The sequence below is a fragment of the Galleria mellonella genome, unplaced genomic scaffold (assembly GCF_026898425.1).
Source record: "Galleria mellonella isolate WM207_F2 unplaced genomic scaffold, CSIRO_AGI_GalMel_v1 utg57, whole genome shotgun sequence".
NCBI lineage: Eukaryota > Metazoa > Arthropoda > Insecta > Lepidoptera > Pyralidae > Galleria > Galleria mellonella.
Window position 1 is genome coordinate 3829843 of NW_026442119.1, and position 72089 is coordinate 3901931.

At 32.0% G+C, this 72089-nt stretch overlaps 4 protein-coding genes across 4 annotated transcripts; all 4 read left to right on the top strand.

Annotated features, from left to right (window-relative positions):
- The first annotated feature begins 37252 nt into the window (after positions 1 to 37252).
- Positions 37253 to 43864, top strand: LOC113509707 (circadian clock-controlled protein daywake-like). The gene is made up of 5 exons (XM_026893107.3): positions 37253 to 37398; positions 37970 to 38189; positions 39595 to 39728; positions 42674 to 42829; positions 43714 to 43864. Exons 1-5 carry the CDS (start codon positions 37335 to 37337, stop codon positions 43860 to 43862), a joined length of 723 nt encoding a protein of 240 aa, XP_026748908.1. The 5' UTR covers positions 37253 to 37334; the 3' UTR covers positions 43863 to 43864.
- A 3605-nt stretch (positions 43865 to 47469) lies between these two features.
- On the top strand, positions 47470 to 48699 carry LOC128201700 (uncharacterized). The gene has a single exon (XM_052899404.1). It carries the CDS (start codon positions 47470 to 47472, stop codon positions 48697 to 48699), a length of 1230 nt encoding a protein of 409 aa, XP_052755364.1.
- Positions 48700 to 48701: 2 nt separating this feature from the next.
- On the top strand, positions 48702 to 49520 carry LOC128201701 (uncharacterized). The gene has a single exon (XM_052899405.1). The coding sequence runs from the start codon at positions 48702 to 48704 to the stop codon at positions 49518 to 49520; it is 819 nt and encodes a 272-aa protein (XP_052755365.1).
- A 2328-nt stretch (positions 49521 to 51848) lies between these two features.
- LOC128201678 (uncharacterized) lies at positions 51849 to 53064 on the top strand. The gene has a single exon (XM_052899356.1). It carries the CDS (start codon positions 52060 to 52062, stop codon positions 53008 to 53010), a length of 951 nt encoding a protein of 316 aa, XP_052755316.1. The 5' UTR covers positions 51849 to 52059; the 3' UTR covers positions 53011 to 53064.
- The last annotated feature ends 19025 nt before the right edge of the window (positions 53065 to 72089 follow it).

The following is a 72089-nucleotide window of genomic DNA, read 5'->3' on the forward strand; positions in this document are numbered from 1 at the left end:
ATTTTTTTTTTAATTAATTTATGCTTCATAATGAGGAAGATGCATGAATTAGTTGCACCGACAAGAGGAAACTCTTAAATGAAAAAAAATAAATTAATCAACAATTAAATATAATTTAATTGTTTATACGTTATATTCAATACCAAACGCCATTGATTAATCCCCATTGACGATCAGGGAGCATATCTTTTCCACATAAAACAGCCAATTTAAATCGCGGCAAAATTAAAAATAATATAGAAAGAGACTGTCAATAGCAAAACGTTTATACAAATAGATTTATTTTTTTCATTAGTACAAGGCCGACTTAATGCTAAAAGCATTCTTTCCCACTTAATCTTAAGGAAGCGTTAGAATACTCAAATGCTATGCTAGTAGTAATTGATATACATACATACTAAAATTTTCATATATAAATAACAAATATATTTACACATATATAAGATATACTATATTATATTATTATACACGGATATAAGAATAATAGATAATACTATTCGGATAAAATGTAAAAGGGAATATAAACTTTTTTTTAATAACCGTTTAAACAGAAGTCTTTAAATCGTTATAGAATAGGTGAACATATCGCGTAAAAGATTCAAAATTTTGCTTCTTTAAAGTCTATTGAAAATAATCGATCAGCATATTATTTTTTTAGTTCTATTTACTTTACTGAAACATCTAACATTGGCTAGCGAAATTGTAAAAATTCGATAAAGTAAGCAATTACCTGAGCGGCACTGAAGGTAGGCAAGAAGGATAGCAATTGTTCAGCAAAAAAATAATTGAGTTGCTAATATTGTATACAGATCATATAACAGCACGTTAAAATAATTTCAAATCGTCTGAAAAAGCTTTCCAGAACATATGTATTAAAGTCCCATGCACTTACCACGCGCATATACTAAGGTGGTGTATCTCATATTATATATCTCTCAATCTCAAATTTAAAAAAAAAATAACAATCTATGGATTATACTGACTTTTAACCAAAATACACTACACAGGTATTTAATTTTTAAATATTAGTAGGATGATAGGTAAAAATAACGTCATTACAGTTAGCTAATCATGGTTAATTGACCAAGAAATTAACTACGGTGATGTCCTAAATAGACACCAAAAATCCGTGTTACTAACAGTCCACAGGCGATTGTGGTCCCCATATGAATCGCATAAAATTTTAACGTGCTATCTTATTATCTGCTCTTATATAATATCATTCCTCATGGAGAAAGTATAGCGCCCAGCAATGGAATCACCATAACCACAATTGGGAAATTTTGTACAAAAGTCATTTGCTTACCTCTGTCCCATTCGTGTTTCTACCGTGAAGCAGTTGTGTTTGCATGGCTGTGTTTCGATTTGAAGGGTGGAATATGGCAGTAAATTTACAGGGTACAGAGGAATAATACCCGAGTCTTCAGGAATAGTAACGCATGGGAGGTATCATGGGCAAAACAGTATACTCTGTTATGTCCATGGTACTGCTCATGTCTATAAGCGACGGTTACCACTTTCCATCAGGTGCACTGTCAGCTTGTTTGCCATTCTAAGTTGCATAAAAAAAATAACCACAATTACTTATATTGGTGGTCGTTGTCTTAGATTCAGCTTATACCTATAGCCTTTCATATAAGTCATTTTAAGAATTCGCTCCATAATTCGAGAAAAATCAATTGAATCTCCCCGTCCCCAGAATCTCGGGTTACTGACGTTACCTTATTTGTAATATCCTATTGTTTATTAATATAGAGTTACAGTGGGGCGGGATTATTAGTTTACAAGTGTATCAAACGCCCCCTCTGTTTGCTATTGACTTACTCGAACGATATTACTTTCCAACTCTTTCCAAAGTTTACTTTCTTTGTTGACATCTGCCGTTCGATTATTGGAAATTCTGGTATGTTGGTATGTCGCTGTTTCAACTTTGGCCGTTATTAATTCGCTAGTTGGCTTTCAATTTCCTTTTTCATTTCAAACGCCTTATAAGTATAGGAGTTTGAAAGTCCGATCAAGTCCTGGGTTCAGAGTGATAATAGAATTTTATGTGACTTATCTTTATTAGTAGATACGTCTTAATTATTTATACTGTAAAGAAGAATAATTATTTACAAGTATATAATATCTCGATTTATAATAAATTCTACGAGATCTACAGAAGAATATGTGTGTTAAGATGGTGTTCAATAAAAAACCGATTTCAATTGGCTAATAAAATTTTTTGGATGTGATTTTGATTTCAAAACTAAACTACTGAACCGATTTAGATAAAATTTCTATGGGACCTATTTGTAAGTATATCCTTTGAGATAAAAAAAAATCCATGTCGATTTACAAGTGACGGAGTTAAGGAGTAACAAACATAAAAAGAATATAACCGAATTGAGAAATTCATCCTTATTGAAGTTGGTTGAATATGATTAGCAAGCCAAAGTATTAATAAAGAAGCCACATAGCTAGCATACCGATAACCAATAAAAAAGGCTCTTGAATGGTGATCACGTGAACGAATGTAGTCCAAGATAACACCCGGCTATTGAATTAGCTCCTCCTAGTGTTACAGAGAGTCAGGGAGGGAGGAATGGGGCACTAGTGAGAGATAAGTGAGAATAAAAGGCCAAGTTAGTTAGCCCATCGTGATGAATTCACTTAGAATTGAGCACGATGGTTTCCAGGGAGAACCGCGTGGAGGTCGACCTATATTGTTAGTAATGGAACTAGTAATCCATATTATTTAAAATTCCTCCCCCCCCCCCCCCCTATGGTATGGTAGGTCTATATGCAGCAGTGGATAGTGAATCGTCAAAATAATGTAGACGATGACTTTTTATCTCAGATAATTCACAACAGAGATGACAAAGTTAAGAACAAAAGGTTTTTCTTTAAATTTCTACATGATTATTCATACAAAATTGAGCCATTAATTTTCGCAAGGCTTTATTAACATACACACCCACATGAATATAAGGAAGTGAATATTAAACCACCTTAAGACAAGAAAGAAACAAATGCGACCAAGTTTATTGCGGGTGGCAGAATCATAACAGTAATTCACATTTCCATGATATACGGCCGGCGTCACATTGCGTCCTGCGTCGGTCTTTACGACCGCTCCTGGCCACTAATCTTCGCTGTATTGGCTTGTTAGCACCACACACGGACATTTGTTGGGTTATAGCGGCATTACTCGGGGACTAAATCTGCTAGATCGATTTACTTAATATATATTTATTTTAATATTTCACTTCCACATACAAAAGTAAGTTACGATAGATGGGATATGGCAGCGAATTTACAAGGTACAGAGGAATAACACCTGAATACTCAGGAATGAACGCAGTGGGGGGTAGCATGAGCGAAACAGAATACTCTGTTAAGTCCATGATACTGCTTGTCTGTAGGTGATTATATATATATATATATATATATATATATATATATATATATATATATATATATATATATATATACTTATGATTATATCAAATTATATGTTTAAAATGTTTAACATGAAATATTAGTTTAGGTTTCCTTAATTCATGAATGTACCACCTACCTATTCCTTTGTTTGCCCAATAGTTGCCTAGTACCACCTGTATATTAAATTTCAAATAAATAAATATATAAATAAAGTTCCTTTTCCTAAATTCGTCTAATCAATAAACTAAGCTGAAACTATTAATTTCAGACGAGCTTAAATTATGAAGGATTTTAACGACACTTTGTTAGTCCATTTTACGAGGTCCGTTCTAAAATAGTCTTAAAACTAGCCCAACAAAATGGAGGTGGCTCGAAAGTCCCATCCTTATAAATAATTAAATCCATTTTACTACCTAATAAAATCTTAAGGTTAGGCCACCAATTCCTTTATCACCCATTCATGCAGTTACATAATTAATTTGAAGAACCGTTAATTTAGCCCGTGTCAATATAAATATATACTCGTACAAGGCTGATACAAGAACGTAAAATAGACACAGAGTTTATTTTGATCTTTTGATACTTCGAAGGTTTATAAATAATAGTGACATGGTTAGTTTTAGTGTTGTTTTAAACTAGTTCATGAATTAGTGTTTTAAGTGGGCTAACTAATTGAGGACTGAAAGTTCAAACTTTTTAATTTTTTATAGAGTTTGAGTAGATTTATGTCATCATACCGCTTGCCATCGGCAGGAAATCCATCTCCATACCTTAAAATTAGAATGGTCAAACACAGAGTGGTTTCAGAAGAGCTTCCTCCCGCGAACACTCCGGTTGTGGAATGATCTTCCTGCCGAGGCTTTCCCTGGAAACTACAGCATGGGGTTCTTCAAAAAAACTTAATACGCCATTAAGGTTTCTTAAAGGTTCGGCAACGTGCGCGTGACAGCCTTGGTGCTACAGACGTTTATAGACTACGATAACATCGTTTACCATCAGACGGGCCGTATGCGTGTTTGCCATCATAATCGTATATAAAAAACAATACAAAAATTATTATTCAATTATTATAAAAAAAATAATTAATTATATAAATAACATTTTAATTATGTGACGAGTGGGTATACCGATTGTCATATCTAATTTGGTATCGATCCTTTGACGTAATCGCATACCTTGAAACAAGTCATGCTCACAATAATGTCCAGATTGATGGCGGCGTTGGTAGGTTGGGCCGTTGCGCTCCCCATAATATGGTTGAACATAACGATGGCTGGCTCACCGTCATATTCGTGAAAAGATGCTTCTAGTAGAGACTGGCCTGTTGATGCCTGGCCTTTTTATTTTCTTTCTTTTTATCAATATAAAGTTTGTTATAGTCATTTTATCCATTTACATTTTTGTTGTAAACTTAACTTTTATTTAAAACAAAAACAACAGCTGTGTTTCTTGGTCGTTCTTCCCAGCTGAAATTACATTTCGAACTGGGTAGTATTTCCATACAAAGAAAGTATTCAAAAATTCTAATAATTAAGTTCACTTGAATAAACTATTTATTTATTGTACGAACTCGTAAACTTTAAGATCTATAAATCATGGCAGCATACCCTGCATGCCCCACAGTACTCTCAACAACAATCGTATTGTAATATAAATATAAAAAGGTACAGGAACATATATTTCTATTGAAAACACTGCGTATTTCTTATATATATCAAATTCCTTACTATATAAGGCAAAACAAAAAATTTTAAAGAACCAAAATAGGGAGTTTGTTTGACGGCTCGACCAATCGTCATGAAATTCAGTATTTGAGATAGACAAGAATATAGGCTACTTTTTATCCCTCTTAATAAACATATCCCGGTCATACGAACGAAGTCGATATAACTAGCAGAAATATAATTAAAGTATAAAGAATTATTACATTTGATATCTTGCAATACTGTGTGTACGTATATATGCCGTAATAGCAAACACATCAAACAAAACTATACAAACAATGTCGCCTTAATCTCATATAAAGGCAAACATATAAGTTTAATTTAACTGTTTATTCGAGCAGTTAATTTTCGTCACACAATCCGTTTCGGTATTCATGTTAAACCATATGTTCCTAATATGTTGAAACCACTTTGATATAATCAAATCACATCTATGAAGATGTAATTATAATCAAAATGGTAGTTACCATAAAATTGGAAATTCGAAAATTAGAAATCATAAACCTGTATCTACACGTATTATAAAAAGTAGACAATTAAACGTTCAGTATCGGAATCTTGAGTTTTTTAATAAAATTTTTGATCCAAATGTATGTATTTTGAAAAAATTTTGTTGTTGGAAATGATCTTTCAATTCATTGATTAAAAAATAATATTTATCATTGTTATTGTAATCTTTATAATGTAATTATTTCAAATTTTAAATTATTTAATAATTAATATCACATAGTATGTACGAATTTGTTTATTGTACATTTATTTATTTATTGTAAAATTAATTTGTAACTTTAAAAAAAAACTATATTAATATAATTTGCATGCTTAATATTAGCTGAAGCTGAACTGGTTACTTGTTAAATGAAAACACTGTATCACCTTTTCAAAGCAATTAAAGTATTCTATTGTATTCTTTACTGTATCTGATGTAATAAAGTATAAAGAAACTAGTTAACTTGACATTTGTTTTGCTGCAGATTTTGCCCCCGACAACCAATAACAAAAACCTCTTTATTTTATATATAAGTTATTTTAACCACAAGAAGATTAAATGATAAACTAAAACGTTTCATTCCATTATAATAAACTGAAGCTGCTAAACTACAGTTTAATTGTAGATTAAAGCTCACAACTTACGAGATTTTTTGTTACTCTGAGATATTCAGAGGATTTAAATACGTTTTTACCGTTGCCCTAGAATGAAAGAGATTAATTAACGTAACTATCCTTTAAGTATTCGTTCTGAATAAGTATTTTTACATCTCCATTCAGTGGTCTAACTTGGGACTGCTTAGCTGGTTGGTTTGATAAGTTAAAAAAATAAAATACAAAAGCAGCAAATTATTGAAAATTATACTTTAATCGTATGTCATAGATCTACAATCTAAGATCGTATCTTTCTACGATATATGTATTTATTTACAAATGTATAAATCATCATCATCATTTACTTTTTGGTTTTTTTTTTTTTTTACAACACAGGGGGCAAACGAGCATGCGGCTCACCTGATGGTAAGTGACTACCGCCGCCCATGATCACCCACAACACCAGAGGCATTGCAGGTGTGCTGCCGGCCTTTTAAAAAGGAATATACTCTTTTCTTGAAGGTTATGTTGTCGTATCGGTTCGGCTTTAGTTTTTACTTTAGTTTGTGGCTGTGTTATTTTTTAATATTTTGTAGGAATCAAACGCATAACAATCGAAAAAAGAATCAACGTCTTAAACCATCATTGAGGTTATCAAAATGTGCCTCTAGGTAAAGTGCCGTGTATTACACGGTTGCATGATAATGTACTGGATCAAAACCTAATCAAAGTGGATCGCTGGCTCGTCGTAACATCAGCAACGAAAGCAATTGCTTACAACGGAGCTTCAGACGTAATTGCAGCGAACAGCACGCGACAGCGTTGTATAAAGCCATTCTTTGACACTTGGAAGTGTTCCTGAATTTTGCCTGGTACTGGTGGTTACAAAGGGACGTATTCTATGTCGATATCTTAAACAACTGTTACCTTATACGAGATTAGAAGATATTGGAAGAAACTATCAACCAATGACTTACTATACAATTATAATATAATTCTGATTAAGATATGTTCCAACTATTAAAATCGTATCATCATCAACATATCAGCCTTTAATTGTTCACTGCTGAACATAAAGCCTCACCCTCGGGGGGTTTTACCAATAGTTGCCACGCTTGGCAGGCGGATTGACAACTGCAGTTAGACTGAAGATATTTTAAGAGGAACGCTGCTGCCCATCCTTCGCCCTCCCTTAGTCGACTCTTACGATACCGACAGGAAGGAAGGGATGGCCTATTCTATACCTGAACCACATGGCAAATTAAAATCCTATGCACTCTCGTATTCTTTGGATTAACAGTACCTAAGCAAAGGAGCTTTACACGATTTTTTGAAAGACTAGTTTAACAAGTTGAATCGAATTCTCTTCGTGATCAATTATTTAAAATACTAAAACGTTTACGTAATGTCACATGACTGTTCTTCTCGGAATAGCATGTAATTAAATTATCGACGAACTAGAATATTCTCGTCTTAATCGACAAATTGTCCCAACACTGTAGTAGATTGACGCGTTGTTTGAACCTTTGCCAGGTAAGGCGTAATTACTTCGCGAGCAGTTTGTCAGCCAATTTAACACCTTTGCTTTATTAAGAAGCCGCAGTAGGAAGCTAGCGAATCAAAGGTTCCACTCGGATATTTCCCTCGCTGTCTGCGGTTTTTGTAAATACGGTCTTAATTTCGTTGCGGGTGTAATATAAAATAGCATTCGAAATATCAAAGTTTTCATTTACTTCTTCAATGTTTATTGTATGCGACTTGGTGTTTTATATTTGTTGTTTTAATTTTTTTATAAAGTCACTGCCAGCAATATTACATATATACAAATATCGTGACGTAGCTCCTCCGCGTCTTATTTATCTTAAGATTTTCTCTTTTGTAGATAAAAGTATATTGTACGGTCTGCGTTATTTTTAGATTTACTTTAACCTTACTAACCTATTAAAATATCTGTGAAGGTTAATAGGTAATTAACTTATTATATAGGCTATTTTAATCTATAAAACGCTCAATGTGTTCACACATAGATTCATCTACAATTGAATAAATTAAATTATAAATCAAAACATTTTATTTCGATATAATAAAGTAAAGCCGCTAAACTAAGTTTAATTGGAAATTAAAGCTCACATTCCGCAAGTCAATTCAATTGGACTATGATGACAAATCACAATGATTTCTAGGAAGGACCGTAATAGAGGTCAACTTAACAAACTATACTGTTAGTAATGAGGTCGTTGGTCCTGTTAACAATCCCCTCCCTCCAACATTAAATTACTAAATAGAAAGTTAACTTCTTTCAAAATAAATACTAAAATATTGGAGAACCATAGAGTAAATACAAATCCATAAGATAAAATCTTAATATACAATCATTATTTATAATAACAAAACTCACACAATCATTTCATGTGCTCTCAAAATAGTTTCCTCAATAAAGAATCGTCAAACGGATCATAAAGATCAACATAAATACTTCTTTGTCTATAATAACGACCATAAAGGCTAGACTTGCACCGAGCTAATGAGAGCAAACGGCCAGCTATATCTCACATCGTTTTATCCTTTAATAGTGATACACACTAACAAAAGCCATGAAGTTGTAAAGAACGACCCACACAGATTTTTTCTTCTAAATAAAGATATGAAGACATTGTCTAACCCATTCATAGTAGTTTGAAATAAAGGACGGGACCAAATGAAAAGGATTATTGTTTTAGTTTTATCTTAATCTAACGATATAAGCGTCGGTGTTGCGATGACGGGAACAGAGAATGTATAGAGTGTCCCTATGTTTTCTATTCCTTTTTTATTTTGTTCTTAGCATTTACTAGTCCAAGTTTTATCTGTACGAATCTGCGGTTGTAATAAAAATTTAAAAATAAGTCTTCCTTAATTGATTTCTGTGTAATTAATCAATGAATGAATGGTAATTTCTTTTTTATATATGTACTAGTTCTATCTCATGGCATCAATACCATACCATATCAGCCATTAACTGACCACTGCTGAACACCGGATTTTGCTAGTAGTTGCCATGTTTCGCATGCAAATTGGAAAGCGCAATTAAGTTTTAGTGGTATTTTAAGAAGGACGTTGCTACCCATCCCTTAACCATTAAATTTAATTCCTTTGCCCGCTTCTTACGACACTTACAAAAATGGAGCCAATACCATACGGTGATCTCGTGAAATCGCTCATGTGAATTAGGATAAAAATAGTAATAATATAAAATAGAAATCCATTTCCAGCATAGTTTTCATTATTTTTATACAAGCTTTTACCCGCCAATGTGACCGGGATAAGTTCAAAATTAGCAAAATTAGCCTAGATATATCCTTCTCTGTCCCATGTACTACGTGTATAATGCCAAATTTCATAATTATTACTTAAGCCATTAAGGCGTTTAAAGATAATAAACAGACTCACTTTCATATTTGTAATATTAATAAGGATTTTGATACTTAATTTTTCAGTTTATTTGCATATAATATACCACATTGTTTTGTTTATATTGCATTCTTACAAAGCATCCCCTCTTAAAAATTTCATTCAACAAGCAAAATTGTTATTTCATATTTATTTATTAACCAATGTAATGGCTCAATATTTACATTACAATTCTTAAAACTATAAAAATTAAAAATAATAATACCAAATAATTATACCTCAAATACGAAATACTTTACTAACTCCTCTTTAAAAAGAAATAAATATTTTTTTAAAATAACGTTAACAATTACTATATAATACATAATTATAATCATTTCAATCGTTAAATACCCACTACTAAACATAAGCCTTCACTATAAGTGGAGTTTTACCAGTAGTTGCCATGCTTGGCAGGCAGGTTGGCAACCGCAGTTAGCCTTTGGTGATGTGTTAAGAAAGACACTGCTGCCCATCTCTTTACCATTAAGTTCCTTTAGTCGTCTCTTACGACACCCACAGCAAGGAAGGGGTTGTCTATGGTATTCTATGCCAAGACCACACAGACGATTAGGTATAATACAATTGCATGTCAGTAATGATGATTGCATGTTTTAAAATTAGAAATACCGAACATATTACATTAAAAAAATATATCATAATTTAATATTGACATTTTGGTATTCGGTCACGTTATAAAAAGGATGTTACGTCAATTTGATTATAAAGAACGATTAGGGTAATGTACATACTGTTAAACATAGAATTCTAAAACCATTTTCTATAACTTTGAATTAAAAATAAATAAGTAGTAATTTAATAAAAATATATAATTCACTTCAATTTATTTTCGCCAAGTAAAATAAAATTATACGAGACCGTCTCAACTGCACGCTATGTGATGGCATCACTTCACCAGCGCAAGATGGCGACATCTCATAGTCTACGTCATTAATTATACGTAGCTCTTTGTCCCTCAAGCTCTCGAGTCCATTGTGACAATATTTGGGTCGCCTTTCAAAATGTCTGGCCCAACAATGGGCCGGCACATAGATGGATCATCGGAACGGTGGGAAAGACTGCAGGTAAATAAACTTAATAGTGATGTTACTTCAAAAATCAAGGACAAAATTTTGCCCTTTGTAACTTGTCATTGTGAGAATAATTAGGGACAATTTCTCATAATTGTATATAATATATATTATTAAATAATAAATACTACTAATAAAACATATTGTACAGCGCTAGTTTTATGGAGACTTTACCTAATCCTTACTTCCTACTCAATATTAACTGTTTGTAATGATAGATGGATTTTTGTTACTCTTTCACACAAAAACTACTGAACAGATTAGAATGAAATTTGGTACACAGGTAGGTTATATCCTGACTTAACATACATAATATGTATTAATTCACGGAATACAGCTAGTACAAAAATGTATTACGATTTTGAAATACTACATGTCGTGTGTTTACATACTACATTATAGTTTACTACATTTTATTTTTCTATTTTGTTAAAATGTTCTTTTATACAACACAGGGAGCAAACGTGCTCGTTCGACTCACCTGATGATAGGTGACTACCGCCGCCCATGATCACCCGCAACACCACAAGCGTTACAGATGTGCTGCCGGCCTTTTAAAATGGAATATGCTCTTTTTTTGAAGCAATGTATATACTAATCCTCATCTTACCTCTTAGTGATATAATAGTTCAATCAGTAGTTATGAAATTAGGTATATACGCAACTATTTGGTATAGAAAAAGATAAAGTCTAATATTTATTCCAATTAATCAAGATACTCCGCACGCGAATGAAGTCGCTTGTAAAAACTAGTCTAATATATTTTTCAACCAACTTCAAAAAAGGAGGTTCTCAATTCTGTTGTATTTTTTTTATTTGTTACCTCATAACTGCGTCAGTTCTAAACCGACTTAGAAAATTCTTTTTTATCTGAAAGGACATACTTACAAATTGATCCCATAAAGGTTTTATTAAAACAGGCTCAATACTTTAATTTTTAGAATTTTTTAATGGATATATATCTTTAATATTAATAAAACTAAGAACCTGACGAAATCGCAACCATGGGGTTTGAAAAAGAGTAGCATGATTTTGTAGAGCATATCTAGAGACAAAATTCTGTATCTATTACATCTCTAAGTCATCATAATCATCCTACCCTTATCCCAATTATTATTTAAGGTCGTCGTAATATGTTTTTCTCATTCTTTCTTTCCATATTCGCAGTCATTTCCGCATTCACTCCCAATCTGGCCATATCATTTTTCACACAATCCATCCGTGTCTTTTTAGGTCTTCCTCTGCCCTTATAGCCATCCACATTCATTTTTAATACCTTTCCCTCGTCACTTAGTCTTAGATATATAAATCAAAACATACTGTATATTAAAAAAAAATAATTTTATATACATGTTATACACATCTTTATGAAGTCACTGTTGCATTGAAACTTAAATGCAATAAACAAAATAAATAAAATAAAACTCATATAAATAAATAAACATGGTCCTAATAAAAATAAGTAGAAAGAGTAATTTTCCTTATGGATCTCATAACAGAAAAAGGTAATCACAACAAAGTCTGTAACAGTAGCAATAATAGTATAAATCTGGGAAGAAAACTTTCCGAACTACTTATTGGCTGTCTATTTATTGTAATTAATATAAGAAATATCTTTCTTTATGGGCGAATACTTTACTATTGGTAGTTTCTATTTTTCGTGTCCCGTCATAAATGATGCGAGAAAAGTTATGTCTAATAAATAGATGTCTAAGGCACTTACTAACAGTGTGCCTACAATGTGAGAGACTGAATGCACAGATATCTATTATTGCAAAATTATATATTATCCTAGTTTTTTATAGAATTAGATAAATTTTACTTTTTTTTTATTTATTATCACAAAAAATTATAATTACAGACTTATAACACACCTTTTGTATGTTGACAGTTAAAAAATTAATCAAAGCAAAAACACGATCCAATTCTCTAAGGGATAACTATTGTATAAGCAATCTTTGTAAGCGAAATAAAAACAGCAAGATCTCATTGTTTTAGCAACAATAGCTATTGAATATTAATTGGGTATTAAAAAATACCTGTACCTCTGTATAAATCGGTTCAATTGTTGCCATTAAATCGTTTGTTAAATACTCTGTTAGCTGCCTTGGGCGCGTGTTTGGAATAAATGAACACAAGTTGTATAGAGTTGAACTTTTCATGCAACCGCCAAAAGAAATTCTCAATTTACTTATATTTTTTTCAGCCATTTTAAAAATAAAAAGATACTCAATTCGGTTGTTTTTTTATGTTTGTTACCTCTTATCTCCGTGAGTTTTTAAACGATTTGGAAAATTCTTTTTTTTTTATTTCAAAGAACATACTCAGTTTGATCTCTTAAAAAAATTATCAAAATCGGTTCTATAGTTTACTTTTAAATAAAAATAACTGATTTTGTCACAACTGAAGTCGAGATTTTTTTTGGTGGGACATTTATTTTTTTATAAAATATATACGAGTCAAAATTGAATAGCGCCTATCGATTTTTTTTTGCAATTGATATGTTTTTTTTTTAATTTTTGTAACACTTAGCTTGGCTAATAAGCTACGGCCCACATGACGGAAAATACTAACTGTCACCTATAAATACGAACATACATGGAATAATAATAATATTTTTGTTTATGTAAACTTAATTACAGACATTTTTGTATAGTCTTTTTTTTATATTTCTATTGCCCATTCGTAATTTCAGTTAAGGAAAACAGGTAAGAAAATCAATTGTTGCTTTTTACAATAAAAGTTGATTTCACAATTAAATTAGTAAATGCAAGCTAACAAACAGCACAAGAGTGAATGCATGATGTACATTACAGAATAAATACACTATGATATTCGTCATTTATACGTGTACATGGTGTTTCTCATACATCAGCAACTATTTTGTCATGCCTTCGTACCCTGTAGTTTTACTGCAATATCCTACCATTTAAACTGAGACACAGTCATGCAAGTACAGCTGCTTCACGGCAGAAACAAGGGTGTGAGCGAATGAATGACTGAAGGGTGTGACAGGGGTACTGTAGGAAATTATAACAAGTTGTATATTATTATGTACTAGCTTATACCCGCGACTTCGTCCGCGAAACCGGAATATGTTTACTTACCGGAATTAGAAGTAGCCTATATCGTTCTACATCCCTTATAGTCCCATATGTGTATCAAATTTCACAATAATTGATAACAAACTCATTTTCACATTTATACCTAATATTTATTATTATAACGGCCATAACCTATCCACTGATAAACATAGACCTTTCCCTTCATAAGGGGAGTTTTGCTAGTAGTTGTCATGCTTGGCAAGCAGGTTGGCAACCGTAGTTAGGTTAGGTTAGGTTTCATATTATTTTAAGAGAGACGCTGTTGCCCATCCCTCGACTATTAAATTCACTTACACGCCTTTTACAACACCCAAGGAAAAGGAAGAGGTGGCCTATTCCATGCTGGGACTACATGGCATACCTAATATTAGTAAAGTGTACTGCACTCAATAATAAGCCAAAGATCAAGGAATATTATATTTCTTTATTAACCAATGTATCAGGTTACGTCACACAATGGCAAGTCAATATTGATATATAATTTTTAAATTAATAAAATAATAACAATGACAGTAACATTTGAATTATAAAATAAAAATAACATTATAAATTAATTATACTATATGTCAATATAATGATAACTACATACCAATAATGATAATTACAAGTTATAAAATTTTACATTGTTACATTTATTATTATCAAAATAAATCAAAGTAAAAAATCTGATATAAATAACCAGTAATTACTAATATATAAATTTTTAAATAACAGTTACAATAAAAATAAGAGAAACGTTTCATAAAAATAATATTTTAATTGATAAATATTAAAGGCAACAATGTAAAATAAATTTAAAATGTATTTTATCTATACAAACAGATTCATATCTCTAATATCTATGTTTACTTTATTAGTCTAACACGTTCCTGTACATAACTATTATCGTATATTAGTATTATTGTCAATTAACCAAATACGATTGACCTCTCTTACTCTTCTCGCGTCTATGACGTGTAAATACAAATGGACGCTGAGTTTCTGCGTATCGAGTGTCCGATTAGAGTGGTCGAGTTGTTACTCCGAGCACGTTTGACAATTAATTCGAGTTGGCCCAGTCCGTTTGCCCACTTCATTAGGGAGTACAATTGGTGTGTACCATTCAGCAAGCTAATTAATTGAGCTTGAGTTTCACTGCATTGCATATATGCATTACACTGAAGTAAATTAGTATTTATTTTAATGCCTACGGTGGCTGACCAGTGCTGGTTTTAATGTAACATAGTGTCAATGCATGCTTCGTTATTCTATGCTGTGATTATAGAATATATGTCAACAATAATAAGATAAGTATGAAAGTGAGTGTTTGTTTATTACTTCTTATTGTCTTAAGTAAATAGAATGATAATGAAATAGCATGAATAATTATTAATTAGTAACGAATGAGGGAGTCTTAAAAAGGGTAAATGAGAAAAAAAACAATAGTAAAACAATAGAAAATAGAAGAGGCAAAATACAAAATCTTATATGACATGACGGTAAATGATAACTACATGAAACAGATAAAGGAAACACAAGGTATAATATCGTATAGGGAGGTCAGAGATAAGACATGGGATAGAGCTGGAAGAAAATGCATGAATTAGTGCACCGACAAGAGGAAACTCTTAAATGAAAAAAGAATAGAATGGCAAGCATTGAAAAATAACAAATGCGGATAAAAGCAGGACAGTTAGCTCATTATGACGAATCCAACGATAATTTATCATGATGGTTTCCAGGTGAAACCGCATGGAGGTCGACTTGATAATACATACATTTCGTTTTCTTTCTCTGTCTATATATATATATATATATATATATATATATATATATATATATATATATATATATATATATATATATATATATATATAAATCTTCTATTTCATTATATACTCGTATTTGTTTATCATTATACAGTTAGTAATTTATTATAGCCGTGTAGGCCCGGGCATAGAATAGGCCCTTCCTTTCCCGTGGATGTCGTAACAGATGACTAAGGGAGAGCGAGAGGTGGGCAACAGCGTCCTTCTTAAAATATCTCCGAAGCCTGATTGCGATTGCCAATGCGCCCGCCAAGCATGACGACTACTGGCAAAACCCTCAAATGGGAGGCTAATATTCAGCAGTGGACTGTTAAGGGCTGTTATGATGAGTTTATTATAGAAATATAATTAAAATGTAAAAAAAAAATAATAATGACAAAACAAAATACTGTTTGTTTAAATACATAATTTTATTTATTTCGTAATATTTTTATCTATTTAAAAAAAAAACTTTAAAAAAATGAATATTTTGAAATAATACTACAAAAATGTTTCAATATAATAACAAATGTTATTCACTGACACGTAATTGATACGAGTACGTATGTTTACAATGCAATTTCATCGATGCTATTTCGAACGAGTGTTATGCAAACTTTTTATTTGATTTCGAATACAATATGACTGTTTATAAAGACAACATGAATATTAACTTTAGGGTAGTCACCGTCTGTGTCACATAAAAAAAAATAAACCAACACGCTGTATAGTACCAGAGAGAGACTTTGTACAAAAGTCGATTGCTTTTGTACCTCTGTCCCATTCGTGTTTCTACCGTGAAGCAGTTGTATTTGCATGGCTGTGTTTCGGTTTGAAGGGTGGGATATGGCGTAAATTTACAGGGTACAGAGAAATAATATCTGAGTCCTCAGGAATGGCAACGCATGGGGGGTATCATGGGCGTAACAGTATACTCTGTTATGTCCATGGTACTGCTCATGTCTATAGGCGACGGTTACCACTTTCCATCAGGTGGGCCGTCAGCTTGTTTGCCATTCTAAGTTGTATAAAAAAAAACTTAAAGAGCAAATAGAAAAAATAGAACTGGCTTCAAAAGTACAAATAGTAAAACAAAAAACAATCATAATTTCAACTATGTTAATAAGTTTTGTATTTAAATGTTTACCCATAATAGTTTATGGTTTAATTTATAAATTTAAAAATCACAGTAATTTTATTAGACCTAAAAAAATCTGTAGTCCCTAACTGCATGGAAAACTACATTAAGAGAACGATCGACCAAAATAACATTAAAATCAGCTTACACATTGGCGAAATATACCGTGACATACAACTGGAGAAAAAATAAGTCGAAACGAGAACCTACTTCTTTTTTAAGGCGGTTATAAACACAAAATCCCAAAACACAGAATTTTAATCTGCGTACGGCACAGGAACATAATAATATGAAAATATAACATCTATTTACCAAGTCACGTAGCAAATAACAAGAAAGCAGTACGCGAGTTAAAAAACTGGGTCAAATTGTATCGCTAAGTATAAAACGTAATAAAACGCTTTTTATTCCATGCTTATTAAAACTATTCGTTAAGTGCATGAATAGACTGTAAAATATATATGAATATTTTATTGTTATTTCCATTTTCATTTATAATCCGCTTTTATTTCAGCTTTTGGGACAATATTAGGTAGCGCAGAATTGTTAGCGAACGCGCTACGTTATTTTTTTCAAACATCCACATTTACTCAAATATGGGTGGCACCACTGAAGGGGAATGTTGTCATCTCGAAAGAGGGTTATAAAATTCCCATACTGTGTAAATACCAGTAGTGCCATAAGAATAAATATACAGATAAAATCGACATTTTCCTGGATTTTGAATTCAATAATGTAACTAGGTTGACGCGTTTACGGCCGGCTCTGTTTAAAAGCTAGATCAATCGGGACTTGCAGGCTACAGACATTTTAATGAGAGCGTGTATCTTATTACATCGTTAAATTATAATATTTGTTATATGTGAAAACAATTATGATTACTCTCTCAATCTGTATATGGTGAATGAAGATTTTACTAGCTACATAGATACGCTTTATTGTTCCCTACAAAAGATTATACTAGTAAACATAGTAAAAATGTATATTAATAAGTGAATTTATTTTAATTGTACCTTCCTTGTAGTAACACCACAAAATATACAATAATATCATAGACATTATAATATATTCTGTGATATCCATGGAGTCGTTCCTGTCTATAGGCTATGATTACCATTTTTCATCAGGTACGCTGTTACGTTTATTTATATTTGCTATCACAAAAAAATCCTTCACATAGCCAAGGACTTAATAAAAGATATTAAGTAGTTGAGTATGTTATTTTAACGAAACAATCATCGCTTAATTCTGAAGTAAGTAAATATTTTCGAGTTAAATGCCCCTGGGGAAAAGGATCTAAAAGTTTATCGCTAGCAACATATCAGGTCGACCTGTACACAATTTTTCCTGGAAACCATCATGGTTAACTCTTGTGGAGTTTGTCACTATGGACTAACTGGCCTGTTTTCATTCTCACCTATCATCTCTCATTCTCACTGCTCTCCTGCCAGCATATACCGATAGCGCAGACAGCTAGCCATTCCATTTTCACCCGTAAAATTTAAATTGCCCTTTAAACCTTTATAATCTACATGTTATCGAAATTCACATTTCAAACATTATAATTTCACAACTGAATAATAGGCACGAGTATATGTAAATACAGTCATTTACTAAGAAATTATTATCGACTCGTTTAATCAAGCACGCACATTTATTTACTGAAAGTTAACATATGGAACGACCTTGTTAACATTTTTCTGAAAGACTTCGATGCTTAATAATAATTACTTAGAAATATAATATTTTTTTCTGTTTGAGAAATAGCTTTAACAAACCTAATGAACACGCAGTCAAATAGAGCGTTTATTAACATCTGATAGCTATGAACGTTAGCGGTGTGCGAATCCGAATGATTTTGTTATTCGAATAATTTATAGTTACTAATTTTATAATTCGACTACTAAAATAGTAGTATAAAAATTTTTGTACTTGAATAATTTTACTAAATAGCAATTCAATCTAAACCACTAGTAATGAAAGCAAAGTCCTTTCCCTGTGTCCACAACCTTCACAATAGATGATAGTGAATAATCGACCAAAAACAAAACAGATGCAAATAATCTTCCAACGGTCGACTGTGTTCGCTTAAAATATAAATAATATTTAATTAATAAAAATTACTTTATTACTTCATTAGCTTAAGAGTATCGAAAATGGTTAATTTTTACTAACCATTTGTCAATATAGTGTGTTTTGACCATTAGCAAAAAAAGGCATTCAAGCGATCGGGTCGACTCGGTCACGTTCGTACCGATTCGTGCATGAACAACTACTATTTAATGAATGATTTTTGCGATTACGAAAAGCGTATAGTAAATGAAATTAGTAGTAGAAAGAATAAAATTAGTAGTCAAATAATTTTAAAATTATTCGAATTATTCGAATGAACTGCTAAGTCGATTAATTAGTAATCGCATTAATAAATTCGTGCAACGCTAATGAATGTTAGTGTTGCGTTGCGAACTTAGAATTTTTTTTTTTATTTAATAATAAATGTAAAATTAATGAATTAACTATTCAATATTTTTATCATAACTGTATAAATAGATAAACTGATAGAAAGCGCATTTACTCAGATGATTTTTTAATGAAGATTTTTTATAAAACTTGAAATTACAAATAAGCTAACGGTTCATCTGATAAAAATGATAAGCCTCGCCTATGGGCATTAATTACGAAGCATATTACAAAAAATACTACCATGTCCATGCTACATGAGGAATAAATATTTCCTCGTACATATAAATTCAGTACAATATTATATACTTACCAAACCGAAACTCAACACAGCAAACACAACTGCTTCACGGCAATAATAATAAAGAGGCAGAGGTACCCGAGAACATATGCAAACAACTTTTAAATATCCCTCTAAATTATTGTAAAATGCGTTAAAAAATATAATTAATTAGATATCAGCATATTCTTTAAGTATTAATTATTTCCTACACTTTAATCAAGTAAACATTATCTTAATACGTTTTACTTCCATTGTTTGGCATTATATTCTTATTGTCATTATGCTTCTTGCAAAATTTCGTGACATTCACCAACCGCGGAATGTTCATTACCATAAAAGTCAATTACCCATTCCGTGCGAGGCGTCCTTTAAATTTCGATCAATACACCATCTTATCGCGTTTCAGAGGATTAATCAAAAACATCACGGAAGAGCAAAGTCGTGAACCTAAACAGCCGACAGCCGATTGAATTGAACAAACACAACAGAACATAACAATTCGAGCGAAATTGTTTTCGCCAGATTAAAGGACTCGTCTCTAATGTTGTAACAATAAGCCCTGGGCGGACTGTTTGTATAAATATTCTGTCAAGCGCACAGTTCCAACACAATGATGACTGGCACCTTTTAACTAAAAATGGCATTTCATTCACACAATAACGTCTTAGACAACACAAAGTTGAGCATTCCCATACGAAATTATGTATTAAAATGTAAATAAGCAAAACATTTACTTTGTGTAAACTATCCCAAATATAAATATACCCTAAATATTTATTTGAAATAAATCCAAGATAAATTAGTGTCAAGATATGATGGTTGTGTGGTCCCGGCATAGAATAGGCCACCCCTTTCTTTCCCATTCCCAAGAGGCGACTAAGAGAACTAATGATAGAGGGATGGGCAGCAGCGTTCCTTTTAAAACATCTCCAAAGCCTAATCGCAGTTGCCAATCCGCCTGCCAAGCATAGCAACTACAGACAAAATCCCCCAAGGAGGAGGCTTACTATGTTCAGCAGTGGATATTTATAGTGCTGATATAATGATATTAGTGTGAAATTTGTATTTTTATAGAAAACTAAATAGGAAAATGAATACTAAATTCTTAGTCTAAGCAAATTCTTTATTGTTTCTAAGACATCACAGCATTTTTATTCTATTTTGTACTTATATACAAAACTCCCTCTTAAAAGGAAATACCTTTAATAATACAGTACACTCTAATTCCAAAAATTATAACACAAAAACTCCATATAATAGCACCAGTTGAACCGGTGATTCTTCAAAAGGGATGCGAGCACTTACTCCATTTAATTCCATCATAGTCACAACGAACAATTAGGAGCAAGCCGAAGGATCTTTAATCTTCATTGTATAAGAGGTATTTAGATAATCAAGCTTCATGGAAGCATTTAAACGTAGGACAACAAAGGCCGTTGGTATGTAACGACATCGTGACGTCTGCCCTCAAGAATTTTATAACGCTCACTAACTTTTGTGGGCATTATCGTGATTTTGATCAGCGATGCATCAAAACAGAGCCACACACGTAGCCCGTGTCCTTGTGAGCAATTAATCTAAATATCAACGCTTTAGGGCGTAAGAATAACGTTTATTATGTTCCATGTACGTTGGTGTTCCAAGGATTTGTTGTCGTCGTAAAGCCCGTGATGTTTAGGGCTGTCGTGTTTTATAACATTAAAATTGTCAATAAAGTCTTGTCAGTCTTGTAGGCCTGTACAGATAAGTAGTATATGAACCGTCGTAAACGTGTATTACTCGGAATAGTCGCTTGTACATTGTATTTTATTTACTATTACTACATTCTTATGAGTGTCCTTACTAATATTATAAATGTTTAGGTCAGTTTGTTACCTCATAGCGACTTAACAGCTCAATAAATTATCGTGAAATTTGGCATGCACACAGTATTTGAGTCGGAAGAAGACATTGATTTATTCTTTTCTCAATCATGTGGACAATGTCGTAGACGAAACAAATGCTTAATATTATATTGTGCACCAAAATTCGAGGATATTTCATATTTTACTTTTAATGACTTTTCGATATATTACTAAGGAAATAAAACGTACTTAGCTTTAGACGACGATATATAAGATTTTTAGTTTAGAAATTATTATATTGACTTCGCATATATTAATTTGCATTTTTAAATATCTTGTAACATCAAAATATTTGCGTTAATTTGACCTGTTTCCGTTTACATTTAAATAGATATTTTCATGTTAAATTTGAACTTACTTATCATACTGATATTCAAGTCAAGAAGTCAAAATATTTTGATATTTATTACACATTTATCCCCAAATAGCTGAATAGATTTGACTAAAATTTACACATCAAATAAAATATTTTTATTCTAATTCACCTAAGAAAAACCACAGGATACAGCTAGTGGAGTAAATTGCAGCAGATGTTACAACAAATACAAATATTTCATAACTATACAGCATATGGCAGTCACCTAAAAGATAACATCACCACAAAATTGTGACACACAATTGAAATTGTGCGCAAAAACGTAATCACCAGTCAAAACACGTGCTCGCAATCTAAGATTTTTGATAACTCACTCAACAAAAACATTTCTACCTTAAAAGTGAGTTTATCGGCTTTCAATCTGGAATCTGTTCGGCACACATTTGTAAGTCTTTGTGGTACTCTTATCGTTAGGATTAATCACTGTAAGAAAAGCTTAGGGACCCCGACCACATTTTTTTCCACTGTCCCTTAAGCAAACTTCCTTTAGATGTTTGTACAAGTAAAACGACCATTCTTAGTTCTGGCGCAGGCTTTTAGCTCTTTGCGAAAACTGCAAATCATGTATTTTAATCGCAGTTAACTTTGAAACATTGTCTGCTTTCTTTCGTTTATATTAGTCGCTTAGTCATTTTTGTTTTAACTTTCTTTCCTAATTTCCTTCTTTCTGTCAACTTAAGGTCCATCGATGAATGTGGAACGACATCAGTCTAATATTGCTTATTATTACATTTTCACAAATCCGCAAAGTATTAATTTCACACTAAATGATCCGTTTCAAGCATGTTAAGACGGACCGCAACACTATTTAACCTTTTAACCTTTACTGTACCTAAGAAATAATAACCACATCGCATGTTAAATTCTTAAACTCTATTATCATCATCATTATCAGTGTTCAACTGTCCACTGCTAAACATAAGCCTCCCCCTTGTAAAGGTTTTGTCAGTAGTTGCCACGCTTGGCAGGCGGATTGGCAACTCCAGTTAGGCTTTAGAGGTGTTTTAAGAGGGACGCTGCTGCCTATCTCTCACCTCTTACGACACCCACGGGAAAGAAAGGAGTGGTCTATTCTATACCGGAATCAAACGGCAAACTCTATACTACATGCAATTTATATTATTAATATTATCCGTTACTTAAAAAAAAAAAGAACATCGGAAATGAATCGGAATATGACAAAAAACTATTATAACCATATTAACAAGGCACGCCCTATTACCGATTTATAAATTATTATTATATCAGCCATTAACCATCCACTGCTCCCCCATGGGGGGGGGGAGGGAAGATTTAAATATAGTTAGTAAAAATTTACAGTTCAAACGGATCGTACAATTCCTTAAAAGAATGTTACTGATTTTGATAGCAGACTTGAGTTTAGATATCTACCAACTTAAACATTTGCCAATGTTTTATATTTCGGGATCAAAGGATCTTTATTTAAAAAGTTCAATGCCCAATATTGAATTACCGGTTTTGAATAGGATATATTTTGCAAAAGAGGCGTGTGTTATTTATATTCTGTTGTGATCCTTGTACAATTGTTATAAAAAAAAAGCTTTGTCAGTACAGATAGAATGTATTCGCAGACAATAAAGTTTATCCCCTGCGGTAAGTATTGGTTTCGTAAAATAGATAATAATAAATTGTATAAAATATTATGTTGTATTTGACAATTTGTTATTTTTAATTTAGTGGAATCTGTCTTGTACAGTTTATGAAATACCACTGTACCAACAAAGTATTAATATATAATCTATATTTATCTATACTATAAATAATATTAAATTAATAATAAAAGACACATGTAATAATGTCCTGGAAGAAATATCGCTCTTTGTAATGGGTAGTCGTTCTACACTGCGTTTGCTAGTACGTACGTACGCCACTCAAAAACGTTTCTTCTTCGTTGGTTATTAGAATGAGAAGCAAAAAATTCCATTGTTTTTCAAAGCAACGTGCTTTGAGAAAAATGTACATTTTCATTAATACTTCCTTAAAATGATGCTGAATAATTATCTATGTACATTACAAATACATTATATTATATAAATTAAACTATTATAATTAATATAGATTAATATTCAAGTCTTCTAAATTTAAACCAAATTTGTTTACTTAACTCACCCACATAACCTTCTGTGCGAAAACTAAATGAGTTCAGAACTTACCCATTGCCTAGGCAACAACAAACAGTACCGAACAGTATCCAACTTGTATGGGCAAAGTTTTACATAGGTTCTTATTTACGCGATTACGTATGCCAATAAACAGTATACAAATTACTCAGCTGTAGGGATATGTAAAATAAGATTTTTTTTTGATGGGTGAAGATGGTATGGTAACCCCGCCTGCGCTAACGGGATACGCTGGCGGAACATCAGTGAAGGGTGATAGATGAGAATGAAAACAGTTCAGTTAGCCTATCATGATGAATTAATCAGGAAATAACCATGATAGTTTCCAGGGAGAACCGCGAGGAGGCAGACCTGGTTGGGTATATTGCTAACAATGGGATTCTCAGTCTCCATTACTAACAATCCCTTTCCCCTGTAAAATAAGATTAAGAGCGTATGTATTTTAGGAATAAATACCGTGCGATCATGTGATTAAATTATCTTACTTATAATAATAAGAAAGGTAATGTTTGTACATGGGAGATAAGAAAATTTACTATGAGGTTTTCAGTTTGAAGGGTGGCATTGCCGTATGGCAGTGAATTACAGGGTCCAGAGGCATAACACCTTATTTCTCAGGAATGGCAACGCATGGGGGGTATCATGGGTGAAATATACTCTTGTTATGTCCATGGTACTGCTCATGTCTATAAGCGACAGTTACTGCTTTTCATTAGATGGACCGTCAGCTTGTGTGACATTCTAAGTTGCATAAAAAAATTAATAGCAAAAATAATATTTTTTTTAGAAATTTAGTCCTTCTATATGTTCCGGTACTGCACTAAATTAGATGTGATTCACAGTTGTGTTCCTGAATGTCTAACTTAGAATTTGGTGTATGTTTTATTTTGTTATACCATCTCGAAGCGTAAATTACTTTATTGGTTTTACTACATCTAAAACCACGCGTAAAAAGATAATTCAGTATAAAAGGTTTAAAAACTATTTTCATAATTCAACTAGATCAATACAATTTAAATATAGCATATCCTTATAAATGTTTAGATATAAACAATATTCTCAGTTGAATCTACTTCTCAATATTATAAACAAAATAAAAAAAAATCCTGTATACATGGATTACTACATGAATTAATACATTTTTGAGCTTGAGTTTATCACTGAATTCTTGAAATGTAACAACCCCCATCATTTTTACTTTACGTTTTCAATAGTATTAGTACATCAAAAATGACAAATATGTAAATATATGTTAGGTGCTATAGTTTATTTAACAAGAGGACAGTCGCAGTTACTTAGTTGCATCCATCAATAAACGCCTTAATATTAATAGATGATAATAATGGCTGCTTATTTGCCATTCTATTGTCGATGTGGGCACTGAATTGCGAACGGAGGTGGGCGCGTCATTATTCAAACAATTCCGTACATTGCATTTGGGGGTAGGTAGTTATAGTGCTGTGATTTACCTATTCAAAATTTATCGATAATTTTAGCAAATATATAATTAATTTTTTATTTGCTTTAAGATAACAAATTCCTACAGTTTCAATAAGTAATATAAAATTAGCACAATATTTTTTCTTTTTACTCGCGAAAAAGAAAAACAGAAAATTAATGTAATGAATCTTGAATAGAATTCGGGACATTACTAAATCACTGAAATTACTTTAAAATACATATTTCTAGTACAAGTATGTATTAGTGAATAACAATATACGTACATATTACAATACAATATACATTTACAATACATATATTATGTAAGCAACAAGAGCACACTAAAAAATAAATTGCACGTCAATAACAATTATATTCCAATAGTACCACAAGTGCGTTTTAGTACATATCAAGCCTGAAGAAAGAAGACAGAAGAAGATGTCACGCCGACATACACAGACCACCGTATATGTTGGCTTAGAATCGAACAATCCGGAGGTGGTAGCCTCCGGAGTCGAAGCTGAGGCAATAGGGTACGCTTCGAGGCCCCCACCTCGCCCGCCAACTGGCGGGTTAAGAGAAGGCCTGATTAATTAATTAATTAGTACGTATCAATCATTAATCAATCATTTACATGATTTTATTACTGCACGTGCGTCATGAAATAAAATAATAAAAGAACCTGTCACTTACTAAAGATCGAGATAGTTATGATTAAAGAACAATTTATACATTTAATTGCATAAAAGTGCTATAAGAATAAATGCACAGGTTATATGTAAGACTATAAGATATACTGTAAGCTATAGTTTTACAACATTCCAACTACCTAATACTTATGCGTTCCTATATGTTTTGCTTTTAAAGGATTACTATGATTTTTTAGTTCAAATTTAAAAATTTAGTATCTACCATTAATGATTCAACTCTCTGCGGTACATAGGTTCATAAATAAGCTAAATATAAAAGATATAAGAAATCTAAAAGTACTTTTAAGGTAATCGATAAATAAAGTTGGCATCACTATACCGCAGTAGTGCGGTTCCCACAATTTTTTGCCGTGTCCCTGGGGGATTATCAAACAATGACATGCGTAGACGCAGGCCACACATCATCTCGCAACTAGACGGTTTTTGCCGATATATTTAATGGGATCCGCGATTTATTGTAAAACGCTTTTAGTAAACGTTGCGATTAAAATTTTATGTGCCAACAAAGATATTGAAATTGTTACGAAAGAAATATAATGGCTATTGCGCAGACACCACGTGCATCAATAATTCTTAAAAATACAAAGTACAATTGCACAAGCAAAATCCTTTTTTGACTAGTTGTTTTCCCTTGACTCTTTCCGCATAATCTATATGTATAAAAACTTGTATATTAATTTAGGATGTAACCTACCTGTGTGCTAAATTTCACTCAAATCTATTCAGTCGTTTAATCGTGATTGTGTAACAAACATACAAAGTTTCAAACATAGATGATAACAGATTGTGGTCAAGTATATGCAAATATTTAAAACCTACAACTTTTCCAAAAAAAGATCAAGTAGATACATACCTAGTTTGGAAAATAAAAAAAGGATATAATCAGATTAAAATTAGGCCGAAAAAATTTAGAAAGAAATAATAAAAAACCATCGTAACCATTCAATTGTCATCTATTTAAAAAATCATTGTTAAATCGAAAATGTAGTCTATTATTATTGTTATACCCAAATCCAGAACTAGCTACATACGTATTGTGTTAAACCTTATCACATTAGGCAAAAACTTGTAATGACATAATTAAAAAAAAAACGGTAAATAAATAAATAGTATATTGTTATGTTTAGATCAAATTTATATTTTTTGGAACAAACACTCAAAAATTTACTGCCTATAATTTTTCTACATTTTATAATTAAATATTAATATTGCTAGCTAGATCCAAGGGCTTCGCCTATGATTATATAATGACGTTGAATAGCTTCTTCCTCGAAAATGCAAAATATTTTTTCAAATCCTACTGGTAGTTCCAGCGATTAACGTGTTTAAACCAACAAACTGTTATGCTTTACTATATTAGTCTATAGTGACATAGTAAAGTGTAACAGTATGTTAATATCTATATATTAACTGAAATCACATAGCTCTAAACACCGACAACCAATGGGAAAGAAAAGTTCTTAAGTAGCGACTCCGTAACGTACGTAAACGCAGTGTAGGACGATCCCAAATGCATATTGCAGAGAGTCAGTAGATGCAGGTGGCTCAGGATCGTTTCTTATGACAGTCTATGGGTGAGGCCTATGTTTCGCAATGGACAAATATGACTATATATATATATATATATATATATATATATATATATATATATATATATATATATATATATATATATGACTAATATGATAATAGATATTAACTAAAATATTTCGTATAAATGCCACCTTTTTTTTAAATTTAATTCGAATATACACAGCCTGGTTGATAAATGAATTGTAAAGAGAAAAAAATAATTAACTACTTTTTATATTTTACTTAAGTATGAAGTCAATAAAAATTTATATACAAAACCAATATAAATCAAATAGGCTTATGCTTAGAGAATGAAATAAAACAATAACAAACTTGCTCTGTATTGATTTCAAGCAAGTTTCAATTCTCTAAGAACTGTCACAGAGTAGGCTGCGCGCTCTTTAGTTCGACAGATGTCACGCAGATGGAGTTAATACACAATTCAATATAATACGGAAACGTAAGATACACAAATATTGAAATAACGTATTCGTGACACAAATGGAAAATATAACGCAAGAAACAATAGTGTCCACTATAATTTTTTTTCCAAGTAATGGTTACCCATTTTTATGTTGAGACACCAATTCGCTGAAACCAATGTTATATACAAGGTAAAAATAGTTTAGCATAATTTTTATAACTATACAAATATAAAAATAAAAACTAAACCTCTTATTCATAAAAACTAAACTTTTTTTACTCATTACTCAATTTGAATGAAAGTGACAACACTCATTCAAATTGAGAATTTGGCACAAAAGAATGAGACAAAGCAGTCTAATACTACAATAGGTTTATAAGAGGTTTGGCGTTTTTATAAATGAGGGGGTAAAATAATAGAAGAACGGGGGAACTGATAAATACTATAAGTAGGTACATAAGAAATAAATACAACGGTATCTACTTCTATAGGTAGCTAAATCTATATATATATATATATATATATATATATATATATATATATATATATATATATATATATATATATATATATAAGTAGAATATATAACTATATTCTACTTCTAACACCAGAGGGAAACTTTGTACAAAAGTAGATTGCTTGAGTACCTCTGTCCCATTCGTGTTTCAACCGTGAAGCAATTGTGTTTGCATGGTTGAGTTTCGGTTTGAAAGGTGGGATATGGCGTGAATTTACTGGGTACAGAGGAATAAAACCTGAGTCCTCAGGAATGGCAACGCATGGGGGGTATCATGAGCGAAACATTATACTCTGTTATGTCCATGGTACTACTCATGTCTATAGGCGACGGTTACCACTTTCCATCAGGTGGGCCGTCAGCTTGTTTGCCATTCTAAGTTGTATAAAAAAAAAACTTTGTTAGGAAAGTAAATTAAAACTTTTTTAAGAAATGCTTGTTTTACAGACCCATATATCATTAGAAAGTCTAATAATATTTTACTGAACTAGTTGTTATCTTACGAAAGTTCATATCTCTAGTTATTTGATATAAGATTAAATTATTATTATTATTATTGAATTAAGCAAAATAATTCTAAATAAATAACTAGTAATAATATTGAGACAACAATCCTAAACTCATGGTACGTACCGTAAAAAGAAAGATATAAAATTAGTGGTATCTTCATTATTTATTAAAGAAACTTAAGTACACTTTAGTGCTTCCTGTACCAAGATGCACTAAATAGTACCTACTTAAGTTCCAGTGCAAACTACAAACATTAATATTAATTATGACTAAACTTAATACACTATAAAAAAGTACAGTCACTAAAAGCACATACCGTTTAACAAGTTTTACAAGAAGCTATTACTTTGTTTCATCCTAAGCATTTATATTTGTGTATCCATTATTTAAAAATCTACTAAAATTTATTATTCAAATACAAATATGATAGGAAACGAACCTAGCACTGTCACTTCTATCACTTAAAATTATAATTAATCTGTGCAATATTTCAGAACAGATACGACATCGTAACCTTTAAGAAAAGACCTTTTTCAAAGACCGGCAGCACACCTGCAAGTCCTCTAATGTATGAGTGACTATGGGCGGCGGTAGTCACTTGCCATCATGTGAGCCACATGCTCATGTGTCCCCTGTATTATAAAAAATAAATGTAATTAGAAAATATAAAAAAAAATGTAGTATATTAATTAGAATTAATATGACTAAAACGCAAGAATTTTCAATGCAACTTTTGAAAATAGATTTAGAATCGTTGTAATTTTTTTTCATGTATCGACCAACATAGTCTTTACAAATTCTAATAAATTTTAATAGTTTTGTCCTTTTATCTACTGATAAAGTTTACTCCCGTATTAATCTCATATTAATTATGACACAATTTTTGTTTTCTTTTTGCAAAGTAAAATGAATATCGTAGTGTTAAATAGTAAGTTCTCAGGAGCGGAGGGTTTCTCGCTAAAGATGCTTAAATCTGCGACTTTTAACTTACCTAAGAGTTACGAGTTCAGACGTCCGCTATCCGGAACAATATTAAATTGTTCGTGGGGGATAATCATAAAGCTCGCTGTGCAAATGGACCGTAGTAAAAGGGAACAGCGAAAAGAATTAAGTAGATGTTTGCTTAAAGCAATTTAAGGATACTATTATTGAATGTCGTTTAGTACTTAATAACTAATAAATAGTACTTAATAAATAAGATGACACAATTATTGGAAGTATTTATAATTTTTAAAATATTTCTAAAAAGAGTTTCCTAATCCATACTAATATTATAGATGTGAAAGTGAGTTTGTTGTTGTTATAGCACATTAATGGCTCAACCAATTATTAAGAAATTGGCTGTACTTGTACTTTATGGAGTGGAGAATGATTTAGTCTACTTTTTATCTGAGTCATTAAATATATCCCGGTTACGCGGAGGAAGTCGCAGGTAAAAGCAAAATCGTCTTTATTTTTTATAAACGTATATCAAAAAAAAGACATAATCGCATAATTGTGCTGTTAATCCTAAACCAATTAATAATAATATTTGCTATCGATAGAGTTTACTTCATGAAAATTGTAAGAAAAATAACTATTTAAAACGTGACAACGGTTTAAATGATTCTCTGTATAAAATAATGTTATAATAAACTTGTAAACACAGATGCTATATTTTAAGTCATTATATCAAAAATATTTCTATGAGACATCTAACAATTCACCATTTTATTTGTTTCTTTATTTATTTAAACTTTAATGTAAAACATTTGACGGACTTACAACGGATGGTGTTCTCTACCAGTCAACCATTGGGTAAACTGAAAAATATTTTTACTCGTTTTAAACAAATATTATGAAGTTATTAATTAAACTACTAACTTTAACCCGAATGAAATTGCAGAAGTTTTTGTCGAGCAATATTCTCTTATCGTACTTTTCTACTTCACACTGTGATTAAAAACTATTATTTTTAAAAATAAATAAAATATTATATAATATTTATTTCATTCTATTTTATGAACACGAGTCAGCTCTATGGTTGTCTGTATTTCGCAGCATCTTGCAACTAGCCCACCTTAGTCTCCTGCAGCGTAAAGCCCAGATTATTTGACGCCACGTTGATTCCGATAGCAAACCAATCCTGGCGAATTATGACCGAGTTTATTATACTTCCAATAGTGGTTTTAAGGAAGTCGAGGTACTAAATATTTTAAGACCTGTCAAAGACCGTTCTATTTTTACCCTACTACAGACGGGAAACTAAACCGGTAACCCGGGTGGGGTTACCATTCTATTGTTATTCATGAAGTAAAAGATAATAGATGAGGTAAGGTCAGTTTACTCACTTCATTTTCATCTATTTATTGTCCCTTACTTCATTTTCAGGGGTAACCGCATAGAGGTCAACCAGCAAGAATAATTTCTATCAATCACCAGTTTCACCCATAACTAACAATTAAAAAATCATCATCATCATCACATCAGCTATTAACCGCCCACTGCTACACATAAGCCTTTCCCATAAGGAGAGTTTTTCCAGTAGTTGCCACTCTCGACAGGCGGGTTAACCGTAGTTAGGCTTTTGGGAAGGGCGCTGTTGTCCATCCCTTTACCATTAAGTTCCCTTCGTCGTCTATAACGACACCCACGGGAAAGAGAGGGGTGGGCCATTCTATGCCTGGACCATACGGCGAATTTAAATGCAATATAGTCACTATTATTTTTTCTCTTTTAACGTATGATTCGTAGATATAGATTAGCATCTTTGATGACACAAAATGTGTTCAATATACGTGTAACTTATTTACATAAACAAAAACCGCCTAAGCATATAAATATACCACTTCTCTATAGTGTTACCATACCATATTAGCTATACTGCTGCTAAACATAACCCTCCTCCTATAGTGATAATTAGATATCTTTAGACAACGGAAACGACAAAAACACGCTGGGTTCATTAATTTCTCGTATGTATATTGATATCGTGATAATCAGATGTTTATTAAATTAGATATTACTTAGCCTTATTATTTTCGCAATACTAAACACAACCTTCTCTAATTTAATTAAAAATCACGGGTTCACATAAAGAGAAAAGTTCAAATAAAGAGATAACACCACCGAATGTATCCCTACGAACGAATTCCGGCAGAATCTGATAAAACTCGGTCTCAATCCATTTTGTAGGAACTTTGCTTTTATCTCGCCGCCGTTGGATAGGCCCAAACACCTAAATTTGTATACGTTTATCGTCATGCCGAAACTTGGCCAAATTCTATTTATATTCAATCTTTCTGATGCTGTATAGGGCCGATAAGGCGCTTTCTTTTCACAAAGTATATTGCCTAATGCATCACACAAATTAGTTATAAAGGTTTTTGAACTCTTACCTGACTGCTCAAAAAAGAGGATAATGTTTTGACCTATCTACATCCATCTACATATATAATAAATTTGTAATTGAACTATGTCTGTACATGGAAAGTATTCAATAGAAATTTATATATGGGAGAGAGATATTTTTTAAAATTATCTTATTAAAAGCAATAAAAACTAAAACAATCACTGCATAGTATAAAACAAAGTCGCTTCCCGTCTATCTGTCCCTATATATATTTAGATCTTTAAAACTACGCAACGGATTTTAATGCGGTTTTTTTTAATAGATTCAAGAGGAAAGTTTATATGTATAATACATACATAATATAGTAGAGAGACACTAATAATTTTAGAGGTGTGTAATATGATGTAATGTAATGTACACCAGTGCGAAGCCGGGGCTGGTCACTAGGTAGTAGAAATTATTTAATAAAAATGTATATATGAGAAAGAGATATTTTTAAAAATTATCTTATTAAAACAATATGTTTTGTTTTTTATTATCTTTAATAAGATTAAATATTTGTCCATTCCATATATAAATTTCTATTAGATATCTTTAAAGAATTTTTATCTGCCTATATAATATAATAAATATAAGATAGATAAGAATTTTAAAAATTGTATGGTGCCAAAAATAACATATTAATGTTTGTTCTGTAATCACGCAAAAACTACTCCATCAAATTGAATGCTATTTCCACAGTTATGCGTCTAAAGATCTAACTTAAAATGTGGTGAGACTTTTTAAAACATACTTTACCTTAATACGCCGCCTACAAATAGGTTTTTTGATGGGTGAAAATGTTATGGTAACCCCGCCTGCGCTAACGGAATAGTTTCCAGGGAGAACCGCGAGGAGATCGACCTGGTTGGGTATATTGCTAGCAATGGGATTCTCAGTCTCCATTACTAATAACACCCCCCCCCCCCCCACAAATAGGTTCATGGTTTCCTAATTCTAAAATCCATGTGCACAACAAAAGCTAGCGTATAAATATTAATATTTATATTGTATCAGCTGTTAACAGTCCACTGCTGAACATAGGCCCTCCCTATAAGGGGGATTTGGCCAATAGTGAATTGGTAACTGCAGTTAGACTTTGGTGATATTTAAAAAAGGATGCTGCTGCTTATCCCTCGACTATTAAGTTCCCTTAGTCGCCACTTACGATACCCACGGGAAACAAAGAAGTGGCCCATTCTATGGTGGGACCATACAAAATATTTACAATACAATATTTATTTATTTATTAATATAAATATTAATATATAATATAGGTATCTTTAGCAAACCAATTTATATAATTATTTTTGTATCGCATATTAATTTTGCCGGGATTCATGTTACAGCTTTTTGCGTAGCGATACCGCTTATTTATATCAATTTACGAAAGCTGTTGTTAAAATACTTTTTCATTATAATAGTTTTATGTAATCTATATATTTAACGGTTATTGGCTATCATTATGATACTATATAGTGCCGCTTCCAATGTCAATAGTTTCCGAATAAAGTTTTAAATAATGTTAACAAGAATATATAAATATATATATATATATAATGTATCATCACCATCATTATATCAGCCATCAACCGTCCACTGCTGAACATAGGGCTCTCCCATAAAAGTAGTCCCGGCTTGGCAGTCGGGTTATCTATCCCTCTACCATTAAATTTCCTTAGTCGCCTCTTACGACACCCACGAGAAAGTAAGGGGTGGAAGATTCTATGCCGAGACTACAGGGCTACGAGTATAATGTAACTATCATAGATATACTTTCAGCCCTAGATTAATCACAAGTCATCGATTAGACTATTTAGATTGTCGTCGTCAACATAACACTTTTTATTATATATAATGTCACTTACACCTTCATATTTGTTAGTGTAACAAACCCCTTAGATTATACAATTTATAAATAATCTTTATTTTCAAATATTACCAAGGTCAGTAGGTTTTCCGCATATTGGAATGTGAAGAATTATGTATATAATAATGACCAATAATATTTGCACTGTTATATCATAAAAATACTACGTATAGTAGCATTCTTTACCAGTCTACTAATAATGTATATTTCTCTTTAAAGGCTTTTAATGACTAAACGATTGAATATCTTTCAACAAATTTATCATTCGATTGTCGTAAGTAATCACAATTTTTTTTATTCCGCGACTTTTCCTACGTGAATTACGATAAAAAATATTAATTATATTTTTTTAATGAACAGTAATAACTAAATATTTATTAAAAGTGGACCGTGAGAATAACGACTCACACTTCTTTTATAATTTAAAATTGCACATTATTATGTGCATTAAATTTTTAAGTTTGAAATCATTAAACTTTTAAATATATTTCATGTTCACATAAGAATTGTTTGATTTCTATTTTAGTTTGTGAGGTATCTAGTTGACATTGTTTATCGATGACTACTTGTGTTGGCCGTGTGGTCCCGGCATAGAATAGGCCACCCCTTCCTATCCCGTTGGTGTCGTAAGAGCCGACTAAGGGAGGACGAGGGATGAGCAGCAGTGTTCCTCTTAAAACATCTCCAAGCCTAACTGCGGTTACCAATCCGCCTGCCAAGCGTGGCAACCCCCCCCCCCCAAGGGAAGGCTTATGTTCCTTTATGTTCAACAGTGGATGGCGAAGGCTGATATAATGATATGATAAGATACGACTTCTTTACCACAACTTTATCTGCTCGATTACTATTAAGCAATACAATGAAGTATTCTCAAAAGTATTTTCTTTGTTATCTGTAAATTTAGCTAATTCAACTAATAGGATATGTAAAATGCCAACCTCAATTCTATTGTCCATACACAATAGTTATTATAAGGAAATTAATTATAAGGAAAAGTCACTTATATATGCATATTTGAAACAAAGTAGTTCTGCGGATGTTTTTTAAAATAATGTTCCTAAGAATAATACTAAATTTTACCTGCGGCTTCATCCGAACCGTATCTCCTATCCTGACGGAAATATAGACGTCAGACACTTACAAATAACCTAAGTTTTCCCCTTCTTTTAATTTAAATTTTAAACTTCTTTAGATTTGAACTTCCCACAGATACATAAATAACGGTTTTTATGCGCGTAAAACTATAGTAAATAGGTAGTATGTCCTAATGAATATTCATCGTGTCTTCCTACTGTATGTTAAAATGCTCAACCTTTATCAGTACAGAAAAAAAGACCTTGTTGTAATTTTGAGTTTAATACGGAAAATTTTATAATAACTGTTTACTTATAAAACAATAAAAACAAATATTTGACAAACATAATCATCGATATATTTGTCAGTCGAGATATCGTAAGCACATACTCGTTAGACTCGTTAACCGTGTTTTTTTTTGTCGGCATGTTTTTCAAATAGAAATAGATGAAAAATTACAATATGTATCTAAGGAGAAACTGGAATCTCAGCCTTATTTGAAATATTGGAATCAAATCGAGCACCTTGGAATCAAAACGGTCATGCACAGTGCGGTTTCAGAAGAACTTCCTCGAACGAATGCTCAAGTTGTAGAGTGATTTTCCAGCCGAGGTTCTCTCTAGAGACTACAACATGAGGTTCTTCAAAAAGGACAATAAGGTTTCTTAAAAGTAGGCAACGCGTGCAAAACATACCTGGCGTTACAGGCATCCATAGACTACAGTAACCTCGTTTATTATTAGACGAACTGTACGCTTGTTTGTCACTAAAGTAGTATAAAAAAAATCACATTTGGATGATGAGAAGATGGCTCTGGATAATAATAATGACAATGTGAGGGTACCCGAAGATATTGTGCGAGCTGCCAGACGAAGACGCTGCTCACTTCAGTCCTGTCGTGACCACGACGTGGTGCAATCCACGTCGAAACGTCGGCAATAAAGAAGCAGGTATATATGTACTATTTACCTGTAAAAGCTTTTTCATCGCGTTAAGTCCTGATTGTATATTTAGTAAATAAGTTTTTTTTAATCAAATTTTGACGAATAATAACTCAATTTTTTATGAAAATGATGAATCTCATGATCTCAGCCATTATCTGTCCACTGCTGAATATAAGCCACTACCATAGACTGCTATAAGGAACGGTCCCGAGCCACTGACTCCTTGAAATGCATTATATGTCATCATTTCATCTAGTGGGCGGTCGTCCTATACTACGTTTATCCGTACGGAGTTGCCACTCAAGATCTTTCCCATCGTTTGTAGGTTCTTCGAGCAATGTGACCAGCCCATTAAGACTTCAACTTCCTTGTCCTTCAAGCTATGTCGATTACTTTGTTTTTTTTTTTTATTGAGGATATCCTCGTTTCGGCTTCTATATCACGTTATTTGAAACGTCACTACTCCTATGTAGTCACACTGGCAAAACATTATAATATCAGCCTTTAACTGTCCACTGCTGGACATAAGCCTCCCCCTTGGGGGGTTTTACCAGTAGTAGCCACGCTTGATAGCCGGATTGGTAACCCCAGTCAAGCTTTAGAGATGTTTTAAGAAGGACACTATTGCCCATCCCTTGCCCTCTCTTAGTCGGCTCTTACGACACCCACGGGATAGGAAGAGGTGACCTATTTTACCAAGACCACCGGCCACTGGCAACATGCACTGTTTAAAAACCTTCGCCTTCAAACTTTTAGATGTTTTGGATGACAGGATGTGGCGTAGTTTTCCGAACGCGACCCAGCCCAGTTGGTTATTTTGCTTTGAAGCCGCATATTACCTATGTTAAACGAGTCAATGTACACAATCGACCTTATAAAAACGTCGTTACGGTAAAAAATCTCTTTATAATACAGTAGTGCTTACACACGTTCGGTTGTGGTTCATACGTTTTGATAAAAATGTACAATCTTTTTTCATTAATATGTTTGTATGCGTTTGGTCACCTTGCCAGTTCTACTTCAGGTAAATTTACACCCAAAAATATTCTTTCTATACTTTTAATATAAATTACAAATTTGTGTATTGATCAATTTATTGTTAAACTTTTATTTCCTGGCCTTACACTCTGATCTTTAGAATTCTGCCTTTTTTTTAAATTTAACATAATCTTAATATAAAAAATAATGATACGTTTTTATTTTAATTTATATCAATATTCATATTCACGCTAAGTCATCGTAAAAGCAATCTGAGTATTATCAATCTTTATAAACTAATAGATAATAATATATATTAAAGAAAATCTTTGTTATACTTACTCTCATGACACTTACTATCGTAAATTATTGAATAGTTTTGAACTCTATAGTAAAAATAAGAGAATTAACATAGAATTTGTCAATACACTTTTTGAAAATAAGTAATTACATAATATATAATTAGAGTGCTAGATATTATCAAATGTTCCATGGCATATACCTGATCGACATTATAATAACCGGCTATAGAGAGGGTTTGAAGGATGACCCGAGTGCTTCAGTGAATTTAATTTGTTAATACAACGGTCATGAACATGTTTTTCTTTTAATTACAGTTCCGTTTATAACAAAGTGTAATTTGAACGACTCGAAATGTATAAAGAAATCTACTCAAGCAGTTATCCCTATATTCGCAAATGGCATACCCGACATGGGAATCGAATCATTGGAACCAATGGAATTGAAGAAAGTCGATGCTTCGACATCCAATTTGAAACTCATAGTCACAGACCTTTCTATCGCAGGAATAAAGAATTGTATAGCAAAGAAAATACAGTAAGTAAAAATTAAATATCAATTACTCGTATTAATATATCATATATTAAGATTGTCTCGCATCTATTCTATTTTTGGGGGTTGACACAGCATGTTTTCCTCTAGCCTATATTAATACCGATACTGACATCATATTTATATATTCGGTATATTTGGATATTAATGGCGAAAAAAATGTTCATCACCAATTTTGGTATCGTCCATCGACTGGTCGTATATTTATATTTATTTCAATCGGATTCCCGCTATCAAAATAATTAGTTTACTTCACAGCTTCTCTCTTACAGGCTCACAATTTACTGGGTACAGAGGAATAACACCTAAGTCTTCAGGAATGGCAACGCATGGGGGTATCATGGGCGAAACAGTATACTCTGTTATGTTCATGGTACTTACTGCTCATGTCTATAGGTTACCACTTTCCATCAGGTGGGCCGTCAGTTTGTTTGCTATTCTGAGTTGTATAAAAAAAAAAATTAAAAACTTACTGTGTAACGACAATATATTAAAACTATAAAAAAAAAGTTTTGATATTTGTTTGTTTACAATGGATAAACTCAAAAATTTCTTAAAGAATTTTGAAATTTCTTTCAATTATAGTAAGCTACAATATTAGTCAGTAAAATAGGCTATATATTATTTCCTATCTACCCGAGCAAATTCAGTCCTAAAATGTAAAAGTTTGTAAAAACGTTTGAATAAACACATATTTGAATATAATTTATTACATAAATAATTTCATTCAATTTAAACTTGAGAAAGTCCTTATTAAATTATCTCGGTTTCATTAATTAACATATACCTATTATTGAGGATTTCTCGATTGTAAAATCAATTTACACTTCTTCCTACTATACCTTCTTCCTGAATAAATCTAGTGACATAACTATAAAGTGTTATGTAGGAATGGGTGACATATGGCAATATATATAAATATATACATTGTATCTACATTATCTATATATTGGCCCAGTAACGGATATAATAAATATCGGTTATTTCATCATGTGCCACAATTGGTTCGCCTATCTGCCCTAAATATTTCACGAAATTCATCATCATTCAATTCGTAGTAGGAAAATTATATATATTTTTATTATTACATTTATTTCATTATTGAATTGTCAACACATAAATAGATAAGTAATAAGTATACAAATAAATTATCAAATATTATTACAGATGTGTCTATTTTAGATTCCGATGAGTTAATTATATTTGTTTTCCTCTTTTTTGTAATAAATTTAATATTTGCACGCCTACATTATGGCAAAATAAGATTGGACTATAATTTTCTTCTAATATACCATTTATAAAATTTATCTTACTTCAGCAATATATATAATATTAAAAAAAGGATCGTTTTTCTACTATATATTTTGTTATTCACATTCCCATTTTCCAGATTCGATGACTCCAAACCGACTAAATTTTTATTTAAAATTGAATGTACTGCAGATTTAAAGGGAAATTATGAAATGAATGGACAGTTACTTATTCTCCCTATACAAGGAAAAGGAAGAGTAACGGCAGTTATCAGTGAGTACCTAATTTTTTTTTAGTTCCTTCATAATAAGCTTCGAAATTCAACTGTATATACATATATTGCCTGCCATACACGTCACTCTTAAAACATCTCCAAGGACTAACTACGGTTGCAAATCCGCCTGCCAAGCATGGCAACTACTGACAAAATTCCACTTATGGAGATAGCCTATATTTTGCAGTGAATTGATATTATTATAATTAACGGCTAATTAATATATTATGATATTAAATTATGTAAATAGAGCATAATGCCTCAAAAAGTTGATTAGTTTATTTTATTTAAGAAACTACTTAATCTATTTATAAACTACTTAATTTAGATAAAAATTACTATGAGTCCAATTTGAAAGTCTATCCTTTCAAATAAAAAAAGAATTTTCCAAATTGGTTTATAAACGACAGTGTTATAAGGTAACAAACATAAAAGATAGGATCAAATTGAAAACCTCCTACTTTTTTGAAGTCGGGTTTAATAACTAAAATAAAATAAATATTATTAATTTAAATATTTGCAACAAATAAAAATTAGATATGAAATCGCCGTTATCGTGCGAAACGCTGGCTGCCTTCCCCTTTATGGAGTACTTAAATATTTCAAAAAAAAGGATGTTTGATTTATGTAGTAGTGGAATACAATAAAAAAGGCATTTGCTTTCAAGGCAAGGGAAAAGGTCTTCTTAATAATTTCACTATCTTTGTCACAGCGTATTCTGTGATATTACCTAATATAAATATTGGGGGAAAGGGATTATTAGTAAGTAGTCTAACTGTCCAATTCCTAACAATACACCCTATCAGGTCGATCTCCACGCGGTTCCCCCATGGAAACCATCGTGGTTGATTCTAGTGGAATTCGTCATGATGGGCTAACTGACCTACTTTCATCGTCATCTACCCTATCATCCCTAACTGGTGCCCCGCCAGTGTATACCGACAGCGCAGGCGAGGTTACTATTCCATAGTCACCCATTAAAAAAATACACATATTAGTGAAGTTGTTTACATTATATCTGTACACGATGACTACCAATTTCCATAAAGGGAACATTCAAGTTTTTTTTTAACATTCCAAGTTATAAAAAAAGATATCGCAGTTCAAATCAAAATAAGTTGTAACTGGTATTCATACTTTTTATTCGCCACATAATCATCAGATAAAAATAAAACTCGATTGTTTACTTATAAACTAGATGACATTATAAACTGGTATCTATTATCGCCCTGACATTTCTCAGAGGAAGTAATTAAACTGTGTTACATACTTTTATTTATATACTTTTACATGCTTTTTTTACATGCTTCATTCTTTTAGTCTGTAAGCTATAATCATTCACCAAAGGGAGACTGTGTACAAAAGTCATTTGCTTGGACACGTCTGTGCCATTCGTGTTTTTTTTTTTAATGTATGATAATGGAATGGTAACCCCGGCTGCGCTAACGGTATACACTGGCGGGGCACCAGTGATAGATGATAGGTGAGGATGAAAAGGCAGGACAGTTAGCCCATCGTGATGAATACACTTGGAATTCAGCACGATGGTTTCCAGGGGAGACCATGGGGAGGTCGACCTGTTAGGGTATATTATTAGCAATGAAACTGATAATCCGCATTACTAACAATCCCTTCTCCCCCAACTGCCATTCGTGTTTTCTCCACCACCACCGTGAAGCAGTCGTGTTTGCGTGACTGTGTTTCGATTTGAAGAGTGAGATATGGCAGTGAATTTACAGGGTTTAAAGAAATAACACCTGAGCCTTCAGGAATGGCAACGTATGGAGCGTATCATGGACGAAACAGTATACTTTTTTATGTCCATGGTACTGCTCATGTCTATATGCGACGGCTACCATATTCCATCAGGTGGACCGTCAACTTGTTTGCCATTCTATATTGCACAAAAAATATATATGTAAAAAAATAAGTAAATTTACTCACAACTACAATTATAAATAAGTTAGTTAAAGACATTTTTCGATTGTTTCCGAAGTAATACGGGATATAACACGGAATATTCCCGTATTTCACCTTGGATGTTTAATTCAAACGTAGCAAGAAACAAACATACCGCCATAGCTTTGATTAATTTGATTTAACGTTATTTCATATTTCAAAGAAACAGATAAACTTCAAAAGTTTTAAATGTTAACAACACTAAGATATAAGTCGAATACAAGATCAGGATATTCTAAATCATTATAAAAAATATTAAAAGTAATATTTTATACTGACTGTTACATTGATTATTTGACAATTGATTTATCAATTAATTAATTAATTACTAATTTCAATAAATTAATTAATTATTAATATTATTTCAATAGCATCGTATGTAATATGGCTGTAGTAATACTACAAATTGCCATTGCTTGTCAGTTTATTAAATCAGTTATTACCTTATTATGCAAATTACGTGATATCACAAGGTCAAGGGCAAAGTCAAGATCAAAACAGTTCAAAGTACAGGTAATTAATTCTTGACCAATTCGTAGAAGGGCGTTATGAGGTTATGTCAACAACTCTTAAAATGCATTATACAAATGCAAAACGTGAGAAATATCATTGAATGAAGATTAATCATGAATTCGAGGAAGTTTATATGCCTAATTTACGTTTCCGTGAGCATTTATTTATTTATATAAATATTCATTATATACAATTGGTTAGCGGGTTTCGACTCGTTTCAAGTCACAACATCTACTTACAATTATTTTCCCCAAAAAACTGTATTCTGGATCCAATTGGCATGAGACAATCAGAAAAGTATACAAAGTCAGTTCATTGATCTTACGTAGGTATGATAAGTACAATGAATAATAAAAAAATATAGCCGAATTCCTCCTTTATCTCAATAACTACATTTCATTGTAAATGATAAATAAAAAAAATCTAAAATAATATTATTGTCTAAAAATTTTTACTTTGTCGTATTTCGCAGGGAAGATTGTTTTTACAATTACCGGTGAATATGGAAAAATTACTGGCAAAGACGGTGAAACACACTGGGACATTACAAACTGGAAGCATACCTTCGACATTAAAGAGAAAAGTGATTTAAATTTCGAGAACCTTTTCAATGGAAATGAAGTATTAGGTATGTATACATTTATTTTTATAATGATTAAAGGAAAGCATTAAGCTTATATTTTACTACTTTTTCAACCGAACAATTAATACCGTCATAAACTGTGTTAAGGTATATTTCACTATTGAAATTTATCTTGTTAAAAGATAGTGCTTTATAAAAACAAACTAAATATCAAATAATTATTTAAATATAAAATTTGTCATGTTCTCATATATAGCTAAAAGTAATGTAGTAGGACAGCTTCATGACTAGATAAAGCGACGAGCTCAAATGCATTGCAGGAATTCAGTAAATACAAGTAGCTCAGATATGCAGTTTTTGTACCCTGCTGGTGAGACATATGTTCAATAATACAGGAACAATTAACGGCTGAAATAATTATGATAATAGCATATTATTGGTGAGACTTATGTTTAGCAGTACAACGACAATTAAAAGCTAAAGTAGTTACGATAGTAGCATGCGTTAGCATCTCTATGTATTTTGTGACAGTAGCACCCCATGGGTGCTATGTTCAATAGTAACAAAAATTAACAGCCAAAATTATAATGGTGGATTCTTATAGAAGCTATTCTTGTGAAAATTAAATTAAACTAACAAAACAACAATTAGAACAAAGAAAGAAATAGATTACAGAAACAGGAGTGATAAGACTAAAAGAATAACCCAAGAAACAAAATTAGTAGCGAATGAGCAGAGAAGGATCGCTCTCAAAATAATATATTTTTATATTGCTTTTAGCACGTCTACACTACATGAAATTTTTAAATGTAGAAGAATAATGACGATTCGCTCCGTGAGTTAGCTGCTTAGCTGTTAGAACTCCGACTTATAACTTCTAATACGTAATGTAGCATAACTGTTACAATATAATTATTATATTTTCACAGGAAAAACTGCCCAAGAAGTGATCAACTCAAGCGCCAACGACATACTTCTGGAAATCGGCATGCCCTTTACAACTGCGTTTATAACAAATATAATTTCTAATGTCCAAAAATTCTTCCACACAGTACCACTTAAAGAACTAATAAATTAAAATTTGTTTTAATTAATAAATCACAATTATCCTCACCTGAGATATATACAAATATATATGAAAGCAAAGATTTCAATTAACACGAAGAATAAGAATATCATTAGCTATTCTTGATGAAACAAAAGCTAGTTATTGCTAACAAACCCAATCTCGCACTAAAACTTCTTAAAAATATTATCTTAAATGTTGTTCTTGTTGATCCTTTTACATTTTTCGACAAAAATTTCATGAGATTCTGACCAAGTCTACTATCTTCAGACATAGGCCAGTAAGGTTATTCTTTAAATAAACTCCAATAGATCGTTATTAGAGTTCAAATATTTTGTACTTTTAAATTGCAATACTTGCAAAATATCGGTTCCATACAGTTCTGATAGGCGCTTATTAGTGCAACTTATTACAAACTACTTACTACAAACTATTGCAAACCGATCTCATTTTTAACTTAATTCCTAATTGTTATTTTACGTTTGTAGTACAAAATTGTCATAGGCATTAAATTGGATTGGTACCGATATTAGATTCTAGAGTAAACTTGGTGTTCTCCTTTTGTGACTACCAGATATAGATGTATGAGTAAATAGATATCATCTGGTGTTAATTTTGTAAATCATTTGACACACTGACTTATCTTCGAACGGTTGCAAGAGTAATTCATACAGCAAATAAAACAAAATATTGTATTAATGAATCAGCGTCCCGCAGATACAAAATACGTACGTGTAAACTTGACCTTCCTCTATGATTTTATTATAAATGAGTATAGTTTATCCAAAGCAGTTAGACCACTTAATTTTCATAATAATGTAATAACATTTGTTCGATCTTATGTTTAGTGATACAAATATTTACAGTACTTGGAAGTGGGGGAAAGGGATTGTTAGTAATGGAGACTGAGAATCCCATTGCTAGCAATATACCCAACCAGGTCGACCTCCTCGCAGTTCTCCCTGGAAACTATCAAGGTTAATTCCTGATAAATTCATCATGATCGGCTAACTTGCCTGTTTTCATTCTCATCTATCACCCTTCACTGGTGCTCCGCCAGCGTATTCCGTTAGCGCAGGCGGAGTTACCATACCATTTTCACCCATAAAAAAAACGTACTTGGAAGTGTTGCTTTATAACATAACGATATAAAGTAATTTTCCTTCAATAGTCTTCGTTTTATTAATTTAGTTAATATAGTTTAAATTGCATTTAATATTGAGTTTAGAAAATATTTAAAATCATTCACATAAAATTATCAAAATTAAATTTTATTTAACAAAAATAAAAATTATAAACTTTATTGAAAAACATACAAATTACATTCATGATGTTTACCATTGAAGACCTTGAAATAAGTAACCTTATGACTCGAAAGTCAGTTTATCTATTAACATAATTATACCATATAATTGTGATTTTTTTAACATCATATTATACCTAATTACCTACTAACAAAATCGGAGACTAAAAATAATGTCACCATCATATCAGCAGTTACCTATCCACTGTCGAACATAGGCCTCCACCTTGAGGGGAGTTTTTCCAGTAGTTGTCACAATTGGCAGACAGACTGACAACGGCAATTAGGCTTTGGTGATGATTTAAGAGATACATTGCTGCCCATCCCTCATCTAGTAAGTTCCCTTAGTCACGTCTTACGACACCCACCGGAAAAGAAAGGGTGGCCCGCTCTATGCCGGAGCCATAAAGCAGGAAAAAAATACTAATGTAGTGAATAAAAATTAATTCAGAAAACATACCTTTGTAATAACAATTTTGCAATAACAATAGCTTCCAACATTAATACTCACACATTTATATAAACGAGTAAGCAGGTACTCAAAGATTTTTACTTTAAGGAAACAGTGTACTCGTTTACATCAAATACATTTACCTCACCTCCATTTACCCTTGAACGTTATAATATATTTGATAAACACTAAACAGGTTAGTTCAAATAAATTCCGTGTTTATTTATTTTTTATTTATTTAGTTTTTATTCATGCTATCTCCCTTTAAAGGTAAGGAACAAAGTCAAAATATCTATTTTTAGATCTGTCTCAATTAAACTCGTTCATTCCAAAGAATTCTGATTTATTTATGAAATTTACAATGACAAATAACACAATAAACTGACACAACATCTGAGAAGGGAAGATAGTGAGACTGTCTCTAACGGACACTAGCGATCCCTGCTGCTAGCAATATACCCTCACAAGTGGACCTCCACGCGGTCCCCTGGAAACTATAATAGTTCATCTTTATCGAATTCGCCGTGATGAGCCAACTGAGCTGACTTCATCCTTACCTATCATCATTTATTAGTGCTCACAATGTATTATAGCGCATTATCATTGCATTCTCACTCATTAAAAAAAAACGGCTCGTCTGATAGAAAATGGTAACTTTCGCCAGCTCCATATTAATTACGGGTTTCATCAGGCATCCTCTTAATGTGATAGCATATTTTAAATACCATATTTTTATTTGAAATGCCCATGGTACCTTCCATATGTTATAATTTCTGAGTACTACATTGATACGCCGCTATACCAATTAATTTCACCCTTCGAACTAAATATAGTCACGCAAGTCCAGTTTCTCAGCAGTAGAATATACAGACGACTTTATTTTATAAAATCTTCCTCCGATTATATATGTATTTATCACCTTAGTTATATATTTAATGTATTATTATTTTCATGTGGTGATGCAATAAATATTTAAAGTGTCACCACTCCGTTTCATCCGCTGGTTATCATAAGAAAAAACTAAGAAACAAAGCCTAAAATTAAACCAGAGTATGACAAAAAAATACGATATTCAACCGTATGGCAATGAAATTACAGGACACAGAGGTATAACATCAAATTCTCATTCCTGAGATTCCTGAGATTCGCAACGCATGAGAATTATAGTGTATTATATGTATATCCATGACGCTGCTCATGTTATTAGGTGAGAATTACCACTTTCCATCAGGTGGACCGTCAGCTTGTTTATCTTCTTCTAATGGAAAGAGACCCACGCCCAATAATAGAACGTTAATGAGTTATTAAGGTTCCATATCTCTATATACTGATACAGCCACTAGGGTACTATATAAACTAAATAATATTTAATTAAAATAATGACCATAAGCACTGAACTATCTGTAATAAAAACAATAAAATTTGCATAACGTTGAATATGCATAATGCACATAATACTCCCATCGACCCTATAAATTTTATTATCTCCCCATGAAACTGTCGTCGGTGAGTAAACACCGCGTTGGTATCATAATAAACCGTAAAAGAACAATTATTTCGGATCTTCACACAAGGGAGGACATAAAAATGTCAACACTGCTGATATTTTAGAACACGTGGTTGGTAGTTATTTTTTGAAAAAAAAAAAACAAATGACAGCCACATCCCTAAATCATATTTAGCTTCAGTATCTGAATAGGCATTTAAAATAATTATTTCTAATAGCAAGTTAAACTGACAAATTCACAAAAAATCCTGACTCTAAATTTATGTCAAAATAATAAAAGTAAACAAGTTAGGAGTCGTTGCGTACGTTTCATTGAGTACGGATGTGCAAAAGCGCTGTCTATAAATCGCTTAGCATAATGGCATCAAATATATTGAAATGCAATAATTGTAATATTGTAATTAGTGAACTATTATCTTTTGTCCAAAATAAATGTGATGTTATGGACGAGGAAAGTCTCATTCGTATTGTTACGACTTCATTTTCGAGTGAAGAGATCAGGGAAGCGAAGACTTTGTTATTTGACTCTGTCAATACGAAGATACGAAAGATTATGCGGAAAAAGGACGGTAAAGAGAAGCGGGATATAGAAGATATTTTATCACTATTGAAAGGAATAGATCCCGAAAAAATTCCGATTTTTGTCGCAAGAAACTTGCAGAAATTACCCTCCGTAAGTTTTGATCACGTAGATGTAACCAAATTATTAAAAGATATACTCGTGTTGCAACAGGAGGTTCGAACTGTAAAGGAAACCTGCGCTACAACGGAAGAATTACAGTTGATAAAGAATGAGTTGGCAAATTTAAAATCAGCCTCAATTGTGAATAACTTTGAACCCTCACAATATATAAACACGAAGAGAGGGTGTGCAAATGTTATTGATAATTTTCATTACGACAGTGGACCCATTGGATTGCTTCATATTTCTCAGGAAGAGAAAAATGGAAATATAAATAGCGAGTGCAACATAAATATTCAATCGAAAACGCAATCTAATTGTTTGATAAATAGTACATTAGAAAACGTAAGTGCGAGGGTAGAAGATACAGTACATCGATGCAAACAAAACATAGCAGCGGACACGCAAGTGAGTGCGGCCGATGTGAACATAGCCAATAGTCACAACTCAGTCTCCCATCCATTAGTAGTGGAAAAATCATTTGCTGATATTGCTTCTGGCGGAAAATGGAAAAATGGAAAAAAGTCAGAAGATTGGATAGTTGTACAAAGAAAGAAACTCAGAAATAGATTTATGGGGAAAAGAGGACAAGCAAGTACAGAACCGGAGGAAAAATTTCGAGCAGCAGATGTAAAGATACCGCTTTTTATAAATAAAGTTGATAAAAATACTTCCATAGAGGACATATCTTCATACATTTTGCAAAAAACTAAGGTGTCTGTAGCGCTAGAAAAAATTTGCATGAAATTTCAGAAGGAATATGATGCATATAAAATATTTGTACCGCAAAGTAAATTATCTATATTTATGGATGCGGGTCTATGGCCTGATGGAATTTCGTTTCGTCGATTTGTTACTTTTAAAAAGACATCTGGTAATGATGACAAGTTTTTAAATACAAAATAACAATGCATAATAGAACACTAACTTTGATATCCTTCAATTGTAAATCAATGAAAAGATCGGTAGAATGCATAAAATCTTTATGTGAACGGGCGGATATAGTCGCATTGCAGGAAACTTGGCTTCTACCTCATGATATACATATTTTAGGTAGCATTCATGATGATTTTGGATATTCTGGAAAGTCTGCTGTGGACACATCAGTAGGCATTCTTCACGGTAGACCGTTTGGTGGTGTCGCAATATTGTGGCGGAAAAGTGTTTTCAGGTCAGTGTCGGTGATTAAATGTGAAAGTTCGCGAATAATTGCAATTAATGCAGAGACTAGTGATAAACAAATGGTTATTATGAGTGTTTACATGCCCACAGACGATAGTGAAAATTTAACAGAATTCACTCACTGCTTAGGCGAGATCTGTGCAATTGTTGAGAATAATGACTCGCAGACTGTATTTATTCTTGGTGATTACAATGCGCACCCAGATGGACAATTCGGTAAGGAGCTTTTACATTTCTGTACAGAACAACAGCTGATTTGTGCGGATATAGAGAAATTAGGTTTGAATTCGGATAGTTATACTTTTATTAGCGATGCACATGGGACAAAAAGTTGGTTAGATCATATTTTAGTAACACAAGCTTCTTGGAAGTCTATTACAGAGATAAATATACTTTATGATATATATTGGTCTGATCATTTCCCTATTCAAATAAAATGTAACATAAATATATTGCAATCAAAAATAGCAATAAATGGAAGACATTGTAATAAAATATTGTGGGGAATTAGAGACTATGAACAGATACAATTATATAATATATAAATTCATTATATATAAATATATTATATAAATTCTTTGAACAAAATAAATTATTTGCTCCTGAACAACATGCTTTCAGAAAGAATAAATCCATTAATATAGCTCTTTATGAATTTCTTAATAAAGTAATATCGGGTATGGATCGTAGATTATCAAGTGTTGCAATATATTTAGATATGACTAAGGCTTTTGATAATGTTGACCATAATATATTACTTTCAAAACTATATAATTATGGAATAAGAGGAATTGCTTTAAGCCTAATAAAGTCATATTTATCAGGTAGATCACAAATGACTTACATAAATAAAATACATATTAGTACAAAAACAGAAGAAACATATATATCAAATTCTAGAACGGTAATTAAAGGAGTACCACAAGGAAGCGTTTTAGGACCACTTTTATTCATTATATATATAAATGACATGCCCTTAACTACTAGACACCATATGACTTTATTTGCAGATGATAGCACTATTTTAATATCAGACAATGACATTGCTAATTTAAAGATTAAGATTATTAATTCTTTGACATTAATAAATAAATGGCTTGATTCTAATAAATTGAAAATAAATATCGAAAAAACCAAATTAATGTATTTTAAACAGCGACTACATGATAATGAAATTAAATTTGACATTAGTTACAATGGAAAAACTATTGACGAAACGACTACAACAAAGTTTTTGGGACTATACATTGACAATAAAATTAATTGGAAAACTCATATTGAGCATACATGTAAAAAATTAAGTCAATATGCATATGCTTTGTATAAACTACGTAAAATTGTTAATATGGAAACAGTTTTATCGTCATATCATGCACATGTAGGTTCCTTATTGAGGTATGGCATACTGTTTTGGGGAAACTCTACTAATAAAGATATCGTTTTGAAATATCAAAAACGTTGCATACGGGCCATTTGTAATTTGCGAAGGCGGGACACATGCGTGCCACATTTTAAACAATTAAAATTATTGACAGTGCCTTGTTTGTATATTTATGAGTGTGCTAATTTTGTAAAAACAAATATTGATAAATTTAAATTTCGCACTAGAGCTCGGCATATTGACCAATTATGTGTAGTACCATCTAAAACAAAATTGATGAAGGACAGCATATTTTGTAAAGCTGTAATAATTTATAATAACTTACCAAAACATATACGAGGATTGACTGAGGTAAATGTTTTTAAAAAGAACCTTCATGATATATTAATAAATAAATGTTATTATAGCCTGGACGAATATATCAATGATAAAGATAAATAGTCATCATTTGTAAAAAATAATGTCTCATATAAATGTATTTTGTTTCACTGTATAATTTTAAATGTTATGTTTTGTATACTGTTAACTGTTCCATATATTGTACGCTTATATAGCAGGACATGGAGATACTATTTAACTCATGTAATACCTTAATTTAACCTATGATCCACAGTAAAGTCTTTGTATTTGTATTTGTATTTGTATTTTATAATAATTATTGTAATAAAAAGTTAAGTGAAATTGAGTTCCCATCTGAGCTTGCTAATTGTTGTGATAGAGAGTGCAGTGATCCTATTCATAAGACCATAATAAACCAATTATACAGTAATATAGTAAATACATTAGCAGAAGCTGCAGCTCGAAGTCACGACAGGCCTGTTGGGCGGCGAAGATGTGTAACTGGTTGGAATAAATATGTAAGGGAGGCACATAATGAGGCTAGAATTAAGTTTTCGATATGGGAATTATATGGTAAACCAACTGAGGGTATTATGTATAAAGAAATGTATGAGAGTCGTAAGAGATTTAAAAGTAAACTAAAATGGTGTCAAAATAATCAAGACCAAATAAAAATGGATATAATTGCTCTTTGCCGCTCCAGAAGTGACTTTAGTGGGTTTTGGAGAGCGACAAATAGTCTAAACGGTAAAACTAGTTTTCCTGTAAATATTAATGGTATTAATTGTCCTAAACAAATAGCTAATATGTTTAAAAATAATTTTAGAGTAACATCTCCTTTAGGTCAACAAAACTTACAGTCGACTACAAATGCTTGTAGTAAGAAGATAGTAGGTCAAATGCATAATTTTACATGTAAAGATATTGAATTTATTATAAAGAACATGAAAAGAGGAAAGTCCCCTGGGCATGATGGCCTTAGTATAGAGCATTTTCAGGCAGCTGGGGACCATTTGCCCAGGGTACTCTCAATGTTATACACGTTTTGTATTGGGCATACATACCTACCAGAGGATATGTTGAAAACGATTGTTGTACCAATACTTAAGAACAGGACGGGAGATGTATCGGACAGCGGTAATTATAGGCCTATATCACTGGCTACAATAACAGCCAAGGTGTTTGACGGTTTACTTGATACGCAACTTAGACGACATCTAAACTTGCATGACCTTCAATTTGGCTTCAGGCAGGGGGTGTCGACTGAATCGGCCATTCTGTGTCTCAAGCATACGGTCAGATACTACACAGACAGATCCACTCCAGTCTATGTATGTTTCTTGGATTTAAGTAAAGCCTTTGATATGGTATCTTATGATCTTTTATGGAGTAAACTTGATAATACTACGCTTCCTACAGAGTTAGTTAGAGTTCTTGAGTATTGGTACAATAATCAAAGTAATCAGGTGAGGTGGAATGATACTCTATCAGACTCATACCGATTAAAATGCGGAGTGAGGCAGGGTGGGCTGACTTCACCCAACTTGTTTAATATGTATGTAAATGGTCTAATTGAGGAGCTCAGCGGAATGCATGCTGGGTGTTATATTGATGGAGTAAGCGTCAATAACATAAGCTATGCCGACGACATGGTACTGCTGAGCCCCTCAATTGGAGCTTTAAGAAAAATGCTAGCTGTGTGTGAAGCATACGCGAAAAACCATGGTCTGGTATATAATTCTAGCAAAAGTGTAATTATGACATTTGTATCTGGACATAAAAAACCGAAGTATGTGCCTCCTATATCACTTAATGGAAATGTACTTGACGTGGTAACTGATTTTAAATATCTCGGTCACATTATTTCAAATACTTTAAAAGATGACCTGGATATAGAACGAGAAAGAAGAGCATTGGCAGTTAGAAGTAACATGTTGGCCCGCAGGTTTACTAGATGTACAAAACAAGTAAAAATAACCCTGTTTAAAGCTTTTTGTCAGGTGTTCTACACAAGTAGCTTGTGGGTCAACTATAGTCAAAAAACTTACAATGCTCTTCGAGTCCAATATAATAATGCCTTCAGGGCACTGTTGGGGCTACCTAGTCACTGTAGTGCGTCACACATGTTTGCACGGGAGCGTACAGATGATTTTTACGCAATACGACGCAAACGAATTGTTTCGCTGTTGGGTAGGGTGCGTGTTAGCTCAAACAGTGTCCTGAAGACAATTGCTGATAAAATGGACTGTCCCATCCTAAAATACTGGGTGGGACAGGTTATCAATGTAAGAGCGTTATCACCGCTCATTTACTAACATAGGTTAAGTCAATTTGTAACTAACAAAATGGGCCTTGTAGTCTAATTAAATAAATATTATTATTATTATTATTATTATTAACAGTCTATAACCGCTATAATTAGCTTGTATGTTTGTACAATATGGAATGACAAACAAGTTGACTGATGGGAAGTTTTTAATTTGTAATATAGGAATGGTACCTGCGCTATCCGCTGACGGAGTAACAGTGAGTTATAATAGTGGGGGCTGTTAAACCCTATTACTAATAATCCTTTTTCCCCAACTAAAAGTGATAACAATTGCCTAAAGATAGGAATAGCTATTGCCATATAGTGTACAACAAACGCACTTGAGACAGATCCGGCTATAGGGGGGAAAGGGATTGTTAGCAATGGAGTTTGACAGCCCCATTGCTAGAAATATGCCCTATTAAGTCGACCTCTACGTGGTTCCCCATGGAAACCATCGTGAACAATTCTTGTTGAATTCGTCACGATGGGCTAACTGACGTGCTTCATCCTCACCTATCATCTCTGACTGGTATCCCGCTGGTGTATTCCGATGGCACGGGTGAGGTTACCATTCCATTTTCATCCATTAAAAAAAAAAGATCCGACTATATCCCTATTATTAAAATCCAACATATTAAGCATTTAGGTTACAAGCGGCATATTTTTTTTTTTTTTATTATAGCACGACCTTCCTCAGCCAATACAGAGACAATATGGTCCATGAATACGATCAACTGAAAAAAGAATGATTTACTCTCAACGGTTGACCGCACTATGTCGACTCACTAAGTGCTTTTTAACGTTACATTTAAAGGATCCGTGGTTACATTGTTACAGTACAGTTCACATAGAATTTGGCAAACTTTTTTGTACACGAGCGCAGGCGGTTAACAGTGTACGGATGTCATCTCTGGACAATCCTCCTGGCGCGATATCAGAAAGATATCAATCATTATCAGAACCTTTAACTGTCCACTGCTGAAACTGTCCCTCCCACTTGGGGGGTTTTGCCAGTAGTTGCCATGCGTGGTAGGTGGATTGGCAAACGCAATCAGGCTTTAGAAATGTTTTAAGAAGGACGCTGCTGCTCATCTCTCGCTCTCTCTTAGTCGGCTTTTACGACACCCACGGGAAAGGAAGGGATGACCTATTCCATGCAGGGACCATACGGCTAAAAACACCAATATCAAAACATATTTGTGTAAATCCGTTACTTATCCTGTAACAGCTTTACATACCCTCCGCAGTCAATCATTGTTCGACTGAGTTGTCAACGCTCCCTACCTACCTACTTAGTTAGTAGAGACTTCCACAGCTAAAACAGATCAAACAAAATACGAGCAGAAGTTAATTCTATAAAATGTCAATTAGAAGACCCCTCGCTTTGTATACCTTAGTAACCTGACGATATTATTTTTACAAATAGACTATTAAACTCTTGATTTTATCTACAAACGATGCAAGCTTATAAAGCATGCTGACTCAGCGGAATGTGTCTAACGATCTGTGTTATCTGACCGATTGTTCCTTGATGATTCGTGGCTATAGTTTGAAAATAAGGAACATGTGAAATATCTATAGACAATAAACAGACAATTGGTAAATACATAAATAAATATTCCTTGTGAGACAGAGTAAGTAATAGGATTTAAGGTCATCACATTTGTTTAGCCTCAAGATATCGTAATACTTGTCTGGGGGTAATACAGCACAAATATACTAGTGCAAGAGAACCAAAACGAGATATTTTTATGAATGAAAATGTAATGATACTCCCCCCCCCCCCTGCGCTATTAGTGTCAATGGATAATAATGAAATGGTAACCCCGCCTGTGTTAACAGTATACGCTGGCGGGGCACCAGTAAGGGATGATAGGTGAGAATGAAAAGGCAGGTTAGTTAGTCCACCGTGATGAATACACCTGGAATCCCCCCCCCCCTGTGTTATTAATATAAGCTAACGAGACACCAATGAAAAATATCAGGTGAGATGACTCAGTTAGTCCATCGTAACACATTCATCAGGGGAGAAAGGAACGGATTGTTAGTAATGCGGACTGCCAGTCCTATTACTAGCAATATACCTTATCAGGTCGACATCCACGTGGTCCCCCTGGAAGCCATCGTACTGAATTCCAGGTGTATTCATCACGCTGGATAACGCTAACTGACCTGCTCTTTCATCCCCACCTAACATCCCTCACTGGTACCCCGCCAACGTATAATACCATTAGCGCAGGTGAAGCACGATTCCATTATAATACATAAAAAAACACATTTATCAAAAATGACTAATGAACCGTGATGGTTTCCAAGGGGGCTGCTGAAAGGGTCACTAGTCCCCGTCACTAACAATCCCTTCCCCCTTTAAACCCAAAACTAAACTCTATACCAAGCACTCAGACTAGTATGGTAAGTGTATGCTCTTATAATGTGGAACAGCAGTGAAACCTTAATGTATCGTTCCCCTCATCAATATAATTGTGAAAATGAGTTAGTTTGTTACTAAATTCGTCCATAAAGGGCAAATACTATACTATATTTTCCCTATATAGGCTAATAATAAATTAACTATAAAATAATAGCCTTTTTTTTAATTATTTTTTGTATATCACATAGACGGATAAAAATAAAAAGATCTGTATTATTATAAAAAGATAATTTGTAATTACTACATAAAATTCTGTTTGTAAAAAATACAATATAATGTCTCCCACATGCATTACCATAATGTATGCTGATCCCTACAGTAATGGCCTGAAATTGCCATATAAATGAATTAACTGAATCGTCACTAACTACCAATCAATAACAAACTGATTTATTCCCACAGGACGATGTTACCAAGGAACAACATTAGATAGAGATTCATTCATAAGCGGAGCGGATAATAGACAATGGAATCATAACTGAATAGTTATCGTAATATTATTTAGCATGTTGCTATACGAATATATATTTAAGTTTATTAGAAATGTATTTATACATAATTTCTATAAATATGCCTAAAGATAAAGTTCTGAAACTGCTCGCGTATATAAATGATATGAACATTTTAATAAAGACGTAGATCAAAATATAATACAAGTATTATAATTAATATGGTTGAATCAATCAACGCCTTAAGAAGAAAAGATTATCGTTATAATTATAATTAAATTTGGCGACATGTAAATTTTTTTTATTTATACTGAAATTTATTTTAGTTATTAAAATAAACCACGGGCAGGTTAAGTTGGGTTGTGATACTGGTATGATCTGTTTAACACATTACTTTTTTACTCGTTTTTATTTATAAGTAATTATATAAATCTTAAAAAAATCGGAATCTATCCTATAATAATGAACATCCGCTTATCTATACATTCTTACGTATTTTCACATTTATAATATTAATAGGACTACTTTTTCCCGTGACTTCGTCTACGTATACTATATGTTAAACCATGGTTGGTTACGATTAATTGAGATGAACTCGCATTCACATTTATTACATCAGTAAGGACAGAAAGAAGGAAGAAAAAGAAATCATTACTTTTGTGACAGTAACTTTTAACATTACAGCAGTTAAACAATGAAAGTAAGAATGTCTCCTTTTCCGCTGTCTCTCAGTTAATATATTTATGCCTTAATACCAACTGGATTTGGAAATAGCTAACATTTTCTAGCTACGAACGAGGGTAGGGAACAGTGACACGTGCCAAAAACATTTGAGCGACGTCGCATACGATATACGCTTGTAAAACGAGTAACGAATGATCCGGTGGTCTGAGAGTGATTTGAGGTTTGGTGGGTCGTTGATACAGAAGTGGGGTTTGTACCTATGTACCTATAGCACATAGTTGGTACGTATGGTAGGTATACGTTTACATGATTATGACCTTGAAGTTAATTATTTACGCAAACACAATAATTCGTTACGCAAGCAAGATAAATATTTGTTTTTTCATTCAAAAGATTACAATAGAGACTTTATACAAAAGTCAATTGCTTGGGTACCTCTGTCCCATTCGTAATTCTACCGTGAAGCAATTGTGTTTGCATGGCTGTGTTTCGGTTTGAAGGATGGGATATGGCAGTGAATTTACAGTGTACAGATAAATAACACCTGAGTCCTCAGGAATGACAACGCATGTGAGGTATCATGGGCGAAACAGTATACTCTGTTATGTCCATAATACTGCTCATGTCTATAAACGACGGTTACCACTTTCCATCAGATGGGCCGTCAGCTTGTTTGCCATTCTAAGTAGCATAATAAAACACACAAAAACTCTTAAAAATATAATGATTTATATATATTCAATTGAATATATTGATTACTTAAGACATATATATATATATATATATATATATATATAATATCTTCTATGTGCAGATATTATCTATTTACAATTTTATTATATTAGTAAGATGTACATCGAATACTGAGAACATCCGTTATTTTTAATAAAATTTCCTTTTCTTTCTTGTACTTTTTTCCTTTAGTTGCCTATTATGACATCCTGGCTGTGAAAAGAACGGAAATACACACACGAAGATATTGTTAATATCTAAATAAGTACTTACACTAAAATTTATTGACACCAGCTTCTACCGCGAACAAACTTGTATTGTGTGTGGTCTTCCAAGGCGTGTGAAAAACAGATTGATCATTTCTTTATAACTACTGGCCACAAGTACAAGTACATATTACATTTTAAATTAATAATTAAATGTTAATTTGTTAGACACCTATGTGATTATACAAATAAATAGTCCCATTATGTACATAAAGAGAATGAGGTACTTAACTTTTTCTCATCATCCAAACGCTATGACTCGTCACATTTTTTGCTGGCACGTGATTTGATGTAATATAGAGGGTTCGAGTGTTCCGTAACTGACTAATCCGATGATAGATAAAGCTAATTGAACCTAATGGGGAAAAAACGTTGGCAAGAAACGTCGAAAGCACATTAAGGGTGATCCGATATGGTCAAGTCCAAAGCAGCTTGAATTAAACACGTACGTACGGTTTTAGCTTGAATAAAGCCTGGTTGATTATCTAAAATGTTTATTTGATGCTTAAAACAAGCCATGACAAGATTGGCACGTGCTTGAGGTATTTTTGGCTTGATTCATTCATCATTATTTTGATTCATCATTATCCGTCCACTGCTGAATATAGGAGAGTCCCATAGACTCTTAAAAAGAACAGCGTCAAGCCACCTGCATACACAGACTAGGGAGTATTGCAGGGTCAATGCATTTGAGATCATCACTTTAGTAGGGGTCATCCTATACTGCGTTTACCTGTACGGGATTGCTACTCAAGGACCTTTCTTCCCTATTGGTTGTCGGTTCTTGTGAGTATTGCATTTGAGCCACTGTAACTTCAGTTTGCTTGTTGTTCTGGCTATGTCAGTTACTTCGGTTCTTTTGCGGATATCCTCATTTCTAATTCTGTCACGCAATGAAACTCCGAACATAGCCCTCTCCATAACTCACTAAGTAATAATGTTTCATTTTCGTAGGTCATCGCTGACAACATGTACTGGTTAAAGATATTTGTTTTCAAACTTTGAGGTTTTTTAGATGAGAAGATGTGGCATAATTTTCGAGCCGAGTTGAATTCATCGGTTGATTATTATTATTATTTTTAACTAATAGAAATCGTAGTTCACTTTAGATAGATACCACTAAACGGGGGCTTTAAATTACGCGACTTCAAACTGGCCTTTATTTATTATGATTTTACTAACAATTTGCAGGACTGCTCAATTTAAATGGTAAATAGATCAGTCTTTAGCGCTCATAATAAGCTACCAAGTTCTTTGTTCTATCTTTTATTCTGGTCTGGTACTAATTTTGTGTTATTTTTTCACATAGTGTTATTTCAATTTTATTGCTGACTGTACAAAATGAACCAGTACCTCGTAACATCAACATCACTAACACGTCTCAAATTATATTTCCGTCAGAACAATTGATACCATGAGAATATTTGAATAAAGAAATATTTTTCTAAAAAGTTTCGGTCTGTTTTCTATACACTAATCAGTTTCCACGAATCCTCTATTACCTCTACCTACCTTCATAACAATTTAATGTCACTAATTTGTTTTTAATTAGACGTTTACTTTCCTGTGATAGGGTCAACATGTTTGCCTTTAGAAAAATAAAATGTCAAAACAAATTAAATCCAATGTATTCAGTGTTAAGAGTGAAATTAGATTGTTGAAGATTATTTCACCTGCTCTTGTTTTTTGCAGTAATCATACGTTGTCACAGTGCTGCACTGTGCATTAGTGGCACGAATATTGTAATTAAATTTTAAACGTTAAATTTTTCAAGTAATTTTCCAAGCATGAGAAAATAGTCATATTTTATTCTGTGCAGCATTCTTATATGTGTTTTTTTATACCACTGAGGTGGCAAACAAGCATACGGCCCACCTGATGGTAAGTGGTTACCGTAGCCTATGTGTATATTAAATAATCATTCTTTGAAGTATTTCTAGTCAAAATCTCTCTATAATAATATTATGTTTAAATAAATTTTTGTGACTATTAAAAATGAAAAATATTTTCTTTGTTATTTTTCTTAGTAATCTACTTGCAACCTATTGTAACAATTTTACTATGTTTTCTCCCTTTGTATACAGAAAGAAACATTATTTTCACATTTTTTCATTCCAATTAGCACTACAATCAACTGTATAATGATGGAAGCCGAATAAAAAACCAATTCTGCAAACGGCTAACGTCCAAGAAGTACTCAAATGCAAAAGCAAAATTGGTCCAAATTAAAAGTTTTTTTTTTTAATAAAATATGAGAACTTCTCATAATAATTTTGGAGAAAACTATTAGGCTGTCTGTCATTGTTTTAGACTACATTTATTTGTTGTGCGACTTTTAAAAGGATTAAATAGTTTTTCAATTTACCTGTGTTTTCTTTTATAACTTTTGTCAGATAATTTCATGTGGCTACTCATAGAAAACACATAATATAGCAAAATTTTATTAATAGTTATTAATCTTTATTTTAATTTAAAAAAAAAAACTATAAAGAAATAAAATTATTGTGAGACAAAAAAATGGATACAGTCTTAGGGCAGCATATGAGAGAGGCCAGGCCTATGGTTAGCGATGGACAATTGACAACTTACATAATAATGATACTTTGAACACTTAAACTAGTTTCATATATTCGTATTCGTATGTATAGTTAAAAGTAACAGTAATCTTTGTTTCCTATTTATATAAATGTGCATGGATATAAAATAGAATAAATTAAAAATTGTAATCTGGAATATACAGAATTTTCAAAACCTTATTACATGTATGAGAAACGCTCATCTCTTTTCGCAAATCCCAAACATTTGTAGGAATTTAATGAAAAACCATATCCGGCTTTATTCTTTTGTACTCACGCGCATACGGAAGGGAACAATTACTTACATGTTTCGCCTCCCTCCGTGCACGCAAAACAAAAGCTGCTAACACGAACTTGTCATAAATACCATGCTAATTGTCTTTTCGAGCTATGAATTATAAAAATTCAAAGGAAAATTAATCGTAAAGTGTTCATTACGCAGTAAAACAAATAGGAAAATATATGCTCACGACTTTAATATCACACTCCAGATACTTCATACAAAAACGCCATGATTCGTGGCTGTCACAACTACAAAAACAATTAACGTCTGTATGTGACAATGTGTGCGTGTGTAGTTACAACTAGCGCGGAAAAATAAAGTTTGTATGCTGACGCATGTTTGAAAGGTGTGAGGTCAGATCGCAGCGGACGACAGGGAGTGTCCCACTGTACTTCAGTACTATTACTTGCACTGCGATAATACCTATTGTCTAGTAAAATGTTTTTTATAAACGCAATATCAAGTGACTCTACTAAAATGTTGGATAAGGTTTCGATTCTTCTTAGATAAATAATGTAAAACCTTATAAAAAAATTACATTATAGAGTAATCCAATCCCATAGTAAGTATTATCGATCAACGAAGAAAGTAAATACAAAATAATTTAATTTCCTTTATAAATCGAGCCGGAAACATTGATTATCAATTTTTAGAATCTCACTACAGAAGTTCCCCTCGACATATAATTTAGTGCGACTGCAAATCAAGATAGAATCATGACAGGTCGCGTGTTGCACTACGATGCACTAGATATAGGAACGTAATATGTATACCGTGAAATGTTCACTTTAATTTGACGTGTCTTATCTGTATTGTCAATTACATATTGACAGGATATAAAATTGGCAAAATTCAGATCTGTACTACTGATAATCTTTTAAGGGAGATGGAATATAGCAGAACTTTTCCCTATTAAAAAAAAAGAAACCCTATAAGACCACAGTTTATTTTTAAGTCACTCCTACGCTTTGGAATCAACTTTAGCGATATTTACTTATTTGAGCATATTCTTTTTTAAAAGGCCTACAGCACACCTGCAAATCTTCTGGTGTTGCAAATGTTCATGGGCGATGGTAGTCATTTACTATCAGGTGAGCCGCATGTTTCTTCAAAGAAAGAACCTTCTTTCCTTTTTAAAAACTCTTTCCTTAAAGTAAGTTACACACAAATAGTAAGTACCTGTTTTATTTAGGATCTCTGTACAGTATTAATCTTCGACAATATATTTTTATATCTACGAGATCGTAAGGACCTCTGTGGTTTTTTTTTTATACTAGGACTAGTGGCATTACAATGTTTGTTATATTGGTATAAATCACCTTATCAAAAATAATACAAACGATTTACACAGTAATCAGAACTAACTTTTGAAACTTTGTAACATTGACTCATTAAAATTTCCATTAGACTTCACTATATTACCATATAACTGCCGTGCGCCGTGTAGTCCTGGCATAAAATGGACCACCCCTTCCTTTCCCGTAGATGTCTTAAGAGGCAACTAAAGGACTTTAACAGTCGAGAGATGGACAGTAACATTTCTCTTTCTTTCTTTCATAATATCTTTCATGGGGAACTGTATACACTTTTATAATAAACTTCCAGATGACGTTTTACATTTAAATGAAAGACATTTTAAGATATATAAAAAAGGACACTCTGTACAAAAGCATATTTTAAAATAAATGACTATCTAAATGACAAAATTGCATGTATTTGAATATTGTATTAATGTGAATTGTATTGTAAATGTAATCATTGTATTTTTTTTTAAATTAAAATTATTTTATATAGTAATTATTATAATTATAAAGTGACGTATTATAAGAATCTGTAACAGATAAATGATAAAGATGAATAAAGATGATTGACTGATTGATCATTCAAGCCTAACCGCGGTTGCCAATCCGCCTGCCAAGCGTGGCAACTACGGGCAAAGTCCCCCTTATGGGTAAGGCCTCTGGTCAGCATTAGATAGTTAACGACAGATATGATGATAACGATATTACAAAGTAGTTATCTGGAATGAAAATCAATCAGGGCTTTATTAAAATAACAGAATACATAAATTATGTACTACAATCTCCACATACACCATTTTATGAACCAGAATATGTCGATTCGGCGAAATGTGAAGACTATTATCACTGGATGTTCAAACATTATACCCTATTAACACTGTTCCGTTTAAGGCAATATCATTATGTCCAGCTATCGGTTAGGTGTCGTGTTTTGACAAGAATCATTAACGGTACTTATATATACGGTGTTACCAAATTATCTGCATTAGTATTAGATATATACATTACGATAAAAAAGGAATTGCATGTCTAAGTAGTATGATATTATTAAAAAAAAAAAAAACAAAATATTTAAAGTTCTTCATTGTTTAAAAAACGTCCTCATAACTATACTTTTCTCTATCACATTGTTTTAGCGTAACGTTTTTTTAAAGGCACTTTTTACACAGGGTGAAAATTTTACGTTTATTAAGGATATTTTTTTGTATGAAAAATGTTATGACATTTGAGATACGAAATTCTATTATTATCGTAACGTATATGAGTAATACTATATCCCTTTAAAAGGAATGCAAATAATTTGGTAACACCTTATATACTTGTCGTTTTGTATATGTACACAATGTGTTACATTTTGGCAAAGTAATTTTCGCCAAGGTAAATATTTTCATAACTACCTGTATATCGCAGGTTCTCCTGCATGAATTAATACATAAAGTATTTAATATGCTAACTTAAGATATAATCTACCTATGTAACAAATTTCATTCAAATTCGTTCGGTAGTTTTTACGTAAAAGAGTAACAAACATCTATTTGCCCCTCGTTACAAACTTTCGCACTTATAATATTAATCGAGTGGGTAAAAGAGATTGTAATGCGGACAGCCAGTTCTTTTCTCTGTCATATCGACTTCCCCATAGTCCCCTCTGCAAAGCATCTTACTGGTTCATATCCATTAAAAATATTAATAAGATTATAACGTAAGTGCTTAAATAATCATATATTTCGGAAACAAAAACATCTTAATCATCTCACATGCCGTGGTTTTATAAACCTAGTCCACTGTGGCGTGCCTAAACTTTTACCACCTGATACTTCATTTTTACTTTAAAGAATGAATTTTATATTAGAAAAATTTCATCTTGACTGATATGTAAAACACAGAGTAGCTAGTAAATTTAATATAAACATACTGATACAAATGTCGAAAGAGTTACAATAGATATTTTAAATACACAATCGGGATTTTTTTATGATAGTGGAATGGTAACTGTGCTTGCGGTAACAGTATACGCTGGCGGGGCACCAGTGAGGGATAATAGATGACGATGAAAGCAAGTCAGTTAACCCATCGTAATAAATACACCTGGAATTCAGCACGATGGTTTCCAGGGGGAACCACGGGGAGATCGTTTCGATTATATTTAAAACATGTGTAAACAACGCAAAAATTTTAAATTAAAAGTTTCAATAGAATCAACAAATGAAGAAATGTGATGGTTTCTTACAATCTCTCACCAAGTTCATAATATAAGGGAATAAACATATGTATAAGCTGTAATAAAGTAGAAAAGTAATTTTAATAAAGACAAAGAAGATGAGAAAAGAGAGCTCATTCTTACAAGAGTTATTGTCTTGCAAACTTTCAAATATTGGCTTTCATTACTCATTTAACTAATTATTGCCAACAAAACAGTACAGACACATAGATATTGTTGCGGCCCACGCGCAAACTAATCTATCTGTATTGTTTACCGTCAACACATCTGATCCTTCCATCGGTCCGATAGCTCTATAGCGATTTAATTGGCGCATTTCCCATAGAGCCATACAGTTAGCCCAAGATACAAATCAAATAACGGTATCGAAATCAACATTAATTGTTCAGACCGATCGTACACTACAGATGTAATAAAAACATTGATATTACATACATCAAATTGACACCATATAACAACGCAGTAAGGTCCAATATAATAATAAGATGCAATAGAAAACTTGCCAAAGGTTGTTCGCCGCCTCATCAACGCCTTTAATTCTCTTCTAAATGAACCCAAAAAAAAACATATCAGCTGATGAATAGACGAATAAGTACAACAACAATGTTACTTTCAAAATAAACCGATTAAATGCCCGTCGCGAATTTACTGATTCGTCATCGAGAGTTATATATATATATATATATATATATATATATATATATATATATATATATATATATATATATATATATATATAACATATTCTATGTTGTGTAAAGTATAAATTACATGTGACAAAAAAAGAACAACTAGTTTTGTATATTAAATTAGCTATCATGAAAATATCGGCCATTTATATTCAACTATACCTACGTAGTATAAATAGTCAATTTCCATCACCTTGTATTTTACGCTAATGTTATAAAATGAGGGTAGTTTTATAACATGGGGTAACGCAGTAAGAATATATTATTTTTACAATTTTTTAGAATACATATATGTTTTTCTAGATCAAAGCACAATTTATCGCAACGAAAATTCGAAATAAAACCCTTTTACAATTACCTGACCAGCGCGCAGCGTAGTAGTAATCTCCAGAACCATTCTCTGAACCTAAAATTAAAACTTTAAATTAATTCAATTTTAAATAATTTTAATTTAAATCTATTAGAAAAACAATTCATACTCTGAATGAAGATTTTAAAGTAATATGACACCTCTAGTGTTGCAGGCGTCCATAGGCTACAGTCACCGTTTACCATCAAACGGGCTGTATTTTTATTTGCCACCTTTATGGTATAAAAAAAATATCAAAAATAAATTTTAATTTTATAAATAGTTTCAAAGAATAGTAGCACAGAATTAATCGCAATGAGGTTGATTCTATGTATTCTCTCACCCAATAATGGAAGTTGGGACATGTATTGTTATGATATACCTATGGTTTTTCAAAGAAATATTATACTCTAATATTTAATTCAACATCATATCAGCCATTTAACTGACCATTGCTACACGTAAACCTACGCCTATTGAGGGGTTTTGCTAGTAATTGCCACGCTTAGGGGGCGGTGAATATTAATTTATCAAATTTGAAGGATTGCCAGAGGTACTAGTTCTTATGTCACGGTATCCAAATTTGAAATTCCAAATTTTAGCAAACTACTTAGCAGCAGATATAAGTGGATCATTTAGCCATAAAGCTCTATGTGAATTGTGTATTTCTTAAATGTTTCATTTATACTATGACATTAACTTTTTTATTGTAATTGAAAAGTCGTTGTCAGTGCCTATAAAAAAGTTCTGTAATTTATTACCTAACTTTTTTTATTTTCAACTGCTCTACTGTTCTGTGAAACTCGAAAGAGAATTCACGCGTAAATCTACAATGAAGTTGCTATAATAATATTAAGGCAATTTAAAATTCACTTAGAAGTATCATGGTCTAATGATATACTACCTTAACTTATAGGGCCTAAAGATCATGCTTTCGAATCAGACTGACAACAAACATTGTATATTTAAATTTAATATTAAATACTATTCATAAACCAAATTAAACTATGTAGATAGGCGATAGGATTACTCCTGACACGTTGGCTTCTCAGCAAAATTTGGACAAAATCAGTGTATACGTTCATAACAACTTTAAAAGCCTACAAATATTGCTTGCCCTATGTCAGATTACTGTCATGACGTTACTTAGTTTTCTATTTTTTATTATACATTAATATAGCACATTAATATATATTCTTTATTTCAATAAAACTGATGCAAAAGTGAACTTAACACTAAAAAAGATCTCTTCCAATCAACCTGCACAACACAGTGGCATAGGAAGTACTGAGAAGGTAGCAGTAGTGCAAAACAGAAATGTATATAATAATAAATATATACTATACATACATACATATAAATATAAACCTACATAAATTAGAATATATACATGTCAAATATACAATATATACATATTAAATAAATGGAAATATAATGATGACAATCTTGTAATCAATAATATTAATAGGTAATAATCAAGCAACATTGGAAAGGTAATATGATTTTAATCTTTACCTACTTGAAGGAAGTGACAGAGGGACTATTAATATATTTTTTTCAAAATGTTTAATAATATTGGAAGATTATTTAAAGTAAACAATTATACATTTACAACAATCGTTTCAAACAATGCACGTATTGTTTAAACATAAGCTAGTAATATATTCACGACCGTTTTTCACGTACTTGCACAATCATGAAACACCCTCTATCCCTGTCATAGCTTGGCATGTGAGCAAGATGCATATACCGTCCATAAACTAACAATAAATGTATGGCCATTAGAACGTTTGCCGTGCCGCATGCAATCAGTAACAGAGGCGTAAGTGATTGCTGCGAACTTGCGAACTGCCGTGCTTTGTGCATATGCTACCAAACATGGCACAAGCACACGTTATTATGTAACTCATTAATTTTCTATTTAGTTTATGTGCTAAAGTAATATTGCTGGTTGCTAACAACTTTAAAATTAATTCACCCTTGTACAATGTTCTTTTCAATGCAAATTATAGTTACTTTATCTGTGATTATTTCTTGTAATTGTTTGTATCTATAATAAGTTTACTATTGTAATCATTTGGAAGAAACAGTAAAGAGTATCTATCTATCTATAGTTATTTATATACGTGAAAATTGCATAAGTACTTATACCAATACAATAGTTTATAATTTTAGAAACACAAACAATAAAACGCAGAGACTGAATCATTGATATAACAAATATGAGGATGTAGTTATTTAAAATTTTATTTACTCGTTATTAATATTCGTCTCCACTAAAATCCACTTTTTGATACTAATTTCATATTTTAGTCAATAAACCTCATAAGTTATTATAATGGATTCTATTTTTAAGAAAGGCGAACAAATTCGTAATATTTTTCGTTAAATTCAATTCTTATGGTTCGATTTCAAAATCTGTACTGATATTAATTATTATGAGTATTTTAAATTGAATATATAATTAATATAAATACTTATTAAGACATATATAGTGACATAATAATGTCTTACATGTATAAAAATCAACACAATGAGATACAGAATTAGCGACTGTGTAAAAATCGCCTACAGCATTACACAAAAGCATTATATCGCAGACGAAGAGATTTGCTTAGCAAAACGCTTAAATTAATCTCGCTTTGTTCATGAATAAATTATGAATACCGCAATATAATTTGCCAGACCGAGATATTTAGAACTTATTACGCATGATTAATGCTTCTCTCCGTGCTATCTATCCGTTTGTATTTATTCTTATTACTTGTAAATTTCTAAAGTGATATAAGTCTGAAAGATACTTTTACAGAACTCCAAAAAAAAAAAATTAAAATAAAGGACACAATTTTTTATAAATATTTTATTAAAAGTTTTTTTTTTTTTATTATAGAACCTTCTATTCATTTAAAAAATTTTTCTTATCAGTGCAACTAATTCATGCATCTTCTTCCAGCCAGCTCTATTCCAGGCCATATCCTTGACCTCCCTTACGACATGACACCTAGTGTTTCTTTTACCTGTCCCATATAGTTATTCCTCGGTATTCCTCTTTCTCTTTTACCCTCTATTGTTCCTCTAATTACAGAATTATTATTAAAAAATTATTATTATTTTTTAATATTACTATATCAATTTATAATAAATATTTTATCTTTATTACAATAATTAACGTGAAAGCGAGTATGTTTGTTTATTTATTAGCGCCTTATAGCTCCACCAGTAATCTTGAAATGTTACTACAAAATGAATACATCTAAGTACTATTTAGGTTTACAATAGAGATAAGCATAGGTTACTTTTTATCCCGGTCATTCCATAATCCCAGTAACGTGGACGAAGCCACAGGTAAACACTAATAATAAATAAACCTTTTTAATATACAAAAATACGTTTTAATATCTGATGATAAATGCAGATGGATATTCCCGGTTTATTTCTTCAAGATAATCGTAATAATAAACCTGCAATTATTACACCGAACATAATAATTATTAATTATAATAACTTTATTAACTCCTCAAACACATTCTCTCCCGATCAATCTTTGCGTAAAATAGAAATTTTTATATACGATAATGAGATTAAATAAAATAATTATACACGCTATACATAAACAAATTAATACCAACACCATTTCTTTCATTCAAAGATTTTACTATAATGCGCCGTTCCTTCTGATATATTTCAAAGCAGTATGTGTATATATGACAGAAATTTCTTAAACTCTTCTCCAATATTGTAAGTTGCAGACATTTCAATATTCTAAGTTCTGAACTTACAGCGTTTCTTTTTCGCGTACGTTATATTTATTCAACCAATACATCATTCAGACTGCGAACGCATTAAAATATTTGCCCGACACATAATTCATATACGTTTGAACGATTTCTTAGAAGGATATGTCTGGATCGCTAATACGGTGGTCGGACTTCAATTAAATATCTTGACACTTTTAATTATGAACCCCGACTGATGCGACTAATCCGATAATATATAGTATCTGAACCCTGAATCCTGCCCTATGTTTAGTGTTTAAATTGTTTTAGTTCCTATATCTTTTGTATATTTAATGTATTTTATGTTTAATGTAATTTATTGTTTTTACAATAATCGATTACATATATATATTATATATATATATATATATATATATATATATATATATATATATATATATATATATACATATTTCTTTATTGTATTTGTAAATTACATAGATAATATATATTGTGACCAAGGGTTGTAGACTTATTTTTAAAAAAGATCTCTTCCAATAAACCCAGTTCAAAATCTTTCGATTTTATATAGAAATAATATAGTAATTAATAATAGAACATTATGATCTATTGTAAAATAATATTTCTAAATTAAATAATATGCACTGTGTTGAGTTATATTAGCAGTGAACTGTAACACTTTTAAGAAAATCAAATATGAGAAAAATAAAAATATTTCATATAATACGGTAATTGGTAATAAACATACTTAATTATATAATACATATGGTTATTTATCTAAAATACGTATCTGCTAAATTTGTTGTTAAAATATTCTATTTACAAAAATATGGAATAGTATTACATGGACATAACGCGATTTTATATAATTCAAATATACAAAAAAATTAAAAAAAAAATGTATATCAATTAAATTTTACGAAGCCATTATAAAGTTTGCATCCCTCAAACCTTTTAATCCCATTTATCCGTATTATCACGAAAAAATTTGAAGATCCACTCACTTGAGGTTTCGTTTTCCCCTCAATATTACCCCTTGATTACCCTTACCCTAGACGTCATTCAATGATATCCGGTTATAAATGACGAAGGGTAGATAAGACTAGGATTTGGCCTGATACCTTTCATTTGGATGTTGCAGGTACTTCTTAATGGAGGGACTTATTTACTAATGAGACACTTTACGGTTATTTCGTTAATAAGCATGTTTTGATAAAATATAATTCTTCATATTTTTAATTTCGCATATGTATTTTGTAATCTGAAAATAAAATATATTCCAAATTTTTCCAACTCATATGAATTCATATGAGTTGGAAAAATTTGGAATATATTTTATAAATAAAATTTTATTAATAAAATTTTAGAAAAACATCGAACAAACCTTGGCATTATTTTATATATATTACCTTCTATAATGCTATAATGAAAATGACATTATAAATGACATGTTACCAAGGGCAATTAATTAAAATCTCGCAGACAAGAAAATCTCAGTACGAATTTGAATTTATAGCTAATTCTTTGGTAATTGTAAACACCGTTAACAAACCAAATTAATCTGAGATATGACGGCAAGATCGCCTACAGCCATGACTAATTTAAATGTTCTCATAGTAATATTGAAGCAAATTGAGTGCTACGGTCATTATAACGGCAACTATTCAACAGTTGAATACCTCTGACTGGCTCATCTGGAATTACGATCGTACACAAGTTTTATTAATTGCACCGAAAGAGAGATAGATACTAGAATATAACTTTATATGAAAGTCACTTGCATGGATATCTCTATCCCACTCGTATGTCTGTCTACCGTAAGGTACACCTCACAATAATATTACTAGATACAGCATAAGACAAATTTTTAAGGGGTTAAAATGGAACAATTACCTCACATATCTGTATTTATTGGTAAAACACCCGTGAGAGAATAATAAGTATGATAAGCATAGCAGTTGGCCTATCAAGAAAAAATCAACAAAAAATAACTACAACAGTTTCCAGAAGCAACCGCCTGAGGGTCGATCTGATAGGGTATATTGCTAGTAAAGGATTTTATTTAATTCCATTGGTAACAATATTATTTCAGCATAATAAATTAGTCTTCAAGAATAGAAACACCCATGGATATTAAAGCATGTTCTGTAACACTCATAGTACTAATCATGTCTATAAGCGTCGGTTGTCACTTTCCATCAGGTGGCCCATCAACTAGTTTAATACATATTTTAATTTGCATAAAAAATAAATCTAATTAATATACTGACATACACACTGACTGCCTTTTAAGTCGTGTGGTTTGCCAACCTCCCGCGATTATTAAAAAATAACATATGGCATTTTCATCTTTTTGTATTTAGAATTCGAAAATAAAAAATGTTTTCCGATTGGTGGTATAATTTCAGAATAGTTTTATTGTATCGTCTATTCAAAGGTTAAACAAATAAAAATCCCAAAATTAAGCAAAGTCTTCGTGGTCAACGTTTCTACTCATCCGAAGAAGCTGTTGACGCATACAAATCGGCCATTTTGACTACGCCCACTTCGCATGCAAAAATGCATTAAATATAGCGGAAAATTCTTTGGAAAACAATAAATAAAAATAATCTATTTGATTGTCTATAATTATTTTAAACGACACAACTTAAAAGGCAGCTCTCGTATTAATAATAAATAGATAGATAGATATATAATTTATTTGCATCACTTATAGCACACGAGTACATATACAAAATATAAAACATATACAAAAAAAAACTAAAATAAAGTACTTAAAAGATGTTACACAATGTCTCGTTAGCGCGCCACAATAACACAAAGTGGTTTATAACTTTAAAACAATTACAATCGAATTTCAAATATTTGAACTTGGAATAATATAATAATTCGAATAAAATACAATTTATGTATACACAAGGTTACTCAGCTCATAACTACAGAGCCCGAACCATGGAGGGGCATTTTTTCTCAAAGGTCATGTAGAATGATTTACTCGGCCAATATTACAGGCAGGAGTCAGGTGGGCCGGGCGGCATGCGGACACCGGAATTAAACTTCCCACGAAATATGGCCAGCCTTTATTCTAGACAACGACCTAGGAATTTATGGAGGCGGTTGTAATGTTGTTTCTGGTGGTATATTTAATTAAATTGCAATTATATTAATTTTGTTGTAATCAACATCACTAGTATTATTATTATAAAATTTTAGAAAATATAAACATCGTGGAAACAATCCATGCTGATTCACTTTTCCCGCAACACAAAAATCCCTCAAATATTATCTTCAACCTACTTAAAAAAGAAGGAAGGTCTCAATTCGGTTGTATTTTTTTATGTTTGTTACCTCATAACTCTGTCAGT

Bases quoted from the DNA above. Each gene is read 5' to 3' on its own strand.
- LOC113509707 (XM_026893107.3), top strand. From the start codon at position 37,335: ATGTACAATCTTTTTTCATTAATATGTTTGTATGCGTTTGGTCACCTT. The intron at 37,399-37,969 runs GTAAATTTACAC...TTTTAATTACAG, and splicing joins CCTTGCCAGTTCTACTTCAG to TTCCGTTTATAACAAAGTGT. The intron at 42,830-43,713 runs GTATGTATACAT...ATATTTTCACAG, and splicing joins CAATGGAAATGAAGTATTAG to GAAAAACTGCCCAAGAAGTG.
- LOC128201701 (XM_052899405.1), top strand. From the start codon at position 48,702: ATGCATAATAGAACACTAACTTTGATATCCTTCAATTGTAAATCAATG.
- LOC128201700 (XM_052899404.1), top strand. From the start codon at position 47,470: ATGGCATCAAATATATTGAAATGCAATAATTGTAATATTGTAATTAGT.
- LOC128201678 (XM_052899356.1), top strand. From the start codon at position 52,060: ATGGTATCTTATGATCTTTTATGGAGTAAACTTGATAATACTACGCTT.